The sequence below is a fragment of the Falco peregrinus genome, chromosome 8, assembly GCF_023634155.1.
Source record: "Falco peregrinus isolate bFalPer1 chromosome 8, bFalPer1.pri, whole genome shotgun sequence".
In the NCBI taxonomy this organism is placed as follows: domain Eukaryota; kingdom Metazoa; phylum Chordata; class Aves; order Falconiformes; family Falconidae; genus Falco; species Falco peregrinus.
The window spans coordinates 14,160,365-14,231,406 of record NC_073728.1 but is presented as its reverse complement, the minus strand read 5'-3'; the positions used below and the strand labels follow the sequence as shown (position 1 = coordinate 14,231,406).

The 71,042-nt window shown below is 42.6% G+C and overlaps 2 protein-coding genes and 3 non-coding genes across 7 annotated transcripts; 1 reads left to right on the top strand and 4 right to left on the bottom strand.

Annotated features, from left to right (window-relative positions):
- Positions 1-11,668: 11,668 nt before the first annotated feature.
- NOP58 (NOP58 ribonucleoprotein) lies at positions 11,669-37,345 on the bottom strand. Its single transcript, XM_055811692.1, has 15 exons — positions 37,192-37,345; positions 33,062-33,138; positions 31,313-31,365; positions 29,303-29,427; positions 28,134-28,270; positions 26,889-26,953; positions 25,479-25,613; positions 24,437-24,582; positions 23,369-23,495; positions 22,536-22,699; positions 21,679-21,813; positions 20,373-20,434; positions 17,587-17,720; positions 12,741-12,859; positions 11,669-12,001 (listed from the first exon to the last, which is right to left on the bottom strand). The coding sequence occupies exons 1-15, from the start codon at positions 37,234-37,236 to the stop codon at positions 11,945-11,947; spliced, it is 1,581 nt and encodes a 526-aa protein (XP_055667667.1). The 5' UTR covers positions 37,237-37,345; the 3' UTR covers positions 11,669-11,944.
- Positions 23,120-23,205, bottom strand: LOC114012070 (small nucleolar RNA SNORD11). The gene has a single exon (XR_003554293.1). It is a non-coding gene; the product is annotated as a small nucleolar RNA SNORD11 (small nucleolar RNA).
- On the bottom strand, positions 24,255-24,338 carry LOC114012071 (small nucleolar RNA SNORD11B). Its single transcript, XR_003554294.1, has one exon. It is a non-coding gene; the product is annotated as a small nucleolar RNA SNORD11B (small nucleolar RNA).
- Positions 26,221-26,309, bottom strand: LOC114012069 (small nucleolar RNA SNORD70). Its single transcript, XR_003554292.1, has one exon. It is a non-coding gene; the product is annotated as a small nucleolar RNA SNORD70 (small nucleolar RNA).
- A 592-nt stretch (positions 37,346-37,937) lies between the features above and the next one.
- Positions 37,938-51,149, top strand: SUMO1 (small ubiquitin like modifier 1). 3 transcript variants are annotated; one of them, XM_013298839.3, is made up of 5 exons: positions 37,938-37,961; positions 46,299-46,373; positions 47,623-47,700; positions 49,286-49,357; positions 50,273-51,149. In XM_013298839.3, exons 1-5 carry the CDS (start codon positions 37,953-37,955, stop codon positions 50,339-50,341), a joined length of 303 nt encoding a protein of 100 aa, XP_013154293.1. In that variant the 5' UTR covers positions 37,938-37,952; the 3' UTR covers positions 50,342-51,149. The 3 variants fall into 3 exon arrangements, with proteins under 3 accessions (XP_013154293.1, XP_005237099.3, XP_055667668.1); XM_005237042.4 differs by lacking the exon at positions 37,938-37,961 and adding an exon at positions 38,400-38,453; XM_055811693.1 differs by lacking the exon at positions 37,938-37,961 and adding an exon at positions 40,975-41,129.
- The last annotated feature ends 19,893 nt before the right edge of the window (positions 51,150-71,042 follow it).

Here is a 71,042-nt window from a genome sequence, read left to right as displayed (position 1 = left end):
CTGGAGAATTCATGCCAAAATGGAATTGCATAATGAATGTTAAGTATTTATCAAAAAATTCATGGTTGAAAAGTGGTCTGCAATGACAGATAAAAAAAAAGAAAATCAGCTCTGCATGATTTCTAGTCTCGTTTCCTTATGACACATCAATTCATCCTGAAAGACTTTAATACTCACCTTTACAGATGTTTCTGCTTTTCACATCAGACATTAAACTCTTTCCTGTCTTGTTCAGGAAGACTCTGAGTTACCAAAGCCATGGCGGGATTACGCCATCAAAGTTGCAACATCCAAGCCCTGACATGACTAATCCCCGCGTAAATGGGAAAGGCCAAGACGTGCAGTCTGTGCGGTGGATAAGCGCAGAGCCAGCCTGTCTCCTCCAGCCCACGGGCGCATGGGAAGCACGTCCCCTCCGTGCAGGGACAGCCTGGGATAAGCAAGAGTCTCTGGCACCCTCTTCCTTGGGTCTCTTTGTAGGGCACACGGTGGCACCACGAAGCTTGCCTCGTGGTGGTCCCCCTCTCACATCAGGGCAGCGCAGCTTGCTGAGAGGGAGTTACTCCCAGGGGAAAACTGGATTCTTTTTTTATTTGCTTTCATATGTATGTTCATGGGAAAAAATCCTCCTTTGCATAAGGCATAGTATCACTTTTTATCTGTGGAAAGATGAGCAAAACTGTCTTCTCTATGTAACCTGCACAGCCAAAAATACTTCAGAGAGCACCTGGACTTCTTTGTCCGTCTTAGAGAAGTAGTTGTTGGAAGACCTCACCGAGCGCGCTCCTCTTCCTGTAGCCATCATCTTATGATGAGTCACACAGCTCAGCTGAAGGGAATTTCTAAAGCGTGTCTATATGATGCAATGATGGAGCTGTGTCAAACCCAACACCCGAGTACAGTCTTCGGAGCAAGGACACTCAGTTTTACTCTGCAGAACCAGTCCAGCCAAACCCAGACATGAAGTTGGCCCAGACCCTTCCCCAGCTCAGAGCACGGGTGGCTGATGCAGGCTTCCATGGGGGCCAGGGTGGGCCCCTGCCTGCTCTGTGCCTGCAGAAAAACCCCCGGCCTGCTGGTGGGTGACAGGAGAGAGGAAAGGACATGCACAGGACCATGCTTCCTCCCTCCTTCCCTCACCCTTCTCCCAAGCTGTCCCCTCAGCACACTGGGACCTCAGCCCTAAATGCCGTTCTCGGGGGGGAAACCGCACTGGTTCTGGTGGCTCAGGGTGCTCTGCAGTTCAAAGCAAACTGGCAGGGCCTCATCCACCCTCTGTAAAGAGGCAGAGGCACCACTCTTCCCCTGACTTCATTCGTCTAGGGGAAGGTGGTGGCAGGGAATTGCTGTTTCAGGTGACTTGCCCCAGCAGGGCAGCATTTCCTACATTTTCTGCCATTGAGCCAGCAGCTCAGAGACCAGAAATGAGGAATGTGCCTAAAAAAACCCAAATAAACAAACAAACAATGAAGCAAGACCTGAATCTTTCGCAGGCGTGAAACCTACCTATGGGTAAGCGAAACAGCTTGTTGCAGCGACTTCAAGGGTCAAGGTTTCACGAGGGGATGGCGATCAGCAGCTGGCAGCCCAAGGAAACCCAGATGTTTAGGTTGCCTATTGAACAAATTTGATTGAGAAATCAGAGAAATGTAACAAATACAGATTCTATTATTAATTTCAGATGCATTCAGATTATTTTTTGTAGGTTAAAAACGCAATCAGAATCCTTTTTTGTAGTTTTGACCTCAGCAAATGGTAGTTGTTCAACTGTCAGCATCAGTCATGAGCTCCAATGATTCACAGCGAACCATGCCAGCTGGTGCTTCTGACCGCCCATTTACTCACACAGTACTGTGTGGGACATAACACTCGATTTTTCTTCCTTAACGCCTGGAGTTACTTTTAGATTGTACCCTAGATTGCACTTTATTGCACAGGTACATTCGGACTGGGCTGTTACATTGTCACAGGCTTTGTGCCTGCGCTTGCGACACCACGAGCTGTTGGAGGATCCACCGCCGCCGGCATCCAATAAAGCCTTGTGCAATCCCCGCGCCAGGGAAAGGTGTGCGCTTTGCAGGAGAGGTGCCTGCTGTCGCTGCCTGTTGTTGGCAGTCAGCAGGAGGCTCCGAGAAATGCCAGTTAGAAAGAGCTGGAGGCAGCAAAAATAAACCCAAATCTTGCATATTGGAAGAGCTTTAGTATAAAGAAGTATGTATGGTCCCGCTCTGTGCTTTAGGCACAGTATTTGACAAAAGTGGTCTTCCCAGCCCTTTTCATTGGTAAAATGATGCGCATCAGCTGGACTTCAGAAACAAAAGGTAAACAATCTGATAAAACAGGTGGCTGATTACTGAACAAAGCTCTACCACCCCTCACTACAAAACAAGTCTTCTTGAGCATTTGCCTGTCAACACAGTCTTGAGGAGGCCATTTACAAGTGCCTTTAAAAGTACACAGAAAGGTCACCACTGATGGTAGCTAGCCAGAGTTGCAGTGTGGAATGCTGCATCCAATAACTCCATTTCCCGCAGACTTTTCAAGGGATGTGAAGCTTTTTGCAAGCCTTTGGAGAATGAAGACTTTCACTTGCAGCTCCACTAAATTCACCATCCTGCCCCAGCAACATAAACAAAGTGAATATTGTGAGACTTGCAGCCTGCTCTGGCCAGGACAGTACAGCGTTTTCCACTTCTTGCATAAGAGGAGATATTTCCTAGTTTGCAGGGTGCGGCGGGATGTAAGGAATGGTTCGTTTTCTTTAATTCATTTTGGTGCTATTTGTATCTATGCTTTCTTTAGTAGTTTCAGGTCCATTAGTTATCAGGAGTATCTGCTTCAAGGCATAAGCAATGGAAGTTCTCCATCTGTCTTCCCCTGCAGGGTTTTAAAACCTCTTCTCCAGAAATAGGTGTGAGGCCCATTCCCAGAGATGCTCCAGAGCAGAACTACTTCATCGCCAAAATACTAAAACCCACAAACTCAGGGGCAAAAAGATAAAAGGCCTTTTGAATCAAGTGAATAAGCCAAGGGGAGGGGGGGGAAATAGATTCAGTCATCTCTCCTACCTATTTAATGAATAGCATTCCTCTCCAGAAATAGCAAGCACATTGCAAACCTCCCCGAGTGCCTTTTTATGGCCAGGCTCCTGCAGCTGCCCCTCTCCTGCCCTCCCTGCTGGGGCACGGGATGTGGCTCTGGCTGTGGCCCTGCCAGAGGGCAAAGCTGCTGGTGGCACGGGCAGGGGTGCACGCAGAGCAGCCCTGCTCCCAGCGGGGTCCCTGCTCACCAGCGGGGTCCCTGTCCCTGCTCCAGCCAAGCGCTCAAGCGGATGAGACATCGTAGTGAAAGGAGCGGGACTGGTGTGCTTCAAGATAAGATTGTCTGCCAGGGCTTTGTTGGAGGCAGCCTTGCAGATGCAGGAAGGAAAACAAGCTGTAAAGATGGTAAAAGGAGAAGGAAAAAAACGCCCCAAGGGAAGCGGCGCTGGCGCAGGAGACAAAGAACTTGTCTGCGAAGGGCACAGTAACACAGAGACAAACATGAACAGCACAAGTCAAACAGCATCATGTCCTGCCTTAGGAAGCCCCCGAGCTCCGCTTGCTTGCACTGTCCCGTACCTCCTCAGGCAGCTGGTGCTGGGACAGGGCATCAGGGACCTTGGCATGGGGTGGGACAGCCCACCCGCGTCCAGCTGCTCCGGCCCACCTCACCTCCAAACTGTCCCGGGGGAGCAGCCAGGACGCTGGCAGCAAGGCCACCTACACTGGGAGCTGCTTGGCTAGTGGTGACAAAACTTACCTGGAAGCAAGTTGTGCGGGCTGGCGCTTCCCAGGCAGGTACAAGCTGCTGACCTGATGGGTATTTCATCGTGGCAGCAGGAGGAAAAGCATCTGGTGGCACAATGTGGAGGAAGACGATGAAATGCAGCTCCTGCAAGAGAGGCAGCAGGCGAAGGATGGCACAGGCAGCCCAGCAGCCACGTGAGCCCTGCTCCTGGCAAACCAAACACAACACGGATGCATCTGCACTCTCATCCCCTTAGCTTCTTTTGGTTGCTTGGGTTTTTTTCCAGATTTAGCCTCCTATTGCAGCTGGTCAGGCCCTGAATTCAATATATCCCATAGATGTAGAGGGAGAACAAGGACCTTCACAGGGGGTCCGTGGAGGCCCACCACTTCCTTCTTGGAGGAGGTTTTGCTGCTTGGACACCTTGCTTCAAGCAAGGCAAGGATTCAGGGGGGAAATACTGGTTTCAGTTTAGCTTAAACTAGTCCTGTTCAGCCCAGCCTTGCGCATCTGCCCATCCCGCAGGAATTTTATGCAGCGCAGTTCCCTGGTACACATATGTCCATCTGTTTCTGGTCCTTTCCCCATTGCCCCAAGCCACCACAAAAGGAGGATGGAGTGCCCTGCTGGACAGCGAGGATGGTGTGAGGTTGGGAGCTCAGGGGCAGCTGGATTTTCCACATGGAGGTGGGAAACAGCAATGCACGACATGGTGTTCTGGCTCTCCATGATCTGGAGGCTAAAACCAGCACCGGCAGCCCCACGGGAGCCCTGCTATGAGCACAGGGAGGAGCTGCGGGGCTGGGACCCCTGCAGTCCTGTTTGTATTCAGCTAGCTGGTGATAAACTGGGATGAGACAGATGAGACCTGAGATGGGGTCATCCACACAACTTCCTGCTGCGCTTGGTTCACTTGGTGCATCTCGCAAGTACAGAGCGCGCCTCACCCTCACGTGGTTGAGCCGTGGTCCCTGACACGAACCCGACCTCGATGGCAGCAGCAAGGCCTGGCCAGAAGGTCCCCTCCTGCACCAGAGCCACGCACCAGCGGCTGCACAGCCCCAGGGACACAAGGAAGGCAGGGTACTTACAGCCAAAGCCATGGGTGCTGCTTTGCACCCTCAGGCTCGAGGTCTTTTTTTCCAGGACAAGGAAGAGAGACTTGTGCTAAACACCTCGATTTGTTTAATCCACCATACAGAAACAAAATCTGGAGAGGTTCAAAGCTCCAGTGTTTACTATCAGGCTCATTTCTGGGCTAAATAAACCATCAGAATCTAAGTCTCTGCTGAAAACATCTAAACATGCTAGTTGGAGCTGATGAATAGTTAGCATTTGGCAAAGTCAAAGCATGAATCCGTAGTTATTATACGATGAGTCACCTGGAGAAACCAGAGCAGTAGCCAACAAAAAGCCCCTCTGAATAGCTCAATGAGAATGAGGATGCCTAGAAACACGCACATCAGCGACAAGACATCAGCCCTAGCAAAGGCTGGAGAGGGGCAGGCAGCACTCCCTCAGCTCTGTGGAGGATGTTGCAGACCCCCCCCATGGTCACCTCTGACTGAGGACCCCATGCCCATCTCACCAGAAGTCCATCCCTAGATACCAGGGCAGTTTGACATGCACATTCCCTCCATGACTCATAGGACTGGAACAAGCCAGACTTTTGCAGTCAACAAAAAAGATAAAAATCATATTGTTTGGGGGAGTGCCAAGCTATTATTTCACCCAATTAGTCTTGAACTGCTGAAAGTTAAAGGGATTTCCTCTGGAAAAAGAACATTCCCCAGCCAGAAAGTCACAGGAGCATAACTGCTGGCATCCAGTGTTAGGAAACAAGCGTCTGGACAAAGGCTTCTTTTTTTGATTTGTTGTTGACGACTTTTTTAAAAAGACACTACAGTACAGATCCTGGAACTTGGATTTCTATTTTTACACTTTCTACCTGTGACAGATTCACATATCCAGGACACACTGGGGATGGTTTCCACATCCTTGGTTGTTTTCTTTAACTACCACAGCCTAAAGGTACCGTATGGATGGGTATCGCTGTTTGCATGGATGCACTGTCATGCAGCAACAGGCTCCGAGAGCTGGCTGCACCAGTCCCCACAGCTGCAGCTGCCTCCTGGGGAGACCACACGTGGCTGAGGCCCCATCATGCTGGTTCCAGGTACAGGAGCACAGACCTGCTGGTGTTCCTCATCCTGCTTGGCACCTCCTTTCCCACACCTGCCTGCTATCAACTGAGCAAACCCGTGGAGAGCAGCACTAAAGGGCAGGGGCAGTTTTTACCTCGTCCTGCTGTTCCCAGGCGGGTGCAGAGAGGAAGAAGCTGCCTTGCCCCAGCACTGCCCATTATTGCTTCAGCATGTCACAATACACTAATTGAGTAATTGGCAATTATGTTGCCTTTATCTTTATCTCCAGTGTTATGGTGTTATGTTCACAGCTGTATAAGTAACAGCTTGTCTCCCATCTGCAGCGCCTTCCATCCCGCATGGCCTTGCTGAGCCTGCAGCAGAGAGCAGCCATAAAGCCTGAGCCCAGGTTGACAGTGCTGTCCCCCACCTGCCCAGCGCCACACCAGTTTTAAAAAGATCATTTTAAAATGTGCTTCCACACTGCTACAAAAGCGAACCTTTTTTTGCCCCTGTGCAAAAGGAAATGTTCTGTGTTTTGGCACAGCTGGTTTTAATTCCTTCTTTAAGAAAGAATTTAACATGGCTGCCCTGAGACTGGCTGCAGCTTTATCAAGTGAGATCTCATCGTGGACTTCAGACAACCTTGCCTGCAGCCATTATACTGTCAAACAGATTTCCTCCTTCTTCACAACAATTGTACATCACATCCTACTCAGATCTCTCACAACGCTTCATAAATAATGCAATAATGAGGGTCCTGTACACTTATGGGATTTGGGAGGCATTATCTCCTTTTTTAAGATGTGGAATATGAAGATTAGTGATTAAAGATAGCAAACCCGGTGGGCTGTGATCCAAATGACAGGAGTTTTTCTATATCCTTTCTCCTGGATCTGGTGCCTTTCTTGGCTTTCCCACCATTGGCCCAGCTTTCCCACTTCTCTGTCACAGCACTTCAGTCCTACCCCATCCTTTTTCTCCAGGGCAGCTGACAAATTTGGCACCAGCACATCACCATTGGTCCCTCATGGTGTTTTGCACAAGGTCTGTAGAGACAAAACTGCTGTTTCCATTAGCCAGTTAACTGGGATGAGAAATTGAACTTGAGAAAAATCTTTATTGTAGATTAATTAATACTACTGAAAACAGAGTCATTGAACAGAGAGATGCTCACTGCTATGAGAGGAATAACCTTTTGCTTAAGAAATAAGACAGAATGCAAAGAACGTGGAAAGAAAGTGGAAGCTCTGAGCTAAGGCTCACCTGTGGAGGATGGATGCTCACTGCAGAAGCTCCTGGATTTCTAGATCTTATGCTCTAATTAAGCATAAACGAGTGCAAGCATGGACGGAGCCTTTGGCAGCACTCTGTGCTAGCCCAAGGAGGCAGCCTCCAGCTCGGGGCCTCACCGGCTCCGTGGGAGCAAGGCTGCCTGATGCCAAGGGCTGCACATCACACCCCACAGCTGGAGAGGCACAGGGTCTGAGCCTGGTGATTAAGAAAGCAAGATTTCTATTCAAAATCCTAAGCTACCTTAAAAGACAGCATGCTGCTGTGCTTCTCCCTAGGGAAGACAGGAAGCTACTGCTGAGCTGTCTATCATTTATTAAAAAAATTATTTTTTCCAGATAAAGTGGAAAGCTCCACTGCAGGGGCACACAGGCACCAGGATGCGGCGCAGACGGCAGGAAGCCGACTTGCAGGATTTTCCATGTGAAGAAATGGCTTGAGAGGGATGGGCGAGCTTGAGATTTTACCTGAAAAACAGCAGGAATACTGTCCTTCCCCAGCAGGCAGGCTTTGTAACCCCAGAGCAGCTACCTCCCACTTCTCCTCCTCAGTCTCAGCAGGCACCTCTCACTGCAGAGGCACACAAAATCCCAGGATAGCTCCGGGGAACTCCTTGTCTCCAGAGCAGAAGGGCCAGTGGCCAGATCAGCACAGGGTGCCTGCCCAACCTATTCCTTGTGGCTGGAAAAAACAGAGTCCCAACAAACCCCAAGTGGCTTCTGGTGCCCAAGAAGAGGCATGGACACAGAAAGTCATGCACAGGGTGTGTGTCTGTGGGTAGGAGGAACAATTTGTGGATGGCTGGAGTAAGCAGGATGCCCACAGGCAGCAGGAGATGTCTGGAAGGAAGCGCTCATCTATGGCCAGTAGGCACTGGGGTGAGGGACTGCTGCAGGGCAGGGCAGGGTGGCAGCCACATCCCAACAGTCCCATGCAAACAAATCCTCATGCGCAGGGAGGCATGCACCAGGCAAATTCCCAAGTAGCAAAGAAAAAAAACCCCAAAACCCAAACATCTGTCTTCCAAAAGACTAGTCTTAGCCTGAAAAAAAACACTCATTTTTCTGCCAATAGCTTTCACAGTGTAGCAACTAAAAAACCAGCTGATGCCTCTGGTGAGAAGGTGCCCCAGCAGGAGCAGAAGGTGAGCAGCTCCTGTGCTTGCCAATGCCCTCCCTGCAGGGCAGGGAAGGGGCATGGTGCACGGCTCCACAGTTTCAAAGTGGAAAAACACCAGCAGAAAACACCATCAAAAAACACCCTAAAACACCAAAACCAAACCCAAAAGAAAAGTCAACCCCCAAAAGACTCCTAAACACTTTAACCAGGCACTCTTGCCACTTTGATTCTGCGGCTGAAAGCCAAAAAGCCAGCACAGCTTTCCTTTGGGGTCAGTGTGAACAACAAAGAGAGAAGCCGGTAGGAGACCCCCAGAACCTCAGCCCAGAGCCACTCACACCCACATACTTCACAAAACCGGTCCCTTCAGAGGGAACACAAAAGGTTCTCACCGGCCAGCACAGAAGAGCTCCACTGCCACTACACGAGGACCCGGCAGCTCCCAGAAGGCTGGTCTGGTGGCTGTGTCCCCTGTGGTGGGAACTGGAGCCTGCATGTAACCCCTTCCCCAGGAGGATCCCGGCAGGGTCTGTAATCACACTGTCAAGGGGACCGCTGGCTACTGAATAACTTGGGCTGTGAAGGAAGACTGCCCCTTCAGCTCTCGGTCAACACGGGGCTGGATTTTCAACAGCACGAGCGCAGCCCACACTATATCCCAGGATGGCAGGACCTGGGGACAGAGCATTTAAGCACCCAAGAAACCTGCATGGAATGATTTCAAACCATCAGCCATCCCTCTTTGTTGTAAGAGTAAACCCATACTGCTAAAATGCTCCAAGGCTCACATTAAAACATTTTAGATTCTTCTGTTCCACAGATCTCAGTGTTTTGCCTGAAGTGCCCTTGTCACCGGCTAGCTGTTGTTTCTGCAATCGAGCAACTGAAAGCATTTAACCTTAATCTAGCATTAGTTTTGGGGCTTCATTTGTTTGGTTTTTCTTTATCAATAGATAGAAGTTCCAGTTTTGGATTGATCAACCCCCTCACAAAGACAAGTGACCAACAGCACAGGCTCTATATAAATGCCCAGTTGCACAGCTACTTTTTACAAGGCTCAGGATCTAAACTTCTACTGTAAAAAGATCAAAGTCCCAATTAAAGGCCTGTCCTACTTTTTGGGCAAGAACAACTCTGTGCAAAGTGGTTACAGTGTTTCCCAGTTATACCTGTAGGCTTTATTATTACTAAGGTGTGAGACTGTACACAAATGCCCAGACCTCCTTTGTGGAAAACCATGCACAAGCAAACCAGCCGTATCTGCCTGAATGGACAAGCAACTTGGAAGCAGTGACGCCGGCTTACACTGAGTGCAGTCTAGCACCGCCGTTTATTTTCATTGGTCATATTTAGCACTCGAGATGAATACACTTATCAATGTTTTAGCAGCAGCCCTTTGGGATATGCAGCTTAATGTTTTGAAGACAAGGAGTCTAACAGTTCAAACCAGAACCCGGAGTACTTACTTCCTTACCTGCTTAAAAGAGGTGCTGGCAGGTTAAGTGCATGGTCTATCCAGGACTGAAAAGCTTAAAACTTGCTTCCTTTTCTCCACCCAGTATTTCTGGGTCACACTGAGCTCTCAGTGCTCTTTTTTTTTTTTTTCCTTCAGAGGAGTTTCATTCAGCAAAAACAATTGAAAGAGAATAAAGTAGAAGCTGTAGTTAATTTGATACTGAAATCAACATTCCCAATGCTGGAGCAGGAAGAGAGGCAAAGACATGCTGCTTCATCATTACAGCCCCAATGGGCTGCCTTGTGAGATGGAAGCTGGCCTGCCGTGGACACTGGCTCCCAATTATAAACCACTAAAATGCACTATGTGAGAAGAGGTGAATCTCATTCCCTTGTTATCAAAATAATAAGCAAAAGGGAGGAGAAAAGTGGCCATGCAAAAACAACTTATCTTCATTTTGATCCCATAGACTTACTGAGCAACTGATGTTCATATAAATTTTCTGATTAGGGTAAATTATATAGGACAGTTTCTGAGCAGCACATACATAATTTATCTGATACTTCTGAGGAAGCGACTACATTAACAGTTCAGAGGAAGCTGAACTCTTGTCTGTAAGGATTTCTGTTTGAAAATGCATTTACAATGAAAAACTAAAGGCACTAAATAGCCAAGTCTTCCATCACATTATGAATAGTTTTTAATACCTTTGCTGCCTGCTTAAACATTTCAGCTTAAATTAATCTTACTTGTCTAGCAAAAAGCAGATGATCTGGACAGGTCTCAGTATTCCCAGGCAATCCAGAGCTCTGCATAGTAAATCATCACTGACTGCAGACAGTGCAACAGAAGGATCCATACATAGCACCTGGGACAAGAGATGGTTGCAATATGGTAGCACAGCCCCAGTATGCGGTTTCAGGGTACTCCTTGACCAGCCTCTCAATTTTAGCAGTTAAACTCACTGCAACCGTAGTAAGGCGGGGAAAAAAAAAGAAAAAAAGCAGTTCATGTTCTTGATACCTGTCAACCTGAATTAATAACCACATTACCAATGTTATTAGGGATTCAGTATATCCACTTACACTAACAGGTAAGCCAGCCACAGGCCATTAAATACCAAGAGCTGCTTAACCTGTATTCCACAAAAAAAGCCAGCTACACTGGCTGCAGAGTTCCCAAATGTTGTCCAACTATAGACACTGCTATTTTGTTTAAGTATTCTACACCTAGGGAAAATAAAAGCTTCATCACATTTATTAAACAGTGATAAACATAGTAAAATAAAAATTGTTTTCCACCATAAAACTTCAAGAGCTGTAATGTCTCAATCATTTCATGCTACTTCAGTGCATCCGTATCTCCTACAGAGAATAGCAGCATTGACAAATTTCTACTACTGATAAAAAACATTTGTCTCTTCAGCTTCATTATGAGATAGAAGTATTAACTTTGCCTTGAGCTTTTTTTTATTCAGAAAAAAAAAGTTGCCACAATCACCACAGAAATAATTTAGAAGCTAACTCACATTAGTTCAAAACATGCATTTGAATCTTGTCAGTCAGTGCAGCAAAACCAAAATGTTTGAAAAATGATTAAAAAAAAAAAGGCTCTCAGGAGAACTACAGCACAAACTCAATAACACACTTCAGCTGTTCAATGCATCTTTGATATTATGCAGATATATTTGTATCAATTTTACAGAGAACTTGAGATTACAAGCTTTGAATTTTTTAGAGAATAAACTGCAACAGAACATGTACACATTTAGAATTTTTTTTTGCTGATCATTCATTGAAAACAATAAATCTCAGAAATGTTCTCAATAACGTTTAGAAAACAAGTTAAGAGACAGAGGCATAAAATCTCCATAAAAACATGTTTATTCCTTATCGGTAGAGACCGCATATGAAAAGAGGATCTATTGTGAGCTTTTCAATAGAAGCAACCGAAAAAAGCCAGCAATCCTCCTAAGTAGCGGAGACACATATCCAGTTCCAGGGCAGAAGACAGCTATCAAAATCGTCCCCTTGCCCTCTCGCAACACAGGAAAGTCAGTTTTCAGCAAGAGGCTAAAGAAATTATGTCAAGAAACACTACTCTGAAGCAGCTGTCCAAGGGCCAGTGTTCCCCCAGCTCATCATCAGTCTTCAAACTCATTTGTCACTTTCTTCTTTTTCTTCTTCTTTTTCTCTGTATTCTGCAAACAAATAAACGTTGCTATGATAAAAGCATAATAGAAAAGTAAAGCAACACATGTAGCTAGGCAACAGAGCTTACACCTGAAAGCATCACAGCAGCTGCCATACTCAGCAAAGCACAAGCCAAGAGATGTCCCTCCTCTACTGCTAAATGCACTCGATGTTTACAGCACGGTGGGGCCAGTGGGCAAAGGAAGCCGGCAGCTCAGCACTGCAGCCAGGCAGTAAACCAAGCCAACTTGCACTAAACCAAGGGGAGAAAATTAAACCCCATGTTACGAACAAGATTTCAAAACTGAGCAAATGGTTTAGTTTGGCCCCATCCACTCTACTGTTGCTAGAAAACATCAAATGATACTTCATCAGTTCAACCGGAACAGCCTCCACTCCCTACAAATCCTAAACACCAGACAGATGCCTGTGGATCAGCACCAAGGGACACCCTGCCCAGTAGAAAAGACATACTAACAGAGAAGACCAAAGCTGGGGGTGGACAGAGGAAAGGAAGGGAAGGGAAATATGGAGGCATTACAGTCACAAATTTCCCAGACCTTGTTGTTGTAATGCAAATCTCTTGGACGTTATGGCAAAGGACATAATGAAATAGTTATCAGGGTAAAGCTGTCCTTGCATATCATGGGTTACACAGATGAGAATACATTTTCCCCCCTCACTCCAAAAGTTTTGGAGAGTGTCCATTCCCATAAAGGATCAGAGAGCCATGCAATTCTGCCTCACCTCAACTACGGGGCTGATGAGGGGTTCCTCACTCAGTGCCTCTTCTTCAGCTTGCTTTTCCTTATTTTTTTTCTTTTTCTTCTTTTTGACAGGTTCATCATCTTCTACAGTTGTCTGTTCTGTACCACAGAAGAAAAATGAAAGGCATGTTGTCAGTTAAGCATGTAAAAGGCAAAAAACCCCTTTCTACACTATGTAGGAGGATGCAATAATGGTATTAATAATGAAAAATACCGAACACCACACTGCCCCTCCTTTATATCTCTCTACAGCTGTTTTCCCTCTGCTTTGCCCTGACCTGCATGACTACTCATTGCTATAATCAAAATATACAACTACCTAGGACACAAATTACAATGTTCAGACAGCACTATTCGCATTTCCTAGTACAAACGCCACTCCTATATGCTGCTCCCAAAGTTTGAAACAAGCTTGGATGTTTTCATTGGTCTGCCAAGTTACCTTCAAGTACTCTTTCTGAAAACAGACTGTCCACAGTTTGACAAATATTTTCACCAGCATCACAAGAGCTGGGGAAGGACTAAAACCCATGTTAGAAATCAGTTCAGCCAGCAGCAGCTTGTTTGCAGATGATTTCCCTATCTTGAGGTTGGACATCTGCTGAGAAGCAGATCAGTTTTTTTACCATTTAGACTGGCAAACACTAAGATCTCTTAATGCTGAGCTAATGTAAAGCATTTAATGCAAAAGCAGAAACTCCTTCCTCTCCTGGAAGACAGGAATTGAATTATTTATATTAGCTGAGAGGAATGTTAACCCAAGAAAGGTTCACCTATGCCCCCTTACATTTATTTTTCAGAACTATTCATCAATAGCTGGTCTATCTTATCACAGTGGCAAAGGCACTATGATACACCACTAATTTTCTAGAATACACACCACAGTCTTAGGAATCTCTGCGTAAAGAAACCAAGCAGAAATCATTACCAAGCTGACCACCTATGCAGTAGCCAGGCTGTTACCGGAGCATACCCAAGTCAAATTTATTTGAACAGCTGAGTCCAGTGCTGGATAACAAGTTTCTTGGTATGCAGTACTCATGAGTAAGTTCATGATATAGCAGTCCTTCAGTAGCTACAAAACCAAGAAGCTGAAACCCATGGTGTTTGTGGTGCATACAGCTGCTACTGGAGGTGTGACTCAAAAAGTAATTTTCTCACTGTACTCCCCCAAACAATCAAATCAAGTTAATTTTGAAACACACTCACCACTTACAAAAGGAACAAAACCAAAACCAGGGCAATTATAAAAAAACCTAAACACACAACCTCCTAACATCTTGATTGTACTTTGTCACAAGTTTAGTTCCTCAAGGCAGCAGAAGGATGATGAGTCAAAAATACACTTAAATCTTTGCTTCTAACATAAGCTTCAGACAAAAAAATTGGCTTCAGGGTAAAAGATTTCTAGACAAGTCTACAGGAAAATACAGGCAGCTAACACATGCAGTTTTCTGACATTAAAAAAATGCCAGAAGCAAAACAGCAAAGGATTCCAGATAAAGGAATGGGTAAATATAATTGTACGTGGATTCTGCCGCACACATCATTCACAGTGAACTGTGTGCAAGCAGAAGGCATTCAAAAACGTGTAAAAGTAAGTATCTTCACCTCCCTGTAACACAGGGAAATAGAAAGTAGCTGAAAAATAAGCATAAACTACATTAAAGTCATACGGTACATACAAACAGAGGCATACGCACCATGTTTTGCTATGTAACAGTTTTGGTCAGCTGGATTGGTAAGCTATGCATTCTCAAGCAAAACGCTGCATGGTAACCTTGGAAAAGTAACTCCTTGTTATGACCCTACATGCCATTAAGTCTGACACACCAGGCAGCAGAACCTGTCACAATTTACAACCGCAGATGATGATGCACTGTGCACTCATAGGCACTGTCACTTCTCACAGCTAGCAGCGGATGCCTTCCTGAAGATTTCAGTTGCTGCTTTCTAGCAAAACTCATGATGCCGGGTCATGATGTTGCTGTCGTTTAAGGCTTTGTGCCTCACAGGGTTCACTCCATTAATTTAAGATTGTATTTTTCTTTTTAAGAGAGACTTTTCCAAGTGACTAGCTGCTACTATATCCTGATGCTTAAATACAAGCCGAATGCTTCACTAGGGGCACTGGTTTGCCCTGTCAGTAGTATGCATTTTATCCAACTGCCAAGACTGTAGTCACAAAAATACCTGTCCTATTTCCCTTCCCCCAACATTCAAACAGGTTTTAACAGACAACTCTTTAAATGAATTATATCTTGTTTCAGGCTCTATCCTTCCACTTGAGTTTCTTTTTCAGTGTAAAAAGGTAAAAGTAGTTTGAAGTCATGCCTCACTCGCACCCCCCTGCCAGTCCCTATCCAAAGTACTGCCGTACACGCACCACAAACGCGGAGAGAAAACATCACGCATCTAATCTCACAGTAACATTTACATTTCAGGCTAGCACAATTCAAAATATTGTCTCTCTTTACAACAAGTATTAAAGCAAATCACTTTTCAGTGGCAGCTTCCCAGCATACTCCTGTCCCTTACCTTCCTCCTGTAATACAAACTAGATGGAATTCTTCAGCCAGATTAATTTCCCTTTTTGCCTGCACTCCTCTCCCCATTTATCACATGCACAAACAGCATGGGGAAGGAGGGGGCAGAGCTTTCTTTTACAACACTGTGTCTAGATGTGTAATCTCTGACTAGGGAAAAGCTTAATAAAGCACTGCATTAAAAAGAATAGAGCCAAGAACAGCAGAAATAAAATATATAAATGTTAAAAGCTCGTGCATATTTAAGTGGACATGCAACATAAATCTTAACACTGGGATGTCCTCTGCACTCTTCTGTGTATTACAGAACTAACTTATCGGACCACCACCACCACCCCTTCTAGCACGCTGTGCAGTCATACACACAGTACTAGAAAAGAGCAAGGTCAAGGTCTGTCTAGTGGGTGTCAGGGAAATGCATGTACTTTGCTGGGTGGTATTTAATAACCAGAATTTGCAAACATAGGGGCAGTATTATTTTAAAGGCTGAAGGGAGTAGTTCTGCATACAGAAGATATGAGATAACTAAGTTATCTGAAAACACTTCTTCCATAGTCTGAAGACTGGCACAGTTAGTTCTAATGCCCAAGTATCCAAATTAAATGATCCAGCTGATATGAAGAACTGGGAGAAAGCAGGCGCTATGAACCACACATCTGAAGGATGCCCTAACATTTCAACAAGAAAACCTGTGACAAGAAGCAACACATCTAAATCCTGTACTTCAGGTTTTAGGAAGTTAAAGAACCCCAAGCAAACAGTATAGATTTCAGTAGGCCACAAGCATTCCGAACACTATCTACTGCTCAAATAATTCTTGGTAGCTCAAGGAGAACTGCTAAGCTCCACCCAACCCCTAAACCAGGAAGTATCGATACTCAATAAAGCAAGTGAAGCAAACACAAGCAGGTTTGTGTATAAAAGCATGAACCATTGAATAATAAATATATCTATGAACAGAAAAATCCTACTCATACTGTAAGAGACCAGGCTAGAAATCAATGTAATACTTCACCTGTGAGTAGCTCATGTCTGTGAGCTGTCAACACTTGCTTTCATAATGCAAGGGAAGCCCAAGGCAGCAATTCCAAGACTATAGTAAGGGAAGTTAGTTCAAAAGATTATCAAAACCAGTAGCTGTTAAACATACCCACATTCTCCAAAAAAGCAGGCAAAGTTCAAGCCTCCAAAGTACTCCTGTGTCCTTGTCTCATGATAAGCACAAGTGAACAAGCTGAGGCACAGATCTCATCTTTACAGCACAAACGATTCTCCCTCCAGTGTAACTTCAAGTTTAGATTCCTACAAGCTGCTCCATCCATGTACACAGACATCATGAACCAAGTGGCATCTAGAAAGGTCACACCTTGAGCATGAAGTGGTACAGAACAAGAATTCTGACTACACCCTGATAGTCCAGAACACAACAGCATAGAGAACACCAGAAAAGGATGGCTCTGACAGCCTTCCCTTGCTGCAGGCACAAGTAGTTGACAAAACCTGGGAGTAGCTCACACCCAGATGTGGCTTAGGGTCTCACAGAAGTGACTTAAAATTCATCTTCCTTTTCCTTTCCGCTGCCCGCCCCCCCCCCCCCCCCCCCCCAAGTTACACACCGAGTACTCCACTATCACAGCAAGTATTAGGCCAGCCATTTAGAGGTGCACACTGTAAAGAAGAGAGAGAATGTTTCTTAAAATGAACCAGACTGAAGATGCAGTCCAAAATCCTTCTCCACACAGTAACTTATCAGAGAAGGGAAGAACAGCTATGGCCATAGTTCAGTTTCAGCTCTCCAGAGAATAACAACTGTTCCCATATTATGTAAATTCAGACTGAAATTTCCAGGTGTTATTTCACCTCAAATTCTGACTTTCAATGTTTATATATTGAAATATGACAGAAAACAATTCCATACATAATAAAATGGTATTCTTTAAAGAAAATTAGGCGAGCTGTGTTTTTACAGAGAAGAGCTTTTTTTGTCTTCAAGATACCGAGGCCCACTAAATACAAACGTGTAGAGCAGGAAATTCTGCAAGAAGAATATGAGTAGAGTTTTGGTTTTAAGTGTTCTTATATGCTTACAACTGTTCAAAAGCATGTATTCAAAGTAAATTGACTGCATTCTGGTGTCAGTCCATAAAGGATTATTTTTTTTTTTAAAATACACTGTCATACGCAAGGAGAATAACCAGGTATTGTAGCTAGCTGTAGATGTTAAGCCCCACTGCACAATGCACACAGCAACAAGCCAGCAGCACAGATGCAGCAACTAACCTTTCACCTCTGCTTTGATCTTCTTTGCTTTCACAGCAACCTCTGCATCTTGTTCTTCTACCTCCTGAATTTTGCGTTTCTTTGAAACAGCAGGAAGTGTAGAGTCACCAGAAGCGTCAAATATTTTTACTTCGCTGTAATGAAGAGAACAAGTCAGTTTAAGTAACAAAAAGAAGAGCTAGCCCCCCGGTGAGATCCTGCAGTTGAACATAAACTTTCCAACACAACCTCCTGAGAATATTGACAAATCAATCTTGCTCAGTTAACAAAGCATATCTACAGGTAGTGAGGCCCTTTCTCCAATGCATGAATGGCTCATCAGTAATCATGACTACAGGAGATACCACACAAAGTACAACTGTCCAATCTAAACAGAAGATATCAGTTAAGTAAGAATTTGTTTCTGGTTTATATCTGTTCAAGGCTCTACAGAGCACTTAAATTACCTATTAGATTGATATCTCTGCTGCTGAAAGCTTTTCCAGCATACCTGTATGGTCACAAGCACATAGCTCCCCACAATTTGTTAAGGCCATATAAGCATACGCTAAGGGTAATACACATACACAGGAGTAGAAGTAGCTTTACTTTTGCTGCCTCTGCATTACATTCACAGGGCACAATTCACAAGGCAGGATAATGCTATGGCTCATTCCTGTATCACCAACTTTCTGGGACTCTCAATTATCTAATCCGCACCTGAAGCTGCCTTTTCTCAAATATGACATGCTCCTTTGTTTGGTCCCAACCTCCTCTACAAGCTGCAGAGAACCAGCCACGCTGAAACCCAATGCCCTTTAGCTGGACCTCTTCAGGGGCAAATGAATCACCTAATAGTAATGAAGACTTTTATTTTTTTTTTTTTTACTTATTCAGAACACAATTCCTACTGAAGGAGAAAAGGGTTTTAAAACAGTAAGCCTAAACTATCCCCACCCTGGCCCCAGCCACATACTCAGCATCTGAACTTCTCTAAAGTAGGAATCTGAAGTAGCCACTTTGCACAGGTTACAAAACCAACTGAGGCTAGTGACTAGACTGGAAAGCATGTGGTAATTCTAGCAGACAGTACAATCAATCAATTCGTCCTCCAAGCATCAGAAATTATTCTTATTGGTATTAACACTGTATATTGCTTTACAGAAATTGATTACACCGGCTTTTGCAAATAGTGGGCTTTGCTTCCATTAAACCCAGGCAAGAGCTCACTGGCTTCCTTGTCATTGTCAAAATACTGCTAATGAAGAAAAAATGAGAAAAAAAAACCCCAGCAAATAAATATACCAAAGATAGGTAATGCAAACTCATGTCTTTTTTGGAAAGTGTACTGAAATGCTTCACTTAAAACATCATCTCTAAAAACTATCTCATAATTCATTTCTGAAATACTACTTTGATGTAGCTAATTCATACATGATCCATAGTTCCATGCAAGACTAAGAGATTCTTGCCAGTCTCCTTAAAGCACTAGTTCAAACAATCTCCATAAAGCAGCACTACAAGGACAATCTGACAGGGACTGAATCGGTTTCCCTTTTAGGCAGCCAGACTAAGCCAAACAGCCAGGAACTGTCTTCAGTCTCTCCCCCAAGCCTAGACATGTTTGCAAAGCATGTCTAACAGTAGACACATGTCCTGGCAGGAATTCATGACTCCTCATTTCAAGAGGTCAAAAACCAGCATGTATGTTGTCTCCTCAACACCCTCCTCCCCTAATCTACTAACTCCTTACGCACCCTGATGCTGTCTTTTCAAAAGCTGCTCCAGAAATCACAGCCATCTCACTATGCTTTGAAATGTCTAGCATATGGAAACAAAAGTTACAGCTAGGCTTGAGAAAGATGTTTGGGGACTGCAGATGGGTGCAACAGTGCTATTTTTTCCTCACAGAACTAGCACCCAGCCCTGCTTTTGCTAAGCACTTGCCCTCTCTACACCAAAGGTTCAGCAAAATAAGCATGCCAAGCTAAGCAAGAAGCCTGCAACCAAATGAAGGAAAATATCCAGATGTCACAGCTCAGACTAATAATACCCTGTTCAAATCCATAGATGTTCAGCTGTCCCAGTTGCAATCTATAGTGTCACTTCAGGCACCAGAAACTGCTCTAACAGTGTCCAGAGTACAGAACCTATATATTGCTTAAGATACGTATTACTTATTACATACAAAACCTAAACAAGGAGGTGAAGCTTTGCTCAAAACAAGTGAGGATTTTTTCTTTTCTAAGAATAAGATGACTAAGTAGGTCTCTAGGACAGCTTTTTCAAGGCCAGGCTGGATGGGGCTTTGAACAGTCTGGTCTAATGGAAGGTGTCCTTGCCCATGGCAAGGGGATTGGAACTGGGTTATCTTTAAGGTCTCTTGCAATCCAAACCGTTCTGTGATGCCATGATTCCCTGACAAAGAAATTCATTCAAGCTCTGATTTTGCCAACTTTAATTTATTCAGATTTGCATTAAATAAAGCTGCTACATATTAACTCCCCAAACTGTTCAGTTTTTTGGTCTGACACTGATAGTATCTAAATATACTTGTTACCTGATTACATCAGTAAATTACTCTTAGAAAATCAGGACTTTCTCCTATTCACTGGTTTTACCACAACTGTAAAGTGTGGAAAAATGAAAATTCCCATTAGCAATGGGACTTGTAATCCGTGTTTAAAGACACAAAAAAAAGTCTTCTGGATCTTAAGTCAACTCAGCCCACAACCAAAAAGCTTCTCAGAAATAAAAACATGGAGAGCTATTTATACTCAGCCAAGCGCAAAGGAAAAACTATTCACCTCTTGTTTTGATACTTGTCTGTCCTGGCCAAGGCTTTTCCAGTACCACTTATTCTTCTTATCTACAAGAAAAATTTGGATGTGAAAAATAAATTGCTTATCATGAAAACAATTCACAACATTAGTTCTACAGCCCTTGAAAGGAATTAAAAAAGTAAAGACAAACATTTATTATTGGTCAGGCTCTTGTGTACCTGTATGAGTCTCACACATGGAAGAACAGTGACAGGGAGGTAAGTGGGGTGAGAAAGTCATGTGCCTTCATAATATTGCTCAAGAGCCAAACTCAATTAAGGGACATCTAGTACTGGATCAAACATACCACAGCCACATGACATACAACATCATACCTCTAAATTCCCAAGATCAGCTCAAATTTCTGCACTTTTTTCTGCAAGAGTAACTGCATGTCGGGGCGGGTATCACCTGGCATAAAGCCAACCTTAAAACCACAATACAGGCCCCAAACTGGATTTGATTTAAATTTGTACTTGTCAGGTGACCAGTTTGCATTTTGGTATTAACATGTCTCCTTGCCTTTGTTTTGATGGGAAGTATCGCTTCCCATGAAATGCTTAAGGAGGAGCAGGCAGGTTTTTCTGGATTTTTCTTTTTTGTTCTAGTGATGCCAGTACCAAAGCATTAGTATCAGATCTCCTAGCTCGGAAGGCTGAACCTAGTCATCATTTACAAGATCACACGCAGCAGGCATGCCACCTAAATGAGAAAAACAAACCCTATGCTCTCCCAGCATGCTGTGCCGATGGCAACAGATGGAACAGCAGGTACAGAGGCAGGATATACATTAGGTGATGAGAGGGCAATGCAGCAATTTGCAGAACAACATCTTGCATTAGCTACAGAGAAAGCTCCTTAAGACAAAGCATCACCAGTGTTCAGATTTTGGGCAACCACAGTGGAAAATGTGAGGTGGGCAGAAAAGCCAAATGCGCTTTCTTCTAAAGGTGAAGAGAAAGAAGCTGTGAAATAATAAGCACATTTTTGCAATTAATACAGAGATTTAGTAAAACGTAAAGACACAATCTTACTTATTTTGTTCAGAATCAAGATATTTCAGTATAATGTAAGTGAAGACAGGCATGTAAAGAAGAAAAACTGACATATAGACAAATGGACGCAGCCAGCTTAAAAACCCTACTGCTTCAGCCAAGCTTGAGAGAAAGTAGAGTAATAGTGACACTAGATCACACAACTGAGTGAAGGGAAAAGACTCAGAAAGCAGTGCATCAGAAAATCATATCATAAACAAGAATGTCAGCTTCATGCAACCCTCTGACAGACTTACCCCTCTCTCTTCCAAAAGCCTCAGTCTCGTCTCTACTTTTAGTCTGTTCTCAGCTCCCATTTCAGCACTAGTATCCTCTCCAAGGGCATCATAACGAATAGTCAAGGCAGTCTTAGCTGCCAGCATTCGAGAAATCTGGAAAAGCCAAAAAAGAGTATTAAATGCCAAGACTTCACGTAAGGCAACGACAGGAAACCACACTCACAAACAAAAGAACAAAGTAACCATTTACTAGCAGTGTTTAGTCCAAAAGAGTTAGTACATCATTCTTTCAACATTGAAATACTGTTAATGTTACACCTTATTTTCTTGATAAATAGAGGGGAAGCATCTGAGACAGCAAGTTCATTATACATATCCCACACTAGCCCAACCTTTAGATCAGATTAGTTTGAGGTGTCATTTCTGTCTGGATAGCTTTCTAGTTTGGTTTTTTTTTTTTTTCAAACACCTGCACGGTAAAAGCCTAAGTTCCTTAAAAGCCAGCCACGAAAGTTACTAGCTTAAGCACAACACAACTGATTTTCAAGCAAAAATAAAGCTTGTAACAGCTTAGTTTACTATCACGTAGAAGAAAGTAGTAACATACCCCTTGAGAAATTCACCATTACATCATAACTCAGCAGCTACTCATCTGTTATTACTCAGATGCATCAAAGGGACAATCCTGTTTGCTTTTTTGAACAGGAATGAATGACATCCAAAGATTTGTGGGACAGTGTTATTTTCCAGGTAACCATGAAGCAATACAGTAAAGCAAGCCATGGAAAGAGGTGCACTGTGAAGCTCAAGCCACGTCATCAGCAGACATTCACGCTCTGGAAAAAGCCAAGCTGGTAAACAATTCTGCAACTCACCTTTCCTTTGTTTTTAGTATTGGTTTGTCCCACTAGGGAAGCATGATAGATAAGGCCAAATTTAGGTGTGTCCCGTTTAGTCTTCAGTGCTCTGAAGAGTGCCTTCTCAGCACCCAGTAACTGAACTGTTGAAGCTGGATGTTTTGCCAGATTCAAGAGGGAACCTAGAAAGAGGCAACACAGCAACTAATTTGTCAGAGGATCAGCTAGAGAATCAGGAGGCTAGATTCCCACACTATTCAAAAGGAGGAATCTCAGAGACATCTGATTCCTATTTCTATGACAGCTGCTTCACATTCATTTCCTGAAGGACAGGTGACCCGTTTCAGTCTTTCATGCTTCAACTAACTGTCTCGGTTTGATTTCAGCAACAGGAAAGGCGGCTGACTCAATAAAACATATTGCACTGGAGTAATGCCTACTCCCAACAAAGTCTGGCAGCAAGAACGCGTCATCACAGAACTGCAGCTTAGATAACTGAAATAAGGCTGCTACCTTGAGTCAGTCTGACTATAAAAGTCTAATGCCAGTTTGCCACCATTTTACCTCAGAAGCGACTGGACTATCAGCAGGAGGCTCAGTAAGCATCTCAGAAGAGGTAGTGACTTAAGTTGCCCTCATATTCCAAAAAGAATTCAGGCCAACTAAGAACTCTGTCATCACAGGCTACTTCCAAGCTCATGCTGGTATTCTCAGATTCTTCAAGAGCCACCTTCCCCCACTTTACCATGAGATGTTCATCAGGGCCTTGCATAATCCTTTTAACTGACCAGTCAGAGAAAATCTCTGATGAGGTCACCTAAGCTTTATTTATGCTGATCAGCGTAACCCACCTGCATGAGCAATGAGCCTTGCTCCAACCAGTTCGCCCACCATGACAGTAAGATTAGGAGCAATAGCCATCATTCTGTTCTTCAGGTAGTCATACAGCTGTGTTCGATACTCGGAGATTTCAATTACCTGGCAGACAGAGTTTGGTTACAGGAATCAGTATCAGCTGACCAATAAAGATTTAAGAGCTAAACATATTGAAAAGAGGAAGTGCTGAGAATTCCAATGAAGGAGATTAACAAAATGCAAACAGCCAAGAGCCAGAGTTACAGAAAGCTTTCTATAAGGCATATTCCCAGAACAGACCTCCATCCACAAAGTATATTGGATCTGTACTGCTTATTCCCTTATGCAACTTATTTTCTCAGCAACGTTCCCGATAAAGCAGCTGACAACATGCCAAAGACAGCGAGGCAGAACAAAAGTACTTAGTAAAGACATTTTCTTTAGGACAAAACCCTGGAACATTCAGTTTTCACATAAATCTTTGCCACCATTCTCTTGAAGTGGGATAAATGCTCTTTACTTGTTCCATACAAATACACACAATTAGAACAGACATAAAAAAGCAGCAGGGTCTAGACCAGGAACAGGAACTCCTAACCCTGCCACTCCCTGGTAGTCACAAAGGGATCCAACTGGCACCACTAAAGTCTGAGGGAGTTCACATACAATCCAGATGAAAGCAGGATAGGTCTCCCAATTCCTTTTGAGGCCTCAGCACTCCACTTTTAACCCAGGGTTTATCACCTAGCTTTGAAAGTGACAGACTAAAAAGATGCTATACAGTACCATTATCTCAAAGACTTAAAAAAGCACGACGATGCCAAAAGTCACACAAAAGTAAGACTGCCGCTTTTGGAAGACCGTGCAGATATCAACAGGCTGAGATGGCTCAGATGAGGTAGTGACTATGCACCCTCATGTCTGTATATCAGGAAAGCACCAATATAGGAATCATCACTGCCATCGCGTGTTAGCAATACCTTAGGAAAAACCTCTCCTTGGCAGAAGGGGCTCCGATATGGCTAAAATGGAGTTCCTGTTACTATTCATCCACGTGTACATACCTGATCACAGAGATGGATTATATTGTTTATGTCTTCCTCTGATACTTCTGTCCCCATGGAAATCTCAGCAGCAGCCTTCACATCCTGTTCAATCTCCTCTGGTAGGATGTCAGAAACATCAGAGGCAGCAAAATTGCTTCTGTCTCCTATGGGGGACAGATGAAAGCATGTTTCATGCTGGGGGCAAGATGAACTAGTAAAAAAAGCACAGAAACAGATAAAGATAAAAGGCCAAAATAACAACAGTGAGTCAAGACTGCTGTCATGCTATTCCAAACTCCCAAAATACATGTCAGTGTTCTGACTTACGCTTATACTAGCTGAGAATGGTTGGAAATATCAAATTTGAAACTAGGAAAAAAGCGCCCTTATTCTGTAACTGCAGAAACTTCATCTTTCAGTAGCTACTTGCTGCAAAATTCTCAGTCACAGGATTACAAAGAATTCCAGGAAGCAAGCAGTCATTTACCACTAACCAAACCTATGTAATTCTTCCTATAATTGGGAAAAGAGTTCCCTTAAAATCACAAGTCTCTCTCTGGACTGCAAATGTCATTATTTAAAAAAAAAAAAAAAATAATCTTCAATACAAAGCACATGCTTGAAGAGCTGAGGCAAGTGTCCGAAATGTTACAGTGGTCATTCTTTTCTGCTCTTACGAACAACTACAGTAGTAGTTCTCTCCGAGATCACTCACAAACATGCAGCAATTCTCTTCGTATCAGTTTTTGGCAGCTAATTTCCAAAGTGGTCTGCTGATTAATTGTAATTCTAAGAAGATATGCTGGTGGTCCAGGAAGAACTCGCTGACGATATGGCATTAGCTTTCTTTTAAGCTTAAAAATGATAAATTGCATCAAGATACAGACGCGACCATACACTACTTTTCTACTGGCCGTATTTACACTGCTGCTGAAGGCAGGATTGTATACAGGGTCATGACTAGCTGGATGAGCGAGTTGCTGGTCTACAAATCAGTGCCATTAATGCACTGCATACTAACATGCAACATTCTCCAGGCTCATGTCTCCTTATTACTCACCAACTTTCCGCACACATTTACAATACGTTAGGTTATCTGTGATGATTTTGCCCAGTTCAGGGAAGTGCCAACCATACCATTCCCTACAGCGCATGATGTAGTTATTCAGTTCTTTGTCCAAGTCATCAAGAAGTGCTAAGAGAAAGAAGAATGGACTTTTTTTTTAAAAAAAGAATCTAAAAATGGAAAACTCTCAAATCAACAGATTTAAATAGCATAAAGTGTTTTATCCCATAAAAGCTAGAATAAAATATAAGCTGCGGTACATTAGAAGTCTTTACTTTTCAGGGAACTGCATAATCCCAGGCACAATATTATGGAATTCTAGTATTACTGTGAGTGTGGCCCGAAAGTTTCATCACTGGGACAGTCTTGGTACAGACTAACAGCTGCAAAGCACGTTCCCCTGAAAGGCGAGCAGCAGCCAGTCAGCCTTCCTCTCAGTCAGCCAAAATGCTATACACAAGACTGATGTTAAACTTAGCCATCTAATAAACTTTAAGGAAAAATGTTTTAATGGTGAGAAACTGATCTGGTATTTAATTACTTCATTTAAAAGATTGTACTAAGCCCTTTAGTTGCCTTTATAATATAAATATACCCAACAGAAATACAACAGTCTTACTGTTTACCAGATATGACCAGTAACTGGATTTAAAACAGAAGAGTGTAGCACCCACAGCATATATTGCTACAGAGCCCTGAGGGTAAAATATTTCCCACTAACACAATACCAACATTCCCATCTGTTGTCTCAGTGGTAGTGACGAAGGAACAGAAATCAAATCATTAATTTCAGCTTAACTATGTTTCATCATTGACAACAATCTGGGAATTAATATTTCAAACAGGATTCCTCACCACTGCTTCACAGCAAGCATGCTGATTATGATGCAGATGTCTTCAAGGAAAAAATAAGGAATGAACTTCCCTAGGTGCATTTACAATTTCAGTCTGTTTTCCATTAAGAACGCAAGGAGATGGAATGCAGCATTACACACTGCAGTGAGTTTTACATGCCCAATTACAGAATGTATTTCTACAATGCCCACTATGTAAGATACCACCAAAATGAAGGGCTAGAAAATCCACAGAAAATCCTGCGGGGCCCATTCTCCCAACACTACTCAGAAGGCATGTTGGGAAGTGAAGTCCTCAGAGGACTGAGCTAACACTGCCTGTACCTTCAGCTGCTCTCTATGCTAAGAAAGAGTGGATGAGAATTTACTGTATCATCCAAAAAATGTTCCTGCTTGTGGAAAACCCTATTAAGAAAACACATCCTGAACACCAATGCCCAGTCTACTGAAAGATGCTAGGAGGAAACCAACAGCAATACTTCTCTGTAACCAATGTAGTCAGCTATCCTAAGCTGAATGTATTAATAATTTAAGCTCTAAATATACTTACAAATTGCCTGGATAATCATAGTATCTACTTTGTCTGGGCTGAATTTCAACTTGTACCGGGAAAGGCTGAGGAGACAGAAATACAGTTTCATCAGCATCCTGACATCCTGCTGAAAGTACGTCCCACCTCTTCCTCTCTTGTATTAATGCAGCTGTCCATACATTCATTCATACCAGCTCAGTTTTATGCCACTGACTGCTCTCAGCTGTGGCCAGAAACTACACTGACACAAGTTTCACAACAGCTCCAATGTGTACATGTGCACACCCTGTGACCAGGGTGAAAGTTAAGGCTATCTGTACCACGTGCAGCAGACTGAGCATGAAGGCTGTGGTAGGAAACTGGCTGTTGGTTTCTTTCTGCATGGTTCCCCACAAAAAATATTTGTCAACAGCATTTCCAGTTCTGCAGCAGCTGGAGGTCATCCACAAAACTCTACCTACCCAGCAGCAAGCATCAGCAACGCTAATGTGAAACAACAGAATAAACTTCCTGGAGCAGATTCTTACTGTCTGAGAAAGCCCATTACCATCTGGTTTTAATGTATGTTTAACATTTCTTAGTGTGCTACAGTACAAGACACTTGATATCAATGAGGACTTGCATCTTCAAAGTTCTTTTTCAATATTAATGCCCATTTTCTAAGCAAACATGCATTTATTTTTAAGGAATTGGCTACAGCAAAGCAGTTCTCTTAACCTGCCAATGGCTCGTGGACAGGACAAGCTGACATCAGGATACTGATTAAAAGTTACTCATGAATGAATGTTTGACCCCATGCTGATCCAACAACTTTGCATTTAACTACTGTTCCACTAAACCTAGGAGGCAGTGATAGCAAGGTGGGAAGACAACTCTGCCTTTAACATTTACATTATGTATTATATGGGTATTTATTCTGGCATAACTCAGCAAATCATGGTCTTCACCTTGTCTCTCAGTGGCAATGGAGGTTTAAATGACCCATCTGGCTGTTACAGACATTGCAAATCAAATTCTGAAGTACATAACATGCAAAGGAAAGCTATCAAATACAACTTCAGGTTAAGATGAAGCCTCTCCATAAAAGGATGTGTGCAAATTGGACAGCTCTTTATAAAACAAGATTTCAGATACAAATATGGCTTAGTTTACGGAGTATAAGACCACGTAACATAGTCAGAGACACTCCAAGCAGCACAGCACAGCCAAGAACACAGGAGTGGAGCAGACACAGGATGAAATAGACCTGTTGTAGGAACTTACCTGTGCGCCAGACCAAGACACATAGCTGCCATCTCTCGAGAAGGGAGGCCTGTAATAAGCCCTTCAATCTGGGAGCGAATTCCTCTCATCAGCTCTGTAACCATTGGGCTGTGTATACAACTCAAATTCAGCTTATCCTGCAGAATGGAAGTCTGAAGTCAGGCGTGACAATAACATTCCTCTAAAGCCCTTCTTCCACCAGCCTTATCGCATTATACCTGGTTTTCCCACTACAATCCCATGATCACACAACAGTTTCAGTCATCTTTGGTGCTCGAGGTAGTGACACCCCCAGTTCCCCACAGAGTAACAATTCCAGTTTGAAGAAGAGATTTATAATTAGCGTTCTATCTGTTATACAGACACTGGAACTGAATATTCAAGATTTTGCAGTTTACTAGAAACAGTTTAGCCACAGAGAGAATTTCAGAGGTAAAGCGCTGGGGACTTTGAGTCTTTTTCCGAGAACAAAACTGAATAATTAGTTCAGAGTCTTTGGTATTATTCGCTTTAACACTAAATCCTCAGTCTGCAGCCTACACCAGTTTCCTAAGACAGCAAGAGGAGGTTGTCAGAATAAAATTCACTGGAACAGGGAGTAATTGGACATAAGATGGGAACCTCATATTTGACACCTACAAGACATTGGAAAAAGTAGTCCACCTCTACCGTACTACTTCCTTCCCCCAGTACGTGAGGACTGAAGGACGTGCACAATTGCTGGTAGACTGAGGAAGGCAGAACGATGCATACTCCTGACAGGATAGTAAGTCACACCCTGCTACTGCTGCATCCGTTATTGAGAAATAAACATTTCTGCCTGGCTAGTTCTTTGGTTCTTCCCCCCCACACACTTCTTCTGGATGGGATCACTAGGGAAATGAATTTTTTAATCTGCTGGGTTTCTAACCATTTAAATATTCAAAAGAAATCAAGCAAACCTTAACACCTCAGCGCACTTTTACCATATCATTCAATTGTGTACTCAAGACGACATCTTCCCCGTATATATGCAATACACATTTGACTGTAAGGATTAGTTATCTTTCAAACTGCAAACACAGCACTGGCAGCATAATCCATTGCTAATAATTGCAAGATCTCTGAAACCCAATTATAAGATTTCAGTTGCATGAAACAAAAGGAAGAATGGAAAAATCAGTTATCACCTTTATGACACCTCCAAGTTTGGCATCTGCTACAGCCAACTGTTCATGGGCATCTTTTGCCACTATCTTCTTAAGAATTTTCTTTAAGTTCTTGCTGAGTTTGCCTTCTACAAGAGCTGTGGATGCTATATAAAACAAAAAGACCAAAGATGTAGTTTCTTTCTGCTCCTAAAACATGTAAAAATGCTACTCCTAACTCAGTATTTTTTATTTTAACTGCCCACAGTACTTCTAGTCTAAGCTGCAATACTACTTCGCCATGCAGTAGCTAAAATTGAAATAGAAGAAAATTATATACTTGCTCCTTTGGAGGCCTAAATCAGAAACCCTTCTCCCAGTCGCCTCTCCTTTCTCCATGTGGTTTCAGTTCTATTTCTGTTCATTTTGTTTAAGGATCTCTACAAACAGTATGCCATATGCTTTAGATATATGTTTAACATTCCTGAAGGCATGGCTATATGAGAACATTTTGTGTATCATTTAATTAACAAGCCATTTTCCAGGTCCTTTAGTCTGCAACTATAATATCCTAAAAATTGAGTAACGGCCTATCTGCATCCTCTAATGATGATAATGTACTACCTAAAGCTCAACAAAGGATGATGCGAAACACACTGACTGGGCAGTCAGACACAAACTTTTAATATAGCATGTAGACTGAAAAATTTTAAAAGGACGTTCTTCATTCTCAAGTATTAATAGATCTGAAAAAGCTTTACAATTCCACACAATATATTTTAAGCAGGTATTTATACAACTGTCTTTGTGGGTCAGCTCTGTGCTCCACTTAACTTCTGTGATTGATGCACCATCTTCATCACAGTAAATAAGAGCAGAAGCCAGTGATTTTTGATTTCCAGAACCTTAATGAAATGCAAGGGTAAAATCTAAATGCTGTGCTGAGTTTCCTCTCAACCTTTCTACAATGGAGATAAGTTTCCACCTTTCAAGCCAGCGAATAGCTCCCAACCCACTTACAACAGCCATGTATGTAGTCTTCCTTTCAAAATAAATGTGACAGTCTGAATAATCTCCCATTCAGATAAGTAAACCTGAAGCAAAGTAGTACAAGACTTTTTGGTTGGGTGGGGGTTTTTTTGGGGTGTGTGTCTGTGTTTTGTTCTGCGAGGGGTTTGTTTGTTTGTTTTTTTTTTAAATCAGCCTAACTATACATGACCTGAATCCAAACCTATGCAAAAGCAACATAATTCAAAAAAATATGCCAGGGAGAGTAATATACAGAAGGTTCAATCTCAGTTGTTTCACTTGCATCTCATGCATGATGGGAGTGTCTCCATTCTCCTTTCCTTAGCTTCCTTTATAAGCTAACCCTACTATATCAGAATATGAAGAACTGCTCTTTAGCTGTAAATGTGACCTGGAACATCCACCTACTGAGGTCATAAAGCAAATTCAGCTGTAATAGTCACACAATTTCTGAATTGTTAGATAGAACTTTTTATGATTTCTGTTCAAACTAGTCCACAGCACCAAGGATTTAAATGCTGAATTAGTAAAAATATTGAATATAAGGCTTTTAATTCTCTTTAAACACCTGAATTTCTTCTAAGTGGAACACAGACATTTTTTAGGCTTAAACATAGGCAAAACATGTCCACAAGACAAGGGCAGTGGTAATAATATAGGTACTCTGACATCCGTCTGTCTCTGTCATAGTGACTAAACAGTGATCAAATCAGTTATATTCAGCTTCAACAAAAATCCGTCATTGACAACAAGCTACATATATCAGTCAAAACCTTCTACATGGTGCTCATTAGTGAGCTGCTTGGGAAATAAGCACGGTGGAAAAAAATTGGACTCATTACATCTCTACTGCACTACAGACTGGATGGATGACTTCATAATACAACAAAAACAGTTGACTTTGAAAAATGTGTAATTTAAAAAATAAGCAAGGAAACAGAGAAGGGACAGAGGTAAGCAATGACTGAACTAGTGCATGACAGGGATATTTTTTATTTTTAAGAATGGTGTTAACCCACTTACCAGCAAGTGCTTCTGTTGTGTCCTGAAATTTTTCAAAGTGTTTCAGCTTTACTCTATAGAAAAAAAAATAGAAGTGTGTAAACGAACATGAATAAACCAGATGCTAGAACCATTTTACATTTTTTCTGTCTCTATTAGTGTTCCCCTCTTCTCTCCAAGACTGCAGTTTTGTTTGAGCCCTATATGACTTCTCAGCTGGGTCCCACAAACTTTATTCAGAAGGAGAAAAAAAAAAAGAAAAAAGAAAAAACTGTGAATTAGTATTTCTAGGACCAATACAATCAGAAAACCTAAGCCCACTTTTTGTTTTGTAGTTCATATCTAACAGACAGACATCACTCATTTAAAGTTCAACACTGCACTCTGATTAACTAGGTGTCACTGCTGACTGACTGGTGGTAGCATCTTCCCACTCATCTTCAAATGGGAACCTCCTGCCTCTCTGGAATGTATTGCCAGCACAGCTCAAATTTAACAAGCTTTTCAACCAAATGCATCTTCAAAGACTTTAAAACTGAACTGATTCATTGCCCATGAATCCTCAAGTCCTCCCCTGTAATTAGACATCAGAATACAAGTTCTAAGCTGAGCTTAAAACAAACAACAGAAAATTCTTCCATGCCCTAACTGCTGACCAGAGTCAAAAATCATTTGGACAGTGTTTAATCACACTGTGCTGGATCCTTAGGCCCAGCTTTCCTCTCCCCCTCACATAGCCTGTGGTGTTGATATCTACGGTTACAGTTAAGAAGCTATCTCAATCCAGTAAATTCCTTGTCAGGGACATGCATTTGACTAATCCAGTTCTGATTAACTACTGCTCTTTGTGAGTCAAGTATCTGCAAAGGAAGCAAGGTCACAGATAAAGCTGAATACTTAAGTTAAGCATTAGCAGAGCCCAACAGAAGCTCCAGGATTATACTGATGCCTTTTTAGAAAGGCAGGAGAGAGAGGAATTACTTTGATCAGAGTAAAGATCCATTAAGAGCCACATCCTGTCTCACAAGTGGCCAAGATGTTTCCAAGACAAGATTAACAACACTACAAACAGGCAGATGTGGGATATTCCAGCCTCTCCTCTTAATACTGTTACAGAGCAGGATAAATCCAAATCACAAGGCATAGCTTGTTCAGAGGTATCCGTTACAACCAAAGCTGGTTAGAAATCTTCCAATAAGAACGCCCTAGACAGGCTTGGAAGGAATCCACTGCTGTCCCCAGCTTTAGGGCAATTTGCTAGAAAGGCCAGCTTGGTCAGCAGACACTGCAATCCCTGTGCAGCTATGCAGTGGTGCTAACATTCACCGATTGCATGGGCAACAACACTAACTCTCAACTCACAGTGATTCATATGCTATTAGTTTCAGCTGGATTAAACTTTTTTTATTTTTTAATTTCTTGTGAGCACAAAACCCTGTCATTTCATCCAGTTCCAGCATTAGAAGCTTGGATGTTCTTGTCAAAGCATCCAGATTTCCTTAAAATATTGTTCAATTTTTTGCTTCGGTGACACATGGTAATGACTTCTTTCCTTGCAGTGTAATTAAGCTGCAGAAGTTATTTCTTCCACTGATACTCAATTTTAAGTTTCTCTGAGTAGCTGACTTCACGTTATTGTTCACAGCTTTCAGGTTTTACAGTACTGAAAAGTAAAAATCAATACTACTTTCTGAACTTCAGATGTACATAACTACAGGCAGTCATGTCCTTCCAAAAGGCAGGCTGCCATCCCCACATAAAGCTGCTTACATTTTGTTTGCTTTTTCAGGAGTTTCAAATTCTTTCCATAAACTGTCAACTTCTTGGAGCTTTTTCTCATTCAGAACCTGTAGAAGAAAAAAAAATATTAAACCACACACACACAACTGTGTTTAAAGTGCTTTTGAACAACCTTCAACCCTGCATTCAGTAGAGAAGACCTGAAGCAGATTTACAGTGTATCCAACCGCTGGAAGTTAATACTGATCAAGGCAACAAACTCAGCTTCGACGATCTCAGTTTCAGCATTTTCTCTTAGCAGCTTTATCCTACTAATATACACACAATATCACAGTGTTTTTATAGAAGTTGCTCAATAATGGCTGGGCTCTTCTGAAACTGCACATTAAAGCAAAACCCTCTCCTTGTTTATCAAAGCTGGGCTTGCTCCACCTCCTCTGCAAGACTCATTCACAACGCCACTGACCCAAAACCAAACCTGCCACTGCTCTGGGAAAATACAAACACATCCGGGACATTTAAAAGGAAGGCGTGATCCCACAAGTTACTTTCATTAATCTGAGCTAGCCCAAGAGACAAAGAGAACAGCTCTACAAAGACGACTTTTCACCGCAGTTTGGTAAACTGAGCCAAGAATTACCAAAGAGGCAGCAATGGCTTAATCCCATCTCTGTACAAAGGGGCTCCCCCTCAGTTTTTAACCAGACAAGATTAACAATTACACCCCTAAAGCCTACAAACATTTCACAAAATGCAGCATGTACTGCAGATTCCTAGAAAAGTGCCCAGGAGAACAGTACAGTCAACATCTTTATATTTTCTGCACTTCACTCAAAAATTGTGGGGACAAAACCACAAAATGTGAATGCAATGCAATTGCCATTTGACTTGGTGCAGTGGTGCAGAAATCATTCTTGGGATCATGAGATTTTGCTCCCTTGCAAATTTTTAAACCCCAGCCAAAAGAGGTTGTCTTTTTTTAAACTCGATTAGTAGCTGAGAAAATAAACATAGCAACTCATTTCCCACAGGACTCTGAGGCACAGGAAAACCTTCTGTTCACAGAAAAACCTCTCTTCTGAAGAGAGGGTAACTCTTCCTTCCCTCAGCCTGCTGATTCTTTCCTACCATTCATCCTTCCTACCCTGAGGCCTACAGTATTTTCAGCCTCTATAAAGACATGGGTGCATAGAGAAAAATAAAGACATAGAAGCTGTTACATCAATGTTTTTAATATATAGAAATTACATGCTATAGATACTTTGTGTCCTGAAATACTCACTGAAAAAAGTCTTTCAAGATTTCAAACATGGTTATGTCCCATTTGCCCTTACTATTTAGAGTGTTAGTTCCTCTGATGGAAGGAACACCTACAAGCACTAACCAAGAGCTACACAGCTTGCAGAGGAGAACAGTTCTTGATCACCAAGGCATAAGGGCAGAGCAGTTATGCTGGCAATGGTCATCTGTTAGCAGTACTGAAAAGGGAAGTGGGTGACCCAGAGGGCAGCTCTGCAGAGGAGGACCTGGGCGTGCTGGTGCACAGCAAGGTGCCCGTGAGCCAGCAGTGTGCCCTTGGGGCCAAGGCCGATGGCACCCTGGGGGGCATGAGGAGGAGCGAGGCCAGGAGCAAGGCCAGCAGGGCGAGGGAGCTGATCTCCCCCTCTGCTCTGCCCTGGTGAGGCTCATCTGGAGCGCTGTGCCCGGTGCTGGGCTCCCCGGTTCGGGAGAGACAGGGAACTGCTGCAGAGGGGCCGGCGGAGGCTACAGAGATGGCGGGGGGAGTGGGGCATCTCCCTGGTGAGGAAAGGCTGAGGGAGCCGGGCCTGTTCAGCCTGGAGAAGAGAAGGCTGAGAGGGATCTTACCAATGTACACAAATATCTTAAGGGCGAGTGTCAGGGGGATGGGGCCGGGCTCTTTTCAGCAGTGCCCAGTGACAGGACAAGGGGCAACAGGCACAAACTGCAACATAAGAACCTCCTTACGAATACGGGGAAGCACTTCTTTACCCTGAGAGTGACAGAGCACTGGGACAGGCTGCCCAGAGAGGCTGTGGGGTCTCCTTCTCCGGGAAACATTCAAAACCCACCTGGATGTGATTCTGTGCAATGTGCTCTAAGTGAACCCCCCTGCTTTAGCAGGGGGTTGTTGGACCAGATGATTTCCAGAGGTCCCTTCCAGTCCTGACCATTCTGTGATTCTGTGACCATGACCGTCTCCCAAAATTCAGCAGCACAAATTCTGTTCAACATTCAAGTAACTAAAAACAAAAAACACCCCCCAAACACACACACCCCCCCTAACACCCTCCCCAAACAAAACGAGCAGTGACAACCTTTAAAGACTGCTTTACAAACAAACAAAAAACACCCAAACCAACCTAAACTGAAGAGAATATTTTGATACAGAATGAGCATACAAGTGTAACAATGACTCAAGTTTGCAGCTGAACAGCTACCCTGTCTAGGAAAGGAAAGCTATGTGATTGAGAGCCTTGCCCTGCAGATGTGCAGTGGCTGGAGCTCGCCAGATCTGGCCTTGGCAGCTGCAAAGAGCGTCGGCATGGAAAATCAAAGCTTGTCTCAAAACATATATTTTAATAAAATACTTGTGCTCAGATCCGATAGACCGCTTTCACCTCTCTCCCAATCCAATCCAGCCCAGACACCACCTGCAGGCCACTGCATTTCCCAGGAAGCAAGTGCTTAACAGCCTGCTTTTAACGCTGCCTTGGCGCCTGGTGCCCTCTAGCCGCTTCGCACACACACGGCAGCCAGACCCCACGCCCCAGCCGGCGACACCTACAGCAGGGGGCTGCAGCACCTCTGCAGAACTTCCATTTCTCTTTATGCCACTCCCACCTTTGCTTTATGTCTACCCTGCTTTCAGAAATTAAAATATGGGTTATTTTAAGCCTCTCCTGGCTCCTGTGAAAGATTAAAAAGCCACAGTGCACCACACAAGAGGTTCGAGCCTACTCAAAAGGTTGGTTTTTTTTATTTATTTTTTTTTTTGTAACTTGGAAGGTGCAGCATATTAGCCAGTGTAAACATCCAGTGAGCAAAACCTTCAGGGAGACCACTGCACGTGTTAGTTTCCCAGGTCTAAGTGTTGGGGAGGGGGCACAGGACAGAAGTATTTCTGTCTTCTCCCTGAGGCTTACACCTTAAAATTCTCCTTGCCTGAACTGCACAGCTGCACTGCAATGAGGAGAAAAGGTTTCAGGGCAGATCAAGTAAACGTAATACTCTGCAGAGCACCAAGGGCGTAGTTCTGCAGCTGACTAAGAAAACTAGCACCTTGCTCTCTTTGCACCTGCACTTGTGTTAACACAAGCTAAACTCAGAAAAAAGCAGACTAAATTGGCAACGTAGGATACAAGTGTTAGGATCAAATTCTATAAGCAAACTGGTGGAACTGTATGAGCACCAACACTCGAGCAAGAGAACTGAGCAGAGAGGAGCACAAAACCGCAGCAGCTTTGGTTTGGACTTGTTCGAACCACCGTGGAACCGCTGAGGCACCTCAGCGGGAGGCCGGCAGGGCCCGGCGCAGCGGCCTGCTCCCCCCAGCGGGGCGGCACACCGCCCGCCAGCGCTGCCCTGCCCGTGTGCGGCCGGCGGGCAGGCGCCGCTTCTGGGAACGCTCGGGCCGCGGCAGCGGGGGAACCCGCCGCCAGCCCCATCGGCGGGGGCCTGCTGGAACACCGGGCGCGGCGGAGAGCCGGGGGGGGGGGGGGTAAAGGCGGGCAACGTGCCCACCCACGGGCGGCTCCAGAGCCTCCGAAGGGGGCAGGGGCACGGCCCCTCACAAAGACCCCTGCAGGTGGGAGGCAGTGAGAGCCACGGGTGGCGCTTGGCGGGAACGCTGGGGCAGCCCCCCCATTCCTCCCCCCACCTTCCTCCCATTAATCACCCTCCGACTCCCGCCGCAACCCCTTGCCCGCACCCCCCCTCACCACACGGCCTCCCAACTCCTGCTCCCCCCGCCGCTGCCCGGTCCCCGGCCCCCCGCACGGGTAACCCCCCGAGAAGCCCCCGGCTCTCCCCTCCGCCTCACGCCGGGACGGTAGCCGCCCCCCGCGCCGAGACCCCCTCGGGCGGGGACGGGCCGCGGCCAGGCGGGAGGCACGGCGCCCGGCCGGCACGGCGCACCTCACCTTGAAGATGGCGTACCCAGCGGCGGTCTCGAACAGCACCAGCATAGCGGCGGCGGGCCCGGCCCGCGGCGGGGGCCACGTGCGCGACCGGACGGGACCCCCAGTCAAGCACAGGCGCGCGCCGGAAAGGGAAGTGACGACAGCGGAAGCGACCGCAGCTGTGGCGGGAAGGGGAAGCGGTGGGGCCGCCCCCTGCGCGCGCTCCCGCGAGCCACGTGGCGGGCGGCGGGGCCCGCGCCTGCGCGAGGGCCGTTACCTTCCGCCCTCCCCCCCCAGCCCCTCAGGGCCCGCCCGCTGCGGGTAGCGCTGCCCCCGCCCCAGGGGCCGCCCCGCCCCGCTGCTGCGCGGTCGTTAAGGTTCGAGTCTCCTCTGCGCGTTCAGACGCGGCCGGGGCGGCCCCTGCGGCGCCCCCCCGCGTTACGGGCCGCTGGGCACGGCCCCGCCGCAGCCGCCCACCCGCTCCTCCAGGCGCAACGGGCCCCTGCCCAGTGCCTGCGGGGCGCTGCAGGTGCCGTGGCTGGCGGCGGGGACGGCCGCGGCGGCTGGCCCGTGCTGCGGAGGGCTGGCGCCCGTGCTGGGCGTTCTTGTTTCCCGGATCAGCCCCGGCGCAGGCCCGAACCGGCAGCGCCGGGGTCGGCGGGCTCTCGGGCCTCCGCACCGGGTTGGCTCTCTGGGCAGGTTGCTGAGGCCTTGTCCGCGGGCCGCCATACAGATACAGTGCTCCTGCGTGAAGAATTTGTGGCGACTGTGCAGTTGCGTGCATGTTAAAGGTTTGCTTCTCCAACGGGGAAATACCAAATCACGTGCATATAAAACATAAGTCTTAAAGGCTACTTCTTTCCCCACGCCGCCGCAGTGTCCCCAGGACGCGGGCATTCCTGTGGGGGGGCAGGCAGAGGCCGCAGGCGCCCGAAGCCGTCCCGTTTGTGCCGCCTACTGGTTGCTGTCTCGACAAGGAGCGTCTTTGTACGCGCTGCTGCGCCTGACCTACTTGTGCACCTGGATCTGGGCCCTACTGAATAATTGAAAAGCTGCACGCCAGTGGAGCGCAGGCGAAAAGCACCAGCCCTTGCCCTTAGAAGTTCCCACTTATTTCACATTGAGGGTTACCTGTAACGAAAATAGAGGCAGAGTTCTTCCTGCCTGCAGGAAGAGAGGCTCCAAGCAACACTTGGGCTTGATTTATATCAGGCGTTCGTGCTGCGTTTTACGCAACCATCTCTATGAGTCAGCATGGCTTCATTTCCTCTCCTGCTCCTCATGTAAGGCATACGCTAGAAAGCCAACAGCCAGAGAAATCTGGGGATTCACATAATTCTAAGAATATTTTTTTTAAGGAAAGCTTTTTGTGCTTTAGATAACCAATTTTTTTAAGTCCTACAACTGGTAATACTGCTGAAGAAATTGTGTTCAACTAGAAAGAATTTCCAGGTTCCCCCTTGTTCTAAAGTACTGGTGCTGCTGCCTCAGGGGGAATACTACTATTGTGAAGAGCAAACATCATTCAGTTGTCTGACTTAAACACTGTATTCATTATGTTTGCTAGCACTAACTGCTCTCAAGCAAACATGTTGGTATTATAAGGTATAGATTATTCTTACCTTAATGTCTAAGATTAAGAAATTAACTAGATTAAGAAATCTAGTTTTGATGGACTGAAAAGGCTTTGTATGAGACCACATAGGCTAGTAGTTTTCAGAAAACCATTAACAGTTCTTGGCTCTTAGACCATACATGCTGCTTTGGTGAAGCTAGTTAGCCAGAACTTGAAAGAACAGAGGTGAATTTTATTGACTTCAGGTGATTGCAGGGAAATCAGAGAAGTTATAAAACACCTGAGAATTAAGTGAGGTTATAAGGGTAAGTAGCTTTCATGGTGGCTGCTACAGTAAGGGTGGCTTTGTGGGAAGAAGCTTGCATAGGTATATTTAGTCTTTAAAACAGCATTATTTCTGTTGTGCCTTAATTTGAAGTATGCTATTTGTTGAGTTTGGGTTGTCAAAGAAGAAAAGTGTAAGTTTTACTGATATATCTCCATAGTGGGCTGGTACCTCTATTGGCTGAACAAAGAATAGTTTTACAGATGCTGTACAAATGTAGCTTGTATCTTGAACAGGTAATGTGTCCACAGCCAACTGAATAAGAAGAGAGTAAAGTGAGGTGGTGTTACTGTTACTTGTTGTGTATGCAGATGTGCATGTTTCAACATTATGTCCTCATCGCTGTGCATAGGGGTAGGTAACTGCATTCTGACACGTGTGAGTACTGTTTTTTTATTACAAGGTTGCATAGAAAAAATGGTAACATGAGAAATTGCGCTCAGGTTTCGTGCCAGAGCCTGAGACCTTAGCCTTATTGCTATAAGGCTACTCTCCCTGCTCTTAAAATTGATTTCATTTATGAATAGCAGTGGTGTTTAGGATGGAGGAAGTATTTGTCATTTTTTGTTCTGTTAGTATCATGTGCTGCTGTGAAGCCCTTGAATGACTTATTTTGGTGCTTTGTGTAGTGTTATTAAGCTCATAACAAGTTCCTACTGTGAGCTTGGCATAGTATGAACATATTTGGCCTTCCTGCCTACTAGACATTGCCTAAGAAAGATCACATTAATTCTGTAGCTCTGTATTAGCATCTGGTTTAGTTCTTCTTAGGCTTTTCCCCCTCCCTTTCCCTTGTTAATTCTGAATTGTTTTAACAGTTGTGATGAAAACTAATTCCTGTGAGTCTGGATACTGCATAGTTTCACTGTCTAGTGAAAGTGCATCCCTGGTGTAGTTATGTTTGTAACACTGTTCAATGAAATGCAGCAATGCAGGCATGCAGTGCAGCTGCTTCTGTGTTACAACAAAGGAATGTGGCACACGGAGCCTTAAGAGGCTGTAGAGATCGCCCAAAAGGTAGCTGGTGAAGTTAAAAACTGGTCCAGTAGCATCCAGGAAAGAATCTGTTTCAGTGGGGCTGTCTTCTGTTGATCCATTTATTTCACAATGACGTTGTTACTATATGGCTCTCCTGTGGTTTTGTTTTTTTTTCTACTTATTGGTGATTTAGAGCCAAGTGTGCACTTATTACAGCAGTGATACCGTGCAGGAAATGCCTTAGTTGTTGTAGAGTGATATTAGTACTGCAATGCTGCAGTCTGAACAGCTGGTTAAGTCTAAATGTAATGTTTTTAAGGTGTAGGTGTTGCTTCTTGTGCAAATCTCTAAATAGCTGTGCTGTGCCAATGTAAAGTAGGACATCTTCCGTGCTAGTACAGTGCATCATGAGAAGTTTGTGCAAATGCAACTGCCTCAGTGTACATCATTTGCTTAATGCTTGTGGACCCCATTACTTGTGTGGTTGTAGTGACTAAAAAAATGCAAACGGTGCGTAAATAGAAAAGTGAGTCTTGTTCTTACATGTATCTTTTAGTAGAAACCTTAGTAAATTATTACGGGTAGGTATAACGGGCGTGACTTTTGCTGTAAAACCTGCTTTTGTTGGAAGGGTTCCGTGACCCGGCCCGGCCCTCCTAGGCAGGGCAGGCGGCCGCGCAGACCCTGCTTTCGGGGGCTGGGCATAACCCCCCTACCTGCCCCTCTCTGGGGCTGCCGTTAGGTGCTCTCCCGCAGCCGGGCCTCTGTAGGCCGCCGCCGGCGGGCCTGGCCCCGGGGCGCGCTGCGGCCTGGCCGCCTCTGGCGGGCCCGGGGCGGCGCGGCGAGCCGCGGGCGGTGGCACCCCCTCGGGGGTGCGGGGGCTCCGGGGCCGAAGGCGGTGCCGGGGCGGGCTGGGAGGAGCCGGCGGGCCGCGCCGGGCGGGAAGTGAGCTCAGGCGCACAGGAAATCCCGCCCGCGCCGCGGCCTGTGTTTGCGCTGCGGGCAGAGAAAGGAGCGGAGCGCCTGCAGCGGCCCAGCCGAGCCTGCCGCACGCAACGGGGCCGAGCCATGTCTGACCAGGTACGGGCGCCACCGGCCTCGGGGGGAGCTGCCGCCGGGCGCGGGGGAGGGGGCGGCGGCAGGCCCCGCAGCCCCGCGGGCGCAGGAGGAGCTGCCTGCGCTCTCCCCGCCCCCCCTGGCTGCCGTGGGGCAGCCCCGGCCCGGCCCAGCGCGCTGCGAGGGGCGGCGGGGGGCCGGCGGGGCCGCGGGCGCTGGGAGTGACGCTGCCTTCAGTGAGGGGGCGGTGTGAGGGGGTGCCAGCCTCCGGCTGCCGCCAAACTCTGTCGCCCGCCCCTTCACTCTCCCCGCCCTTATTTAATCCCCCTGCCCTTTGGCGCGGGGTACGCGGGGCCCGGGGCTCGGCGCCCGGCCGGAGCAGGGGCGACCCCGCGGGGGCCCAGGCCGGGATCGCTGCCGGGGCAGCCCTGGCCCTGGAAACACGGGAGTGCAGCGAGGGGTGAGCCGTGCTGCACAACTGCTGTTTGCTTTCATTTTCCATTTCCCAGGTGCGTGGTAGGATGCTCTTTCCCCGCAGCAGGCTTTGTGCGGGTTGGGCTAGACCTGCCGGGTCCTCTGTTTGCCTTAGGAATGCAAAGGGGGGGTGGGGGGAGACGGGGACGACACGAATGTAAGAAAGACACCAGTCTGTCTTAGCTGAGCATTGCTTGCCTGTATTAAACACTTCGCCCTTCACCAAGATTCTGTCCTGCCTTCGCTCCTTGAACATCGTTAATGTCCCTATCTAATTCTGGCTTCTCAACGGGGGACTCGGATCCTTACTTCTACCCTAAGTTCCTGGCTGGCTTGCTGTGGTGTGTATACAGTCCTTTGCTTACAACTACTGCTTTAGGCTATGTAACCTGCTGGTGGAAAGTTAAAACAGCATTCCGATTTTAATTTGCGTTCTGTTTTGCTTTATTTTTCATACTGCCTTCATATGGCACTGTTTTCTAACTTTGTCATGATGATTTGACTTTGGAAAAAATCGGTGTCGGTATCTACAAATGTTTCTTGCAGGGCTGTGAAGTCGAGAGTAGTACTAGTGCCAGCCGTGAAATTAAAAGTACCCAGAGACAAGGCTAAGCTTAGTATCTACGGTGTCTGCTTTGAGGAATAGCCTTGATAGATTATGCCCCGTGAATAGAAACCATCGCTACATGCGCTGGTGGTCTGCCTCCCCGCCCCCGACTTTCAAGCACGATGCAACTGCTGGTGAGGATGGTGCCGCTGTTTGTGTCTGCAGAGTGGCTGCTGGGAGCACAGCTCTCGCTGGTACCCATTAGGACATGTTTCCAGTGTAGTAAAATACGTGAAAGTGACTGCGGTTTAAAAAAAATAAATAAATCTGAACTAGATTTTGTAGATTGATCTTCACGTGACCTGCTCTGTAGCTGTCTGCATCTGTGAACCAAGGCATGTTTTAACACATAGCAGCTTTCATTAATTCCTTCTCCAGGCAAGAACACATACATGTTTGTTCTCTGGGACTGCTTGAAGTATGTAAAATTCATTATGTGTGATAAGCTTTTTTGGATACATAACTTAAAGGTTTTTGAATAAGAACCTTGATTATTTTTTTTAATGGATAAGCTAAACATTGTTATATGTTGTGTCATTCACTTTGGGGGGGACTGTGCAACAAGAGCTAAGCAGATGCTTAAGTAACAGTACAGGATACAGTAGTGATTTGCTGTAAACCTCATTGCTCTGTTTATCAATCCTACAGGAATAATTAGATTACCCAAACTTGTAGATTTCTTACAGTGTCTTTCTTTTTGACTCTATAATTAAGATGACATAATTTTTCACCAATTATGATAATTTTGGCTTGTCTTTTTAGTATAAAGACACATACTTGATTTAGTTACTTTATTTCCAATAGAAAATTAACTTTTATGATAAGTAAAATTAGTTGCAAGAAGGTCATATGTCAAAAAACACATGGCCTCTTGGTGGGTTCTAGGCAGAAACAAAAAAAATTGGTTTTCCACTCTAGGGTCTCACGCTTATTTTGCTTTTGTGGAATCTACATGCTGACATTTTTATCTGTTCATGTACTACTAATAAAGAATGCTATAGTTTGTATGCGTTTTTCCATTCCTATAACAAACGTAAGGGTTTATTTGCTGTGTTAGGAAGTGTGTTGTAGTCCTATTCGTCTAGTAAATTTGTGGGTTTTGTTGTTGGTTTTTTTAAACATTATCTGACATGTGCTGAGTGTAGGACTTTTTTTTAAAACTTGGACATTGAAGTTTGAGCACTTCAGAAAATTGGAGGAGGAAACTTGCAATATATTGCTGAACAATATTTGTTTTGTGTTTTCATTAGCTGTAATAGCAATACCAGTGTGTTTCCAAGAAACTTTGGGTGCTTTTTACGGTCATGAATTTAATGTTGATATATAAATGTGAAGACAGTACTAGGAACCTTGTTCTGTTCTATTTAGAAAAACCGAGGAATGAAGCATTTAAAACTTTAGGCATCTAATGAAAAGTTAAACTTGGAGTGTTGTGGTATTCCTGTTCTGTTTGTACAGTTTTTTGTTGTTTTGTTTTTTTTTTTTTAATGTACTGTTTCATGAGATACCCTAAACGCCAGTTCTTTTCATGGTTCAAGTAAAAGTCTGGAGGCTTGCTTGGAGATTGCTGATCCAGGATTTTGTTAGTGAATGCTTGTAGTTTAGTAACTTTGCAGTCTCCTTGCTTTCTTTGTTCTTGAGTGTTTTTGTGTTGGCTTTACCATTTGGCATTGAATGGCAGTATAGTTCACTGAGAAAATGCAGGGAGCTGTTTCAGACTTGCTGGGTCTTGTTATGTTCTGATTTGAAATATTTTGTGCTTTTTTTAAGCTTCAGTTATTGGCATTGTCAACATTGATTTGATCTGATTTCTCTTCTCCTGAAATTGCAGCTCTGTTCACTCTTGTTTTGTGGGTGAGAAGCTGCTGGGGCTTTAAACAAGCATCTTTATGGTATGACGTTTCAAGACTCCAATTCCCTCTGCTTTTTCTACTGTTTGCTGCTTCTCCTATTTGTTTTTAGTACTAGAGCCCTCTTTCCCTGAGGGTAGGAATCAAACATCTTATGAATCATTGCTTTCCACTCTAGTGGCCAGAGGCACTGTCACAGTAGCAATGATGATTTGTCATACCTTGTACAAGATGATTTGGAAAGTGAGGTAGGTAGATCTGTTACAATGCATAGAATTATAAACTACTACAAATGCTTCTGTGCTGTGCAATTTCGTTCTTATGCAAAGTAAATTAAGACAGTGACTGACCTGAAATGCCATGTAAAAGGGACAGTATGTTCTTAATTCTTCCAGTGATAGCAAAACAGGAGATAGTTTTGAAGTTACATGCTTCAGACCTGTAGAGATCTGGTTCTCTTTGATTCCTGAAGGTTAGTAATCCTGCACATGGAAGATAAAAATGCTGCTTGTGCAAGTTAACAGAACAAATCACAGGTTCTTGGTTTTCTTTCTCTTTTTTAGTCGGGAGTGGAAACACGTATATTATTATTCCTGCAAATAGTCCCAGGAAGTTAGAGTTCAGATATGTTAGAAAGGGAAAACTGGTGGGGAGCACAGTTGCTGTGACTGTGTTACCAGTGAAGACTCCTTTCACACTTCAAAAGTGACTTGCTTGGAGACCTGAGGCTGAGTGTCTGGTTTCTTGAAAGCTTGGGGTCAGTTTTGGGGTTTGAGCTTGAAGGGGTGATGAATCAGTCCCAGCAGTCCAGGTTGTGCCCAGGTGGGCATAAAAAAAAAAAAAGTATTCAAACCAGCTGTATTCTCTGGCTCATACTTTTTTGCTGTCACAGAAACTGAATAGATCTGGCTTGAGGCAGTGAGTCAAACTGATGCAAAGAACACTTCCTCTCTCTTTTTTTCCCTCCAGACTGAGACTGGTACAGATAGGGCAGGTGTTCGCAAACTTTCCCCTCTGTCCTTCCTTGAACTTTTTAACATTCAAAGAAGTTGTGCATGTTTAACCTCTGTAAGGAAAAAGTAAATGCCTGAAAAGCTTGTCTGCTATTTTTATCTGGAGGTAGAGACCTATCTGGATGGACTTAATATGGAAGGTTAGTATGTGTTTTTGGCATTTGATCCTAAAGTTCGAGTCCAACCATAAAAAGGATATTTCTGTATACTCAGCAAAAAGTCCCTTTGGGGCTGGGAAAACTTATGTGGTAGGCACCTGTATATATTTACTTATTTTGTCTACTATGTTAAGCAATAAAATACAAAAGGAAGATTTGAAATGTGATTAGCAGGGTATCCTTGTTTCTGACTACTTGGGAAGATTTCTTCATCGAGCACCATCTGGACCTGAAGGCAGCATCTGTGTAAAATCCCTTTGTGCTGCAGTGGAACATAACTAAAGGCCTGGTCCAGAATATGTATTGACAGACAAGAGATGGGGTTAATAAGACAAGTGAGAGATCATGTATTATCTATTGGCAGCTAACATGAAAACTTTGATGTCCTTAATTCATGTATTTATCTAACATAACACTTAAACCCTTTTGATAAGCTTTAGTGCTCGAGTTGTTGAATCAAATTTGCCTTGTACAGTTCTTGTTCTGGAAAGACATTAAAACACTATGGTTCTTAGAATGGCAACTTTTAAGAATTGTGGTCTTAAACATGTGAGAAGGAAGCTGTTACTTGATGATGTTTTGTTGTTACAGAAAAGAAGGTGGCTGACCATCCTTTTGAAAGTCGTGACTACTGTTGATGCAGTACACTGAAAAATGTTTGCATGGTTCACCCTACATTGATAGTGTCATAGGTGCTTTCTGTTTACTCTCCTCATTATGTTTTTTTTTCCTGTAAAATATTTGAGCCTCTTAGTTTGCTTCCTGTATTATTCTTTTTCAGTCTGTTTGTTGACCTTGAGGTAGTGGTATAAAATCATGCTTCTCATTTTTGCTTCTGTCATCTATTTCCAAATGATCCTTCTCTCATCTCTTACGTTCTTCATAGTGTTTCTCTTCTGTCATTAATTCAACTTTTCACAGACAGCCTTTCATAATACTATATTGCAGCTGTTTTCACACATAGAAAGGAAGAAATAAGGTGCCTTGGATATTCTGATTTCTTGTAATAGAGGATGACAGCTGTCATACTGTCCAGTCAAAATAAAAACGTGCTGAACTGATCAGATTTTTTTTAAATGTTTTTTGTGCAGGAAGCAAAACCTTCAGCTGAGGACTTAGGAGATAAGAAAGAAGGGGAATACATTAAACTTAAAGTCATTGGGCAGGTGAGTTTTTACATAATTACTTGTGGACGTTTCGTGGAGGTGTGAGGTTTTTGTATTGTAGAAATGAACAAATGCAAGTTGCTACTTCCAGTTCTCCAATGTGGATCCTCCCCTGCTATAAACTACTTGGCAATTGCCAGTAATGTGTGTTAGTGTACTCTCTGGTGTGGTTTTTTAAAAGCTTGAGTAATTTATCCCTATGACTCAGGGTTTGGTCAGTGTGATCCCCGTCCTAAAACTAGGGGACCTGATGCATTGAGGGGTTAGTTTATCCAAGGATATGAATGAAATACAGGACAAAATCAAAAAAATCAGGTCTTTAGAGTGCATGTAGTACACCAAATATGAAGTCATTTTTCTTGAACAGGGATAGGAAGAGGATTCTCTTGGCTGACGTGTTGATAGATGTGAATGGTGGATTGTAAGTCCAAATTCAAGTTGTTGGGATGTGAATGTTGAGATCTTTCTTGAACAGAAGTCCTCTGTGCAAAGAACCCCTAGCTCATGTGATTTAACTCAGTATTGTTTATTGGCACCGTTGCTGTGCTATGACTGGAGATGGTTGACTTAAAAGTAGGACTAACACAAACTAGCTTACCTCTTGCTGCTTTAATCGGCAATGATGAGAACACATGCAAAAGCTGAATATGACCCACGTGCTTTTTGCACAGAACCTCTTGCAGTCTCTTTTATCTGTAGCCATTTTGACAGTTGTAGTTACTTGGAAGGACTATAGAATAATAAGACCTAAGATTCCTCCTTAGGTTAGTGTTGTGTTGCCAAGTGTATCTGTATCCTAACTTCTACATAATTACTGTAACTGAACAAGGTTTTATATATATTTTGAAGTGCAAGCTTTAACTTGTCTCTTGGAATCTTAGAGCAGAAGTCCCCTGCATATGTATGTTTGTATTTTGTAAGTACATCAGCTGGGTAAAGATGGAAGCACAGGCTGAACCATGTATGGTTTTAGTACTTTTAAATCCAAAATCTCCATAGTGAACCTAAAGCTATACTATGCCATCTGTTTTAAAACTGAGCTTCCTGTGGAAGTGCATGATGAATTTAGTGACTGATAAATCATCCTGGAGGTTCATGTTATGATGCATCAAGATATATGCATGGTGATAGTTAAACTGCATTCCGTGTTAGTTTTATGTAAATTTTTCTTAATGAAAGTCTTTAAATTGGCATAGATAAAGCAAGCAGTTACTGCAAAGAAAGTAACTTTTTTCTTTTCTGGTCTTAGGACAGCAGTGAAATTCACTTCAAGGTGAAAATGACAACACACCTCAAGAAACTCAAAGAATCATACTGTCAAAGACAGGTTTGTGAAACAATGATGTTCTCCTTAAAAAGGAAATAGAAAAGCCAAACACTTCAGCTTTACTTTTCTCAGTGTTCTTTCAAATAAAGACATTTGTTGAGACATTGAAGCTTCTGTCTAGTTACCAGCAGGACGGGTGTCTGACAGTACAAATATAATGGATCTCCTAATTTCTTCTGACAAGTAAAGGTATTTCTGTTTAAGATGGTTGTGAATTTTGTAGTAAGTTAAAATTACTGTTTGAAAATATGTAGTGGCTGCTCAGAAAACATAGACGTTACATTTTAAAATGCCCAGGCATGCTTTTATAGTTGCTGTGAAATCTTCTGTCTCCAAGTGAAATTCCTTTAAAGCTGTAGAATACTGCAGCTTAGGATAAGAGCAGCTTTAGGCATTGTTACAGCCATTAATGTGGTGATTGATTAACACTAGCTATTATGCTCTAAGTTAAAGAAATATACAACATTAATTGTGTAGGTAAATAGTAACTACTGTTACAGAACAAAAATGAATTTTCACGTCCATGTTCTGTGGCAGATACTGTGGGTTCACTGCTACTATTTCCAGAAGCCCTGGCCTAGTTTACCCCCAGCTTTGGGGACAGATGCCTTGCGTGGCCTTTTCTTGAGTAACTGTGTAAATAAGATTTTTGGAAATAGTTCATGCAGCCATCTTATTGACTGATGAAAATGCATTTGTGTGGAATATTTTTTTTTTTTAAGAAAGAAAATTGTTTGAATGAACACAGCTGTATTTGTGTCCTGGGCTGAATTCTGGAGTCTGTGATTTCCTTCATCGGCAGTCAATATGTTTTTTGGTGTCAGGCAGCCTTTCTTTGGTAAAGAGACCATGAACGCTTCTTCCAAGGTGGCCGGAGTGATTGTTGGAACAGTGTGAAGAGCTGCTCTTTCCTATGAATTTTTCTGCCTAGCTATTTGCAGGCAATATTTGAGATCTCATAGATGCACAAACCAGGTCATATTTCACTTGTGTGTCTTTTGCTCATAACTTGAAAGGGAAGAAAATGATGAGGTGTCTGAATAATACAGAAGTATTATTCTTCTGTAACGCAGGCACACTGTACAACAGATGTACTGCAACTTTGTTCACCATTGGTATGCTCCTTTCTCTCTGTTTGAATGCTGTTCCTTGTTTTCCCCCTCAGCTCTGCTCTTTCTTTCCCCCATTTTTTGCATCACGTATGCATCGCGTTCCTCCTGTTGTCTTAGGATCTTTAATAAGGCTGATATGCAATTCAGAAAAAGACAGCACCTTCATGTGTAATGTTGTCTTGGAAGGGAGGATGTAGTCAGTACTTTATAAATAAACATAAAGACAAGAAAAAAAAGCTACGGAAACTTCCAAGTTGTTGAGCTAGAACTCCAGTGAGACTTTGGAATAAACATGCATTTCAGCACCGTTGTGCTCCTTGAATCACTTCATAGCTTACCTGGTTGCCGCAAAATAGCTGAGCTCCTTGGTTTTGACTTTCAGGTGTGTTTTTATTAAAATTGTTTTTCTTGTAAATCTGTACAAGTTTCAGTAAGTGTTTTTTTTCCCTTTTACATCTGTTCCTTTTTCTCAGGGTGTTCCAATGAATTCACTCAGGTTCCTCTTCGAGGGTCAGAGAATTACTGATAATCATACCCCCAAGGAGGTAAGTTTCTTTCTAGAAAGTGTTAAGTAGTTCACTGGAGAAATTAAATATCAAATTGGTTAGTTTCTCTGTTCTGCTAAACTGTTAACCAGAATAAAGGTGCTGCTTTAAATATAGCCAACTTTCTGACTATATTTGTCTAACTAGTATCTTTAATAAGGCTGATTGGACCTTCATGTGTAATGTTGTCTCAGAAGGGAGGGTGTAGTCACTGTTTACCCTGGGGGGAGGGAAACCCTAAGTGAACTTCCCAGTTGTTGAGCTAGAACTTCGGTGTGACTTTGAAATAAATATGTATTTAGTTCACGTTTATTAGATCAAAGTGTAAATAAACAGAAAATGGGTTACTTCTGCTGTCCAGTGACTTCCACCAATTGTTACAACAAAGCAGGAGGAAACACTGTTATAATAATGACCTTCTGAAAAGTCTAATGAACTTGTGTACTGTGGAACTGAAAAAAGTTACCGTCTTTGAGAGAACAGTTGTAAGCAGGCTTTGAGTTGCAAGCTGTAGGTTGTGGCTGTATTGTGAGCTAGTAGTGTGCTATATATAATTCACGTGGCTGTACAGCTGATGTGTTCACTGTGATGTTGGTTATGTGCATCTGTTGCCCAAGAAGGGATTTAGAGAAAGGTAAAGCTAGCAACTTCCAGGCTGATGTGTACTGCTCCACAAGCAGATTTAGACCTCACTAACAAGGCTTTTGCTTTGACTGGGATGTATAAAACTGAAGGAAGAGGACTAAAAATCATGAGTGTTGGCTGGTGAGATTGAAACAACTGAAATTGTTTCACTCTTTGTTGAATTGTGGTGGGACAGAGGAAGAAACCGTTGTATAACTTGTCTAGGACCTGCTCCGAATTCTGTACACCAGATTTATAACAATTAAATGCTGTTTTTCTCTGTTCTCACAGCTGGGGATGGAGGAGGAAGATGTGATTGAAGTTTATCAGGAACAGACGGGGGGTCACTCAACAGTTTAGATCCTTCTGTTTGTTTTCTTCCCCCTTAATCCTTTTTTATTTTTAAATAATAGTTCTTTTGTAATGTGGTGTTCAACACTGAATTGAAACTGGCACCCCATCTCTGGGAGTTTTATTTTCAAGCGTCTGGTATTTTGAATTCTCGTGCTCATTATACACTATTGTTTGTTTTCATTGTGCTGAACTTTTGTGAACCAGCTTCAGCCTTGCTTCCCTCTTCCCTTCTGCCCTCCCCCTTTAGAAATACATGTACACACATGCATTTGTATGTTCACTGGGTTCGTGCATTTCGGGCACGAAGGCTGTAAAATCTGCCAGGTGGGCGAGTGTTCTTAATGACTTCCATATCTGCCCTGAAGTTTTGATGTGTGACTGTTTCACTCCTGGACTATAACTTTCAGTGCGAGATGAAGTTTTTCAGAGAACTAAACTGTGGAGAAATTGTGTATCCATAACTCAGAGCTATTTTGCTTAAATTGTGCTGATGGCCCAATGAAGAAGATTACCAAGTTGGAAACGGAAAAGCTAGAACTGTTGTCATCTGTACCTTGCTCCAGAGATGGCTTTGCTGAAGACATAAAATTGAAAACCCTATGATTCTTAAATCTTGCCAGAAGAGCCCAGAAGCATTTTAACTTCATATAGCAATTAGTACACGCAGGTATTCATGCAAGAATGTTCACAGCAGACAACTGGTGTTACTTTGACACTCTTGTTTGTACATTTTGGCCTGGGACGTGGGTTTTGAATGGACATTGTCTGTACCAGCTTCATTTAAAATAAACAAGAAAAACAATTTTATAAACAACTTGCATTTTCTTTTCAAGTGTTTGGAAATGAGCAAAACCAAAACCAGGTTATAATTAGGGTATGCTTTTCAAGTAACTATGTTCAAGCCAGAAAAAAATTGTGCTCTGTAAATATACCTCATTTTTTAAAAAAAAAACAACAAACTTTTTTCTACTTGCCCCAGTAAAATACTTTATCTGTGTGGTTTGCAGCTGACTATTTGAGACTAATAGCTGTTCCTTTTCTTGTTGGAGAATATCCACATACAGTTACATACAGCTTCACTTCATGCACAGAAGTTAAACTGCAAATGCAGGTTGGAAGGAAATACGAAGATGGTTTTTAATGTCTGTTTCATATGATCATGGTACCATTAAATAATCTCTCTATGGATGATATGGAAGTGTCATGATAGTTCATCCGGCATCATTGAGGGTCCACTTCATGTTCTACCTAATTGCAGGTTCTAAATGGTCACTTTGAGAACATGTTGCAGGATATGAAAGCTGAGATGGAAGGTTATAGGCAGAGTAGTGTGGTGAGATTTCGGCACTGTCCCTGCTTCAGCTTTTCTGCAGACAATGGGACTCATTTATGGTTTAGTAAATTAAGTTCGCTATGAATGCCAGCTTCATTAAAGACGTTTTAGTACTGGCATACTTGGAAGAAATTACAGTTTTTGGATGATTACTTTTTTTTATGGCACTTGCGGTAAAGCTAGAAATGCATTTTCTTTCATGCTGTTTTTTTGTGTCCTGTTTCTGATTTAGTAATACTTTTGTACACGTAGTTGCACTAAGCAATTTTTTAAAGATTAAAATTTTTGTTTACAAAATGTCAGAATATGGGGTTTTCTTGAAGTGTTCTATGTAATTTAATTCTTAGGGGGAAGAGGGATTGCAACTGTGATGTAGAACCACGTGGCTTCTTTGCACTTACTCCGATTGCATTTTTAGAATGCTAAATATATCTGCTTCAGAATACCAGAAATAAAACAGCCTTGTGATTATTATCAGATCATCTTCTAATTTCAATTTATATAATGCGCTTGTTAGTAGACAAATTCCATTATTTCTTTTCTGTAAATTAGGAACTGAGGTGCAGGGGATTGTAGTTTACTCTGCTCACTCTGGAAGCTGAAAGTGGAGCTGAGAAGTGAATCCAGATCCCTGGGTTACTCAGTTGCTTCACCAACTTTCTTTGCTTCTTGCTGTTCCCAATCTTTTTTTATGCTCATTTATATTGGCTTACTAGTTAAAGCACTGCATTTAGTTCTCTTGAGATTGAGGAGGGTTTCCTGTAGAATGCAGCTTCAGTAAGGTGAAGCTCAAGGGGAAGATTTCTTTCTGTTGTGTAACCTTGTCCTAAAATACATCTCTTTATAGAAGAGTGGATGTGGTACCACTGAAACTGATTTGACCTTTTTCTCAGATTTGTAAAGCCTCAAACTGCTAGTGCCTCAACAGAACTGCTGGTCTAAAGCAACGTCTGTACTGTTATAACTTGATGGAATGGTAATGACAGGAAAACTGTACTCTGCCTCAAAGATTAGTATTCAGAGCTTCATGTAAAATGAGTGCTACACAGATGCACTAGTACCCTTTTTAAGGAAGTTCATTCTTGGAAGTTGTACACGGAAATAAAACCTGAATTTTTGAAGTCAAGCAGTAGACAAGAGTTGAATTCCCTTAATTTCTCTGGAAGAACTAATACTTCTCAAAGAATTTCTTTTGGAAAAGATGGTCTGGAGTGGAATTTCTAAGCCGCTCATAGCTTTGAAGTACATGACTGAAATTCAGGTTGGCCTTCATATGTTGGAGAAAACCAGGAAATAATCTTTTTTTTCCTCCTGCAATTTTTCTTTTTTTATGTCATTACCTGTATATTAGAACAACTGAGTTCAGCTGTTGATGGTTGGTTTTATGCGGTTAAAAAAAGTGGTGGTGGGAGAATGAAACAATCTTCACTGACTCAGTTATGCAGTAGGAGGTGGAAGCTAATACTTTATTTCTAATTATGAAATTAATATATTTAATATTCACTATAGTGGCATATAAAAGCTGTATTGATAAGTGCTTTACAAAACTATCAGTCTCAACAGCTTTTCTTAAAGCTGATGTGTTTAAAGGATTTATGCATTCTTTTAAATGTAAATATGTTTACGTGATCATCTATTTGACAAAAAGAGATTTGTTTTGAAGTTAAATGTGTAAGTGTTGGTAGGATTTGGACTTCCATTAGGATGCCAGATAATGCTAAAACTTGGTCTGCCATGAAATTTTACTAACCATGTATTGTTTTTAGAGGCACTACAACTGTGTATTAGTTTTTAGCTTTTCCTACTTTAAATAGAAATTATTTTAAAGACTACAGTACTAAAATATCTGAGCTGACCTGCACATCTGTATGTGCTTTTGAATTACTGCTGTTCAGGTAAATTTTCTTAAATGAGAATATCAGCTTCTGAGGCACCATACAGAGAGCTATAGGAATTATGCAAGCTGGAAGTAGTGTAAACTGGTTTTGTTTTGCTTTTAGAACCAGTACTTAATGCATACTTAATTTAATGAAGTTCAGCTTAAATTTAGAGACCGCAAAATTTGATTACTTTTCTCCACAGGAGACTCTACAGGAAACTGTAACATGACTGGGATCCACAAGTGTTACATTTCTGTTAGATAATATTGGAGAAGCAGAAAATGAGATTAACCAGGGAAGAAATGTTCCTATCTTGCTATAGTTTCTCTGATGTCATCTTATTGTTGAATCTGAAATTAGCCTTTTCTTAAACAGTAGCACGTTTATTGCAATTTATTGGTTTGGGGGATTCCTCCAAAAGTCCACACTGAGGTCTTCATACCGTTCTGTAAACTGATAGTTTCACTGTTTTCTCTCTTAACACAAAATGGACCATCTGGCACCTCGGATCTGTCTGGATTCATTTCTACTGGCTGATGAAACATAAATGGCTTTACTTGCTGTCAATAGGATGTACACACAGACTACTGTTGCAGTCTGGGAAATTAGATTTGTAAGTGAGAGTAGCACCTGTCCTGAAAAGGCAACTGAAAGAGTTCACTGCAATGACCCATTCATTCCTGGCACCAAGTATTTTCTTTCTTTCATATGGTTTTCAGGCCTAGCTTTTCAAGCAGCTGAAAGTAAGAAAACTCCGTGGATGAGGAACATCTGGAGCATGTTCTAGTCTGGTAGCTTCTATTAGTAGTGCTCGTTGGAACTGCAGAGGATGTTGCAGATCTGCTATTTGTCTGTGAACAGTGTTAATAAAGCAGATTGCAGTCAAAGGACAGAATTCCTCCTTGGGTTAGAAAGCTGAAACTTTAACTTGAAAGCTACACGCTCTGTGAGCGCGTTGCTGGTTCACTGGCAGTTTCTTTGACTTTGCCACAGTGCATACAGTGCCTTCGGTGACACTGAGCCTGGACAGGAGACTGGATTTCCCCCCAGGAGTTGACTTTGAGCAAGGTTTGGAATGGGTTGGGGAAGAAAATATGGCTTATGCTAATACCTTGTTGTGGGCCAGTATGTTTTGTCACAGCAGTATGAATAGAGCAAGAAGGAGATAGTTATTACTGCTTAGCCATAGTTACTGTGTATCTTCTTACTCCTGATAGTGCTTGGTGGCTCAAAAATTGATGTGGGCTTCCCCCTTAAGAAGGCCTATCATGCTATTTGCAGTGTTGTAGGATGTGTACATCCTACTAGTTCCTGTCTCCTGAGGTGCTGTAGGGATCGTTCAGGAAGCACGTGTGCTGGAGTCTGCGCCGATGGATTGTGTAAAGGTAATCATGGTTTCAGTTGGGTGGGGAAATCTAGTTGGGTTTTTTTTCTGTAGTGTAGATAGGTGTTACAAATTCTAAAATAGCTAAAGACTATGGATATGATGTATGTGAATTGCTGATAGAATTTGGGGAAACATAGGGAAACTGGTTAAATAGCAAAAGAACTGCATTGTGTATGGGAATTTGAATTGAAGGCAGCTTAACTACTGAGGTACTGATGCTGCTCTTCAATGTTAACTACACTGACAGAACTGACTAAAGTATTTTTGTATAGACTAGCACTAGGTGTAAAGATGTATTATTATTATTATTACTGAGAAAAAAAACCTTTCACTTCTTAATAGCTACATACCTGATTAAAAACTCTGCTTGTGTTTTTGGCTTCCTCTAGAACTAATCTAGCATCTTCCTCTTTTTCTTCATTTGCTCCTCAGCCTCATACCATGTCTTCTCCCAGTTTCTTCTTCCATATTCTAGGTGTTCTTCTGCCATCTCCACCAGCTGCTGGTGTTCCTCTTCTAACCCCATTGCACCTTCTTTCTGTCTGCATTTTTCTGCCTCTTGGAAACAGATCACCAACAACTATTAGTTGCTCACATACTTCCTATTTAGGAAATAATTTTTTCATCCATTACCAATAGAAAGAAAATACTGTTATACTGACATTACGAGTATTTAATATTGGGTTCAAACACATGGATTTGTCTTAAATTGTAGTTGGGTAATTATTTTTTTTTAATATGCTTGGCATTCAAGTTTTCAAGCCTTCTAATAAATAGTTGCAGAGGAATGTCTGGGGTTTTTTTTCCAGCTGTGGTTACTGGGGTTCAGGCTTTCAGAAAACGTGTATAATGGAAACATCAAGAAATGAACAGATGTAGCATGAATGTTGTTATTGCTAGCATCTTGTGCAGTTGCATCGTAGCTTGGCTGTGGAAATGCCCTTCAGGCTGCAGGGACTGGAAGAGAGGACTTTGGTCACCACATCTGTTTAACGGATGAGGAGCAGCTGAGGGTACTGCAAGTCTGGGAGGGTGTCACACATAGGCTAAGTCTGTGTCCTTACCAGAAATCATCCATTCAGATGAATTGTCTGCAGCTAAAGTAAGCATTAGCCTTTCTATAGACCACCTGCTCCTTCTTGTTCTGGCTGTCTCTTCTGGAGCTGCCAAAGCTTTCCACGATAATCCTCCTGCTGCTGCCAAGTACATTCTTGGCCTGCTTTCTCTAATTGTGGCTTCTTTGCTGCCTCCTCCTCCTGGTGCCTTCATCTTCTTATAGTTTCTGTTTCTGTAATAAATGATTATTAATTGCTATAGCAATGCTGGGTTTGCTGAACATTCTTGCCAGAAGAGCAGGTTCTAGCCCAAATTGCTAAGCAGATTGCCAAAGCGGAGAGAAATTAGAATAGAGAACAGGTGCTGGTTAGTAGTATTTGACCTATGCCTGGTTAGTTCTGCAAATTAGTATTAAAAAAAGGTACTGTCTACTTTCCTTCACACTGTAAGGCCGTGAAAACCTGAACTGTAACTTTTACATGTGTGCTTTTGAGGAGGATGTGTGAGGACTATGGGATATAGGTACACAGCTTACGTGAAACAAGAAAGTGGAGACAAGGGATGGAGGAGAGCACCGGGATGGCTAGGAAAGTTCAGAGAACAAGAGCTGGAAGAAAAAATTGGAATGCATCTTTGTGGATCAAGAACAAAATCCCAGAACAAAACCCCAACCTATGCAACAAGCAAGGAGGCAATGGTTTGGCAAAGTCTTTGGCTGAGATTTAGGTGTGAATGGAATGGTGGTCAAAATAGGCTATTTTTGCAGGAGGACTTGCACTGAGAGTAAGGAGCATGAAAGAAAGACAAGGGCATTCATGAAGCGATGGAATAGTCTCCTTATTTTGGGGAAATGGAAGTTAAGGTAAAACAAACTAAAGGTCTTCTGTTCCACTGAGTGCTGTTTAAGATAATTTCTGAAGTAACTCAGGGTTTTCAGTCCAGCAGTTTGACTTGAATGCCTACTTGCTTTTCCTGAAAAAGAGTTGAGTAGGACATTGCGCTAATCTCGAAAAATGCTTTATAAGTCAGATATTTCCTTTCTTTTCACCCATTTGATCAAAACATGCTACTCCCATAAACCAGGTTCTTACAGATGCCTGTGACCAGGCGGATACCCTCCGAGGTGTTCAGTCGTTTCTAGGTAGGCTGCAGCTCTTCAAAATCACCCAAGGAGGTCGCTGTTCTCCCCAGTAAATACTATTTTTGATGAAAAAGTGCAGCAGAAGCAAAGCAATGAGATTGTGTCAGAATGTGTTGTTTAGTGTAAGCAGAATATTTCAAAAGGTGAATAGAAATGTGATAATTATATTACACCAGAGCTTCTTTCCGATACTGAAGGGGTTTCCAGAGCTTTGCCTTAAGTATTTGGTGGTTGGGTTTTTTTTCCTCTAAAGCTATGTCAGCAGAGTTAAACAGCAAAAGTGCTCTGACTGCATTTTTTTTTTAGCATAAAATTCTTGTATCATTAAGGAATAACCTACATTGCTATGATATGTCTTTTATAATCATGTAGCTGTAACCGTGCTGAGGTTTTTGAACAAGGAAAATGCTCAGTAGTGGTTTTCGTGCTATATGGAAAGTGTGAAATATAATCTTCATGAACTCACTGTAAGCTAGGTACAATTGGTTGAAAAACTGGATTTGTTTAATGACTGATTCACTGTCAATACTGATTTTTCATTAATGACTTGGAAAATTGTAATTTTAGGACATACTCAGAATTCAGAGTAACGATAAGTGGATGAAAGTATTAAAAAAAGGAAGTTAAATTAGTAGACTTAAACATAACACTAAACTTAGGAAAACCTAATATGCTGCTAAAAGATGGAACTTTATGTATACACATGCTTCATATGAAAAGGTCTGTGATGTTATCCTCTATTTTGGAATTTCCCCAGGGGTACTGGATCAGTTTGCTGGCTCCTTCACACTCCTCTGTGTTATTAGTCTTCTATTGTATTAGAATATTGTTATGTATATGTTTCTTCATGCTGAAATACTGATGGGTTTGGATTCATATGCTTGGCTGACAACAAGTAAAGACTACAGTAGTTCTGTGTCATGAATCCATTCAAATGTTCCATTCTCAAATGAGAACATTATCCTCACTAACCACATCTTCTCCGTGCTCCTCTGTTGTTCCTTTTCCAGATCTGCCTTCACTTTTTCCACTTGTTCTTCGCTGCTCTTTTTCCATTTGTGTTATTGTTCCTTCCTCTTGTTCTCCACTTGTAGCTGTCACCTTTCTGCCTTTTCTACTCTTACCTTTTCCTGTGTAGATTTTCTCTTCCTGCCATTTTCCAAGAGGAATCTGAACAAGAATATAATTAATAATGTACTTCAAATTGACATTCTGTGAGTGATGGTTTATCTGTTATGAACTGGGATATAAATTCTTGAGATATGCTTTATGTACTTATTAAAGAGATTTAACTTATGTGGGACTTCTGTCACTGTGGCCAGTAGTGCCTGTTTTCTCTATATGGTAAATGTTTTGGGTTTTGGTTTTGTTTTTATTCCAGTAGGTGCTTGCCTTTGTGATATCTGGTGACTCTTACATTAATTTCCTAGTATTTAGTGTCCCAGTATGTTTCTACTTAAGCTGTGTTCTCTGAACCTCTGCTAGCTTCATATTTTCTGCTGTATTTTTTTCTAAATGTTTTGAAGTTGTAACATATGAGGGGGCAGGCACAGGGGTTTCAGCTAATTCCAGAGAAGAGGCCACTCTGAAGAAACAAGTAAAGACTCAAAAAACCTAAAAGTCTGGTAGCTGCTCAGTCAGCTAAAGGATCCCTATGGTGAAGTGGGAAGGTTACAAACAGTTTGTATTTCTCTGGTACTAAACTAGAACTGAGGAAAACTTTTCCAGGAGCTGCAGGGATTGAAGACACAGCTCTGGAGCATACCCGACCAGCCTTTTTACCTTGGTCTGTACTGTCCCTTTGAAAGAAGACAGCGGGGAGCGCTTCGAGGATTTCTTTGAGACTGGTCACCGACTGGGAAGGGCGGACTTTGCTGGCCGCGGGACGGGCAGGCTGGGGGCTGCACGCGCTGCGCCCCTCAGTGCCCTGTGTCCCGTGCCACTTCGCTGGCGCCGGTGTGCTGCTGCCTCTTGCTGTTGGCGGGAAAACATCTCCCGTCAGGCTGAGGCGGGTACGCTGCGTGAGGGAAAGCCTCCGTACTGAAGGGTGAAACAGGGCGTGAACAGGAGCCCGCCTGGGCAAGGGGGCTCCACCTCTGCTAGGGCTTCCTCAGAGGAAGCTCCAGTTAACGGTAGGAAGGACAGCTCTGCACTTGCCTGGCCGGAGGAGGAGGTTGGCTGGGTTAGGTGAGAAACCAGCATGTCTTACCTGTCCCTGGGGAGGATCTGAGGGAGCGGCCTGGTTGTGTGTTGGAGTGGGGAACCGGCTTGGCATCACCTTCAGCCTGGCTGTCCTGGTGTACACGCTGCCCTGGCCTGATGGGAGGTGGGAGCTGCTTCTTTCCTTTCTCTTGTCAAACTAACCTGTTAGAAAGCTTCAAAAGCCTCTAGGAGTGATAGCTTCATCCCATACCTGCCTGTGTGGATGATGCTTAGGCAAATAAAAACCGAAAGAAAGCCTGTTGCTTCGATAAATGCTTGTGGGGGTGGCCTGAGCTCAGTTACACCTGTGCTTGGGGTGAAAAATGAGCTGGGGCTGCTGTGGAGCTCTGCCTGGCATGGGGCAGGCAAAAGGGCCAGGCTCTGTGAGGGGAGGTGCTGCCCTGTGAGGCTGTGGGACCAGCAAAATGAGAGCCAGGGGGCAGGTTCCCCAGTGCCATGCCCTTGGGGGGAGCCCCTTGTGCTGCCCCTCCGAAGGGCTGGGAAGGTGCCTGTGAGGAGAGGGGGCCCAGCTCTCCCTCAGTGCTGGGGCACAGCCACCCTGAGGAGGCAGCTATCTTGTGGTGGTGGAGGCTGGCAGCAGAGCTGCCCTGCTGCAGTAGCAGGCAGAGACATGCTGAGTAAATCTTTGTTCTTGCTTTTGTATCCCTCTTGCATGGGAGTTGCTTCAGTGCACGTCCCTGCCTGCACCCTCAAGCACCATTTCTTGCCTCTGCACCCCCACTGGTCCTGCGTGCTGATGGCTGGGTGACTGTTGTGAGGCAAGTGGCCCAAGCTGGGGGGAGGCCACAGCCATCTTCGTGAGGCTGGTTGTCAGGGAAGTGAGTGTGCTGGCCACAGCCTGTTGGCCTCCAGTCACCTTGCTCTGCCTTGAGCCGTCTCTGCACAGGGCCCTTTTCTTCCCTGTCGCTCTCTTTTGGTTTTCCTGGAAAAACAGAAAGCTTTCCAAACCTTAATATGGCCAAATCACTGTTGCAGTAGTACATTGTTGATCTAAGTCAGGGGTCCTCAAACTACGGCCGGCGGGCCAGATACGGCCCCCCCCTCCACCGGGGGTTGGGGGGAGAAACCAAGCAGCTGCAGATGACTGCCTGCCACTTCATCCGCCCGCCTTGTTTAAAAAGTTTGAGGACCCTTGATCTAAGTGATATGCTGACACTGGGGATGCTGTGGTGGTTGTTCATTCAGGGTACAAATGTTTCAGTCCAGAGGTAAATCTGTTCTTTTTACCATTGTTTTTATATTTGGATTTATGTAATATTTTTGTGGTGAGACGAAGTGTCAGAAAAACTCATGAATAGAATGAAAGTATTTTTTTCATCTAAATCCCATTCTAGGTAAGAGAATTTACGATACGAGTTGGTGACTCTTCATATTAAAACTTTTATTCTTGGTGTTTCGGCTTCTGTTCTGTTTCATGCACTTGAGTTAATCAAATACACCAATAATATTATTTTGAATCTTCATTGTTATGGTCAAAAAGGTGCAACAAATGCATGATCAGGATTGTAGTGAGCTTCAGACAGACAACCTGGGGGAAAACATTAAGACTTCGATGCAGACAACTACTAACCTATAATAAATTATCTCATTCTAACCAATGGTACTGCTGTTCTAATGCTTTCCTAAATGCTAAGGCTCACAGCTGTCTGTCTAGATTAAATGCTCACACTTAGTTTCTTCTGTGGACAAATGGTAGAAGGCCATGACATCCAGCAGAGGGAAGCTGCAATATGAGACAGGTGAGTAGTGAGCTTTGTACTGCCTCTGGCCTGCTGGTTAACTTTGCACAAGTTTAAGTCTGCTGCCTACAGGGTAAGGCCCAACAAAATCCAACTTTCTGTTTTGAAGTACAAACCTAATGCAAACAGGCGTGCCTAAATAACCTCAAACCATGTTTATTGTAAGTGCATGCTTTAGTAGACATGCTTGGGGATTTTTTGCTTTACAGGCATGGTCTAGAGAGAAAAAAATCTAGCTACGGTGTCTGCTTGTTAATACAATTTGTAATCCTTGACTTTTGATATAAAACAAAAAAGAAAAAACCCTCATACTTTAAGTGTGGTTAAAATAATTCTGACTCTTAGTGATGCTTGATATGTCTTGTTTGAGGCTTAATAATAATGAAATTAGTTTTAATAACAGTTGATTATTACCACTCACAAAACCTACAAAATAATCCCTAAATACAAGAATTTTCCCTGGTCTTTGATCTTGCAAGCAACTACCAAGCAAAACCACAAAAAATTAAGTTGTCTGGACCCTCTCTTTCATTCTGTACCATGCTAATCCTTTATATGCCCTTGCTATATCTCCCACTGAAAAAAACTAGAAAGGTGCATACAATCACATTCAGCAAGATCCTGAAAGATCTGCTTTTTGTTCATTAACGTTACCTGTAACAAATACTGCCTTGTGGTGTTGCCAGTCTTTATTACTGTTCATTTTCTGCATTTTGGATACTGGATCCACCTTTATCAACTTCTGTCTGATGCTCTTTGTGACTTTAGTTGCTGCAGCTCCCACATCCTAGAAAAAAACAAGTGTTGGAAGTGTATGTGCTTATGATATACAGTGATAAGGGGTATCAATTAACTTCCTGGCAAACAGCAAATGCTGAAATTGTTGTACCAATTTGTTAGTTACCTCATGAGAGTTGCTGAGAAGAGAATATTAATATCTCTTGAGGATTCGCACACTAGGACTTCACCACAGCTGCTGCAGTCCACTGTTGTACGAGCACCCCAAATGAAATGTATTCCTGTGCTACTGGGTCTAAAAATTCTGCATGAAAACCTATCTGAGACATGAAGACAACTTCAAGTTGCTCTGTGAACTCACTGATGGTGAATAGATGAAGAAAGGATAAAGTAAACTTTTCCCCTGTAAATTACAGTTTAGGATTCAGCTAAAAGTTAAACCAATGTCTATTGATTGCATAAAGAATTGCTGTTTGCTCTGCGTGGGTTGTTGGGTTTTGGTTTTGTCTGTTACCTGCTGTTGATATAATGGCTCCTGCAGTTCCTTCTAATACCAGATTGGCTGTTTACTGTGCACTGGGACCCTCTGGTTCGCTTTACCCTGAGACTAGTAGTTGGACCAGTGAGGGAAAATAGATGGGATCTCAGAATGTACTTTGAGCCAGAACTTGTCCTCTGCTACTCCAGCTGTATTTTTTCAGTGCTGCTGGCCCTATGGAGAGTTTATAAGTAAGAATGATGTTCTGCCATTAATCAGTAGCATCTGTACTTATATGTACATATATGTCTCTTAGCAGTTGGCTATATACAATTTAATCTGCAAATGAATGATTGTTTTGCCACCTTAACTTTATCTTGATGGTACGAAGCAGACAGAAACTGTACCACAAGCCAGACAGCGCTTACTGCATTGCACTCAGTGTCTGAACTGTGATTGAAACCCGTCTCTAACAAATACATAGTCAAAGACATTCCAGGAGAAGGGGCAGGAAGTTTTGCTGCCATAGGACTTAGAATATAGAAACTGCTTTTTTTTCCTGCTCTCTGTTCATTGGGAGCTCTCTCCTTCCCTTGCATACTGCTTTTCAGAGTTACTTGTTTTGTTTCCTTCTGCATTTTCTGATGGCTGGGAGACTTTGGAACTCTTGATGCAGATTCAGGCTCTGTATCCTGTCTTTAAATAACTGGGAGATGGGAGAGAGCAACAATAAAATTAACCATCAAAATTTAGACTAGATTCCAGGTTTTTTTCTTAAAAAAAAAAAGCTTAGGGAGCTGTAGAAAAATCTTGACCTGCCTTAACCTCTCACCATATTTTGCACATCTGTAAGCCCTCAAACTTCATAATAATTTGTCAGTAGTATATAGTGAACAACTCGTATAATTGTAATGGCCCTAGCAGGTATCTGCTACTCTCCTTGGAGATCACTAGCCTCCTCATTACTGAAGAAAGCGAGTCCCATTCTCTTATGCTGCAATGAAGATCCAAAGACTCATTTGCAAGTGCCTTGCATATTTAATAATGATGAATATTTTAATAATTACAGTTTCATTTCTGTAACACTTACAATCAAAAGATCTTGAAGTATTTTAGAAATTCATGGTCTGATTTTTATTTTTATTTTGGGAGTGATGTGAATCTGTAGCTTCCAGTGACTTTAGCAGCAGCAAGTGCTCAGTTTCTCTGAAGATCAAGCCACAAATAATGACATTTCACATTTTAATTAAAAAGTTATGTATGAATGTTCTGTGAAGTCCTCTTTGGAAGGTATTTCCTGAATATGGCTCTAAGAGGTGCATTTGTAAATGAATAGCATAATTAAAAGAAAAATGAAAGGCTTTGTTTTGCTTCTTGTCTTAGGGTAGATTGGTTTAGAGCAGGCAGTTGATTGAGTTGTGACCTGAATGTAGGGATTTTATATTTGAGTTAACACTACCATCGCGTGTAGATGTGGTGCTTAGGAACATGATTTAGTGGTGAACTTCATAGTTTTAGGTTTATGGTTTGACTCCATGATCTTAAGAGTGTTTTCCAATCTAAATGATTCTATGGTTCTATGGCACATTGCTCTTTTAGCCACAATATGAGAGTAGTGAAAAGGAAAAAAAGACAGATGTTTATTCTGTGCATGGAATATACTATTACATTTGGCTTAACACAAGTTCTGTATAAAACATCCTATTTTACTTACTAGGCTGAGAGAGAAGGCAAAAAAAATCTTAATTGCAGTTGGATATTTTAATTTTATTTCAATTTTTGGTTCAAAAAATGATTCTTCCTTGAAGTAATTTGGTATAAATTCCACTTAAAACCCTCTTCTTGGGCATGTACTGTAAATAAATGCTGATAAACTTGTCCAGGCTTATAGAGAGAATTGTAGAGGAAAATATGTATTAAGTACACGTCATCTTCCCATGTTTCCAGGGTCCCTTGTACTTACTAGCATCACATCACTATGCAAGAGAGTCATAAACCTGGCTTAACTGGCCTTTTTAATATAATTAACAATAATATATAAATATTTTAATAAATATATTTATATATATGTATTTTATATATTTATATACAGTAAATATAAATATTTAACAGATATTAAATATAAATAATTTATAGTTGTCTTCTATCATCTAAGTAGCACAAAGCGTGTGAAACCTAACTATCTGAGTAAGTTTTCTGCAGTGTCACCGTGCAGCTTGTTTCTGCTATACATTTTCTGTATAACTTGTTCATTTTCCTCTAGAGCCTGTTTAGACTGGAGTGTATGGTTTTGTGTTTAATGTGAATGAGCTGATTTATACCTGGGCAGTAAAATTGATGTAGACTTATATTTTTTCTCAGTCCTAGTTTTAAGAAATCCTATCAAAGCACCCTAAAAGCACTTTGATGCTGTAGCAGTCAAATATTTTAATCTGAGGACTCTGACAGGGGATTGGTCTCTGACTGTATAAATAGGAGACAATTACTATACTTTCTTGCTATGAATTTGGGCCTTAGACACATCTATTGTTGGGGTATGATTGCTGAGAAATTCCACTCTGATGCTTCACTGTGCTAGACAATGTGCTAGACAATAAAGTAATTAAGGTGCCTGTCTAAAATAGGAACAAAAGATGTAGAAACCTAGTCTGAGTCTTCTTTCAGAAATGAAAGTTAAAATTTAAAAACCTGCTGTTTCTGTGTAACTTACATCTCTTTAGTTAAGTTTGTTGTATGGTAGAGCAAGTTTCCCTCTGTGTAATACTGCGTTCAAGTTTTCCGTCCATTTGCTTGTCTGGATCTGTAAAAGTGAAGATCAACTCTTGGTCAGGTTAGACTGGGCTCAGATTTGTGCAGAAGAGTTTTCCTTGCTGAACATCTGTGCTGCAGCTGTGGTTCAGTGCTCTTGGTCTCAGTAAATAAGTAGCCAAGCTATAGGATGAGAGAATAGCTTTAGTTCTGATTTTGACATTGGGGAAAAAAAATTAGTGGTTATGTTTAACTCCCTCACCCCAAGAGAAATTTGAAACTTGATGTTGCAGTCACTTCTGGCTTGAGTTACGGATTTCTGATAGTCCTGTCAAATGTATTCTTTCTCAATATATAGGATGGTATAAAAATAATTATTTAATATGTCTTAATAAGGATTAAATATGAAGAACTCATGTTTACATCTTCAAATTAGTTGGGAATTGAGGGACAGAGCAAAACCCCAAAATAACTCGCCAAACGGAGATTTAAGGTTTAAGACTTTCTAAAGGCAAAAGTGACAATAGTACAGCTTGAGAGGGGGGATGCATTTCCTCTGCTTTTTGGATGCATGCAGGTAGTATTTTAGAACTGAAGGTTTAAGGTACAGTTATACTTCCAAATCTTTGAACCAGTATTGAGTCTTCAAATGTTAGGATAGGTAAAAGGTCTCCTGAAACATTATATCAGGCAGTAGTAGTAAAGTGATTTTAAAAATTAAAATAAAAGTTTGCAGATGATCTATGAGCCAGGCTGAAGCTGCTAGATCAACACTGTCGTGCTGTCAATTACCAAACCTCAACTGCTGGGTAAATTAATAGTAAAGGCAGGCAAGGGGATCTGTAAACAGAGATGTATCTTCCTGACAAAGCCCCAGGAAACTTCTTGCTAGCATCAGCTGAAAGTGCAAGATTAAACTGTAAAAGTAAGCAATTCTTTAGCAGTAGATTGTCTTTTCAATGTGTGTTTAAGGACAGTACTTGGGAAACACTTGCTGAAAGAATGAACCTCAGGCCAGGAGAGGAAAGAGCAGGATTTTCCCTGAAAAAAGTAAGCCATCCTGCTGTGGGTATTCAGTGCTTTTCTCTGCAGACCGGGCCTGTGGTATAGCATGTTAAGGCACCAGTAGAGAGAGCCATTGTTCCAAGGATATGTGTGAAACCATATAGATGGCACAATTTGCTGTCAGGGCACAACACTGAAACATGTTACTGTGAAAGCTCACACAAATTTTTAAGCAGATGAAAGATCTCTTGTAGAGAAGGATCTTCCCCCCCTGCCCCGACTCAAATATCTGGACAAAGTTGTACAAGGATCACCTAACAGTTGAAGGCTTAAATCCATGCTTTGCTTTTTTTTTATGCTTCCTGCAATGTATAGCCTTTAATGACTTACCTAGGACATGTGCAGAACTTGTCTCAAAGAGCTTTTAGAGTGGGGGAAATCTCATGTGCCATGGGATGTTGGTCAGGAAAGGGCTGAGCGAGATGTGAATTCTAACTAAACATGTGCTTATGAGTCTTGGAACTTATGTCAAGTGTGGTGGTGATCAAATTCAAGGTAACAGCATGAACCGTCTTCCTGAAGTTGTCAGTTGCTGTTGAGACTTACAACACTGTCAGCACTGTTGAAAATGGTGCATCCTTAGTGTGGGGGAGTTGCTATCATCCTGAGCTTCCTTCTGAGAGTGTGTACCAGTCTTCTTTTGACTATAAGACTGATATTGCAAGCCCAAGAAGGAACACAGCATTCCTAGCTTTCTGTTACCCATGACCATTTGCAAAGTTGAAATAGGTCTGTTTACTTTTGTTGGGGCACATGTAGTTGCTTGGCAGCTTCTTGGCCCATGAGCAAAACTCTGTAAGACTTCAGTGCTTGCACAAATCTCAATAGAAGACTTGACTAAAGCTGCAGCTTCTCACCTTGCTGCATGCTGGAAGCTTTCTGAATTCTTGATGTCATATATGGTCCTTAATTGGCGGAGGATCTCTTACCTTGCCAGACCTTTCCAGTGTAGGGGTAATGAAATCTGAAACCAGGCAAGTTTTGCATGGTTCTGAATTTCATCACAAATCGCATCTCTCACTTCTTGTTTCTTGCCTGGGGGAGAGCAACTCCAGTATCTTTCTGTCTCCGGAAAAGGAGGCAACACCTGCATAGTTTCCCCATGCTGGCTGATTATATTGACTTAATCATAATTGAGGAAGGAGTCAGATATCAGCTTGTATGTGATACTGGCACGTAGAGCCCTGTACAATGTAAGGCCAGCCCTGACGAGACAGCAAAAAGGAAACGGTGATGGCAGCATGAAAAACAGGGTTTTGCTGACATAATTTGCAATCGTCACTAAAAGTTCAAGTGCAGATGGAAGAGCAAGGAAACTACCTTTTGCCAGAGTTCCTTCTTTAAATAGGAAATACTGACTTTAGGAGATCTACTCCAAGTATCCAGAATCAACATTATATGCTAAGAAAAGCCAAAACTATATCATGCCAGCTATGTAATAAAAATATCAAAATGGAGAGAAGTCTTTAAATATGAATCTTTTTTCCAGTGACAACCACAATATATAAAAGGAAACTTCCTGAGGCTCTGTTCATTATTATTTTTTTTTTTTTTTGCATTTCTGTTTGATTCTTCAAAGCTCTTAAGCCTTGTGTGAATTTTCACTGCTACTTCTGCAGGCTTATTTCTTATTATTTTATATTGTAGTAAGTTTAAATTACAGAGCTGACCAGCTACAGAAAGAATCAAACACAGTCAAAGCATGTGTGTTTGCTGCAGTTAAATTATTACATAATTTACATTACTGGAATCCTGCAATATTTTTGGTATGTTGGGATGCATCTTATCTTTCTCACCTCTTCCAGTCCTTTAAATGCTTTTCACCTTTGTATGACCTTAATGATTTGAGATTTCAAACCTTCAGCAACTTCAGCTCCTTACCACTGTATCTGCGCTGCAGGAAGTAGTATTTCGCCTTGAAAGATCTAGGGACTTTTTGGAAGGTTGTTGTAAGGAGAAGAAAAGGAAAAGAAACTAAAATAAAAATGAGTTCTGTGGAAACGGCTCTAGAGGGAGTTTTCAGAGCTGGGATGTACAGTCGTTATGGGCTTACTAACAAGAAATTCCTTATGTGTGGAGTTCAGAAAAGAGAAATCAACTATGAGATGAAACCCATGCTGTGTGAAAAGGTGTGCTTTAGGAACTTCCCCGGTGTGAGCAATGGGTAGCTGGGAGAGTTAAGAGGTTTAGCTAACAAATGCTGGAGAATAACAGATAAGAGAATGAAACTCCCTCACTAATGCACTACACTGTTTTCTTTAGTGTTAAAAACAGCAGGAGAGAACTGGCATTACTCAGTGTTAGCAGTTCTAGTCTGATACACACGTGAAGGTTTTGTACATGTAAAGTACAAAAGTGAACATGTGGCACTCTTCCATGAGTTTCTTTTGTTGAACTTTGCTCTGATCTGTTCCCTCCCTTGTCTCTTGAACTTCCATATGCCTGAAGTTAGGCCTGAGTTACCAAATGCTGCATCACTGCCAGTGTGGCTTTCTGTGCATGATCTAGGGGGATAGTATGTAGAGACTGACTCTGCAGTGACCAAGCATCAGCAACTGGCCACCAAGGATGTTATGTTTTACTCCATATCTTCACTTAAATAAATTGTGTAACAAGCTAATTGGTAACTCAGTGTGATGTGAAGGTCACTGTTGTGTAAATTTAAGCATGTGAAGTGCATTTCCTTGTGATCTGTGTGATGCTGAGCTTCTACTAAATCAGTTGTTTGGAACAGTAAGCATGGTGCTAAAAGCTGCTTAAGAGAAAGTGCTTGGATCTGGCAACAAAAACTGAAAAACATGTAACTGATCCTTTGTGGAAGGATACCTGGCAAGAATAAAGGCAAGTGAACTTGGTTAAGATTCTGGTTAGAAGTACCAAATCTAAGTGGGGTGTAGGAGAGTAGCTAAAGAGTTAATAGTTTCTCTTGTAAGGTAGATCTTAGCAAGAAGTGGCTTTCTGGATTCATTGTTAACATAGCATGAGAGACTCTTGATACTTAAGACTTAAAGGTCTATTTGAGCAATGCAGAATTAATTTCTGTGTGACACTTAAACTTGGCAACAAAGCTGTTGTAAGACTCTAGTCCAGGAAAACATGCAAAGTATGATAATATGGTGACTAGCTTTATAGACTATTTTAAAAGAGCTGGAGGGCAAAATTTGATTTGGGCTGGTTGGTCCTTTGTTCAGAAAAGTCAAGGTATATCTAGTTGTTTTAAAAATCTGAATTTCAGCTTTTGAGCTGCATCTGTAAAAAAATTAATGTAGTGTTCTTCCTCAGAAAATCACTGAACTGAAAAAGTAATGGAAAAAAAAAAAAGGAGGGGTAAACTTGCTCTGACTCAAGTCGTGGGGAACTAAACTGGGCATTAAAATAGATTTGTACCATCAGTCTCCTTAGACATGAACATTGCTAGGCTTAATGAGAAAGTACTGAAGCAGAATGACAGTTTCTTATTAACTCAAGACTTGTCTAGCTATTTCCACACTGCTTTCACTTGCTCATTAATGACCTTCTGCACTATAAAAAGAACAACCCAAACACTCTAAGCCCCTGGGAAGACCTTTTTATGTGGTCTATCGGATGTTAAATGGTCTGCTAGCAGCAAAGAAACAATCCTGTGAAATGCTGATCAGCATTTTTGTCTTGTTCTTGTGCCTAGACAAAAAAGTATAATTGATTAAATTGTCTACTGCAAGATAACAAATGCAGGTGACACACTAAGCCACTGATGTCTGCACTTCATTCCAACCAAATCCGAGTTGACTTCAAAGTAGTGGAGCCACAGCTGTAAGTAGCTGAGAAAGAAGATAAAGCTGTCAAACTTTCCATGAACACCACTGTGAGTGAGTGAAATGCCTAGAAGGAAAATGTTTGTCATTGACCCATCATTTGAAAAAAACAAAGTGTAGCAGGAAGAAGTTAAAATAGTATGGATGTAAGTGATCATTTCCTTCATGTGTTGGCTGGGTGTACCTCAAGGGAGCAAATGGGTTCTTGTGTCAGAATCTGAGCAGCTTCTTGCAGATAGAGCTAACAAGCAAATGCTGGCCAGGTCTGTTTTGTTAGCCTAGGGCTCACCTCTGCAGTCACTTCCTTGCAGCTCCACAGAATTGCAAATAATTCCTAGTAGTGCCTGGCTATGAGTAGCCAGGTTACCTGAAACAGGACTTCTCACTGTGACTGGGGAACTGATAAATTACGTTGTGAACGTTCTTCTGTAGTGGTGTTTCACTGAGTTCAATGGACTCTACTCAAGCCTCGTCTGTCGGTATGGGAGATCACTGGTGCTTGGTGGGAGCAGCTCAGAATAACTTGAGGATTAGAGCTATATGAACTTGGTGCAGTGCAGCCTTTAAACATACGCTGTTTTCTGCTCTGAGGGTCCATTATGCTTTTAAAGCTCGGGAAACTAGAACTGAAAGCTGTGTTAATGATTTTCAAACTTCTTAGCGGCCCTCAACTTTGTCCCAAACAAACCTGAATCCAGAACAGTTTTGAAAATGAGATTAAATTTTAATTTTGATTATTATTTTTTTAATTTATCTGAGTTGGGAATTAATAGATATGAGGGGACTTACTTCACTAGGCATCAGTGCAATTCTGTTGAATCAAGGAGTATCTAGGTACCTATATAAAATCAAAATAAATACTTGCACAATCCCCTTTGGACTGAGATTAGTGATTTGGCTTGATATGAAATCCCTATCCTCTAACCTGGAAAGCTTGCAGCTGTAAAAGAAATGGTATTTAATAATAGACCAAGACTTGATTTCAATGGAAGCATTGTCTGAGTAGGCACATCAGAGCTTGGTTCCAGAGCACCAATAAAAAAAAATAAAATAGCCTTTTTATTTATTGGGCACTCAGACTTGAAGACTCCCAGGTGCCTATTAGTCTAAGGGCTTGTCTGTACA

Coding starts and splice junctions, on each gene's coding strand:
- NOP58 (XM_055811692.1), bottom strand. CDS start 37,236: ATGCTGGTGCTGTTCGAGACCGCCGCTGGGTACGCCATCTTCAAG. Junction 17,721..20,372: donor GACAAGTATCAAAACAAGAG/GTGAATAGTTTT, acceptor TCTTCATTACAG/CGAAGTAAAAATATTTGACG. Junction 12,860..17,586: donor GATCAAAGCAGAGGTGAAAG/GTTAGTTGCTGC, acceptor TCTGTGGTACAG/AACAGACAACTGTAGAAGAT.
- SUMO1 (XM_005237042.4), top strand. CDS start 38,415: ATGAGTCAGCATGGCTTCATTTCCTCTCCTGCTCCTCAT. Junction 47,701..49,285: donor AATCATACTGTCAAAGACAG/GTTTGTGAAACA, acceptor CCTTTTTCTCAG/GGTGTTCCAATGAATTCACT. Junction 49,358..50,272: donor ATAATCATACCCCCAAGGAG/GTAAGTTTCTTT, acceptor CTGTTCTCACAG/CTGGGGATGGAGGAGGAAGA.